Genomic DNA, 71,095 nt, shown 5'->3' with positions numbered 1-71,095 from the left:
TTCTTTTGAGAAGTGTCTGTTCATATCCTTTGCCCACTTTTTGATGGGGTTGTTTTTTTTCTTGTAAATTTGTTTGAGTTCTTTGTAGATTCTGGATATTAGCCCTTTGTCAGATAAGTAGATTGCAAAAATTTTCTCCCATTCTGTAGGTTGCCTGTTCACTCTGATGGTAGTTTCTTTTGCTGTGCAGAAGCTCTTAGTTTAATTAGATCCCATTTGTCAATTTTGACTTTTGAGGCCATTGCTTTTGGTGTTTTAGACATGAAGTCCTTGCCCATGCCTATGTCCTGAATGGTATTGCCTAGGTTTTCTTCTAGGGTTTTTATGGTTTTAGGTCTAACATTTATGTCTTTAATCCATCTTGAATTAATTTTTGTATAAGGTGTAAGGAAGGGATCCAGTTTCAGCTTTCTACATATGGCTAGCCAGTTTTCCCAGCACCATTTATTAAATAGGGAATCGTTTCCCAATTTCTTGTTTTTGTCAGGTTTGTCAAAGATCAGATAGTTGTAGATGTGTGGTATTATTTCTGAGGGCTCTGTTCTGTTCCATTGGTCTATATCTCTGTTTTGATACCAGTACCATGCTGTTTTGGTTACTGTAGCCTTGTAGCATAGTTTGAAGTCGGGTAGTGTGATGCCTCCAGCTTTGTTCTTTTGGCTTAGGATTGTCTTGGCAATGTGGGCTCTTTTTTGATTCCATATGAACTTTAAAGTAGTTTTTTCCAATTCTGTGAAGAAAGTCATTGGTAGCTTGATGGGGGTGGCATTGAATCTATAAATTACCTTGGGCAGTATGGCCATTTTCATTATATTGATTCTTCCTATCCATGAACATGGAATGTTCTTCCACTTGTTTGTATCCTCTTTTATTTCATGGAGCAGTGGTTTGTAGTTCTCCTTGAAGAGTTCCTTCGCATCCCTTGTAAGTCGGATTCCTAGGTATTTTATTCTCTTTGAAGCAATTGTAAATGGGAGTTCACTCATGATTTGGCTCTCTGTTTGTCTGTTATTGGTGTATAAGAATGCTTGTGATTTTTGCACATTGATTTTGTATCCTGAGACTTTGCTGAAGTTGCTTATCAGCTTAAGGAGATTTTGGGCTGAGACGATTGAGTTTTCTGAATATACAATCATGTCATCTGCAAACAAGGACAATTTGACTTCCTCTTTTCCTAATTGAATACCGTTTACTTCTTCCTCCTGCCTGATTGCCCTGGCCAGAACTTCCAACACTATGTTGAATAGGAGTGGTGAGACAGGGCATCCCTGTCTTATGCCAGTTTTCAAAGGGAATGCTTCCAGTTTTTGCCCATTCAGTATGATATTGGCTGTGGGTTTGTCATAAATAGCTCATTATTTTGAGATATGTCCCATCAATACCTAATCTATTGAGAGTTTTAGCATGAAAGGCTGTTGAATTTTGTCAAAGGCCTTTTCTGCATCTATTGAGATAATCATGTGGTTTTTGTCTTTGGTTCTGTTTATATGCTGGATTACGTTTATTGATTTGTGTATGTTGAACCAGCTTTGCATCCGAGGGATGAAGCCCACTTGATCATTAAAAATATGGAACACTTCACGAATTTGCATGTCATCCTTGCACAGGGGCCGTGCTAATCTTCTCTGTATCATTCCAATTTTAGTATATGTGCTGCTGAAGCGAGCACACGATCTGTTTTTTTAAACAACTTTGTTGAGATATGATTCATATGCCATAAAATTTGACCTTTCAAAGCATACAATTCAGTGGTTTTTAGCATGTTTGCCAAGCTGAGCAGCCATCATCTCTATCTAATTGCAGAATATTTTCACCACCACAAAAGGAAACCCTGTCCCCATTAGCAGGCCCTGCCCATTCCTCTCTCCCCTTTCCCCAGCCATAGGCAACCACAAATCTACTCTCTATCTCTGTGGATTTGTATATTCTGGATATTTTATATAAATGGAATCATATGATCACATATATGTTTATTTATTTAACTTTTTAGACCATTTCACTTTTATGCTATTGAGAAATGAGGTTCCAAACAGACTTTACTTTCCAAACTGTTTACCTATTGTCCCAGCACTGCTTCTGTGTCCCCTTCACCTTCTTTGGTGATTGGTGATATGTTCTAGTTTTTGCTATCAGCTCTGCTTCTGGGCCCTCAATTCTGCCCCATTGATGTTTCTGTTCAGGATACCTACAGGATGTGAAGTCAGATAGGAGTTGATCTAAATCCCAGATCTCATATGTTAGCTGTGACATCCACTTATTAATTTATCCTACAAATATTTACTGAATTCTATGCCAAGTCTTTTTTTTTTTTTTTTTTTTGAGACAGGGTATCTATTGCCCAGGCTGGAGTGCTGGAGTGAAGTGGCATGATCACAGCTCGCTGAAGCCCCAACCTCCTGGGCTCAAGCCATCCTCCTGCTCAGTCTCCCAAGTAGCTGGGACCACAGGTGTGTGCCACCACAGCCGGCTAATTTTTGTATTTTTTTGTAGAGACAGGGTTTTGCCATGTTGCCCAGGCTGGTCTCCAACCACTGGGCTCAATCTATCCACCCACCTTGGCCTCCCGAAGTGTTGAGATTACAGGTGTGAGTCACCACGCCCCGGCCCAAGTCTTATCCTAGGGACTGGGGACCCAGCAATGCAGATTTGGTCCCTGTTTTAAGCAGAGGGACCAACACAATCTGGCAGGGAAAGTTCCTATGGATAGAAACACAGACACAAACAGCAGCAGTGACAGTGAGGCAGTTTGTATATATTTTCTTTTTATATCTTAATCTTCATAACTGGCCTTAAGGCCCCATTTTCCAGATGAAAAAAAATGAGGTTCAGAGTAGTCAACTAACTTGTCCATTGCAAATTCGTTGCGAGTGGCACACCAGTCTTGGTAAGTGGTAAACCAGGCTGATGTCGAGCCCTTGGGATTAAGCCCTCTGCTATACCAAGGTGAAAGGGCCATAGAGGGCCAGTGAGCGAGAGGCAGGCCAGGAGAAAGGAAGAACAGCTGGTCCAAGGTCTCAGAGCAGGTTCGTTTCTGGGGAAAGACCCCTATCTCTGCTGCCCCAGGCAGAGGAAGACTTGGGCCCTTTGAAAGGAAAATAAAGCCTCGGGATCCCCAAATCACTAAGCCAAGGGAAATATCAGGCTGGGAAATATGTCAGGCAAACCCACCTCCCATTTTATTCCTAAATAAGATAGCTACATACCTCCCTCACAAACTGCCCACAAGAAAATTTGTTGTGGGCCTCAAGGTCTTTATCCTAAAACAGTTCTGTTGAATTTCACCCTGGCAATGTAAACTAATAGCTGATCTTCAGAGGTGCGGATAGAAAGTCATCCTTCTGCTCACCTGAGACAAATGCATATCTGATTGTTTCCTCTGCCCTATTGTTTATGTAAAAATGCAGATTCACTGAGTCAGACTAAATTGTGTATTCACAATTTAGTGGAAGGCTGATCAAGGACTCAATGCAATCTTTCATCTCTTATCAACCTTTTGTCTCTTATGACCTGGAAGCACCCCTGCCGCCTTCAAGCTGTCCCACATTGCAAGACTGAACCAATGTACATCTTACACATATTGATTGATGTCTCCTGGCTCCCTATGAATCAAAGCAAGCTGTATCCCGACCACCTTAGGCACACGTCAGGACCTCCTGAGGCTGTGTGATGGGTGCATCCTTAAGCTTGACAAAATAAACTTTCTACATTGACTGAGATCTGTCTCAGGTATTTGGGGTTCACAGCCCTGCCATCTCTGCCCTCCTCCCCACCTCCTGCCCTGGGCATGGCTAGCAGACAAAAACCTGGAGAGCAGCCCACTCCCTGTTGATTGTCCTTCACTGGAACAGGCAGAGGAGGTTCTGGGTCACAGCACAGAGGTAGGGTGTAAGCCTGCAGGAGATTACAACTGATCCCTGAGGTGGGGCTGCCCCAAGGTGGTGGCTTCAGCCTGGGAGGGCCAGAAGAGCTCAGGTTGAGACCTCAGCAGTCCACGTGGAGAGGGAGGGTGGGGAGAGGGTGGGGAGATGACTAGACCCTGAGTGATGCACACAGGCTCCCACTTCCATTCGAAGACACTTCCATTGAGATGCTTCAACCCACCAATCCAAACCCTCACACTATGCCTAGGCGCCACCACTACCCTATTTACAGCAGTCTGTGCTCTTACACAAAACGACATCAAAAAAATCGTAGCCTTCTCTACTTCGAGCCAACTAGGACTTATAGTAGTCACAATTGGCATCAACCAACCACATCTAGCATTTCTACACATCTGCACCCACACTTTCTTTAAAGCCATGTTATTTATATGCTCCAGATCCATCATTCATAACTTCAATAACGAACAAGACATTCGAAAAATAGGAGGACTGCTTAAAATTATACCCCTTAAATCTGCAGTGGAGGGCAAGAGACACGACCCCAGGAGACAGCAACTGGTGATCTGAGGCAGTGGAACAAGCTCCCTGTTGGAGTCTGAGGCCTTGGTCCTACTCCCAGTTTCACTCCTGGTTTGCTGAATGATCTGGAGACCTCTGGGTCCCACGGCTTTCCATTTGCAGAGCGGAAAGAGTGGATGGGAAGTTTCTAGGTTCCCTCCACTTCTCATCATTGCCGGCATTTGCTTATAACAGGGGTTGGACTCCTCTCTGTGCACCTGTCCTGCGGGCAGACCTAGGAAGGTATATTTTTCTGGCTGGGAGATTTGGGCTGAGCAGTCCAGGGTGGCCGAGGTTTAGAGGGGACAGCTAGGGAAGTACTTCCCCTATCCCTTAAGATCTGGGCTGGACTCTGCTCTTCCCATAGGGATTTACCTGAAGCCCAGGAACACCGGAGATCTGACTCCTGAAACTGCCTTTGCAAAATTAAAACACCGAGAGAAATCTAAAACGGCTGACCCCATATCGCTGCTTTTTTTAAAAAAATTAGCTTTTGGTGTACAAGTGTTTTTTTGTTTTGTTTTGTTTTGTTTTGTTTTTGATACATGGATGAATTATACAGTGGTGAATTCTGAGATTTTAGAAAATGAAATAAAAATACAATTTCATTTCAAGTAACATCTAAATACATGTTGTGCTTATAAATAAATTCAACAGACTGGGTGCGGTGGCTCACCTGTGTGTGTGGGTGTGTATATATATATATGTGTGCGTGGGTGTGGGTGTGGGTGTGTATATTCACCTTTTTGAAGATTATCTATCGTTATCTCCAAACAGGGAACATTAAGAGAACATAAAAAGAAACCACAATATAGGAGATATCATATTTACGTCCAACAAAGGGTTTTTTTAGAGTGTGTACGTATATATATATATAGTGTCTGATAAGATAAACAGCACAATGAAACAATTTCTCAAAAGACTTGATACTTCAGAAAAGAAGATACATGAATGGTCAATTAGCATCGGAAAAGATGCCCTACTGTTTAGTCATCAGGGAGATCAATCAATACAACAATGTGATACCAGTACATATCCAAGAGAATGGCTAAAATTAAAAAGGCCGAAAATAGCACGTTGGTGAGGATACAAAGCACTTAGAAGTCTTATACTTGTAGGAATGAAAAATGGTAGGACTTGTTTGAAAATCTAACAGTTTCTTAAAGGTTAAACATATACAAATCAGACGGACAGTCATTCCATTCCTAGGAATTTACACACTATGTCTGCACATGACCTATATGTGTATTTCCAGACCAGACTGAGGGGTGGGCTGCTATTTCTTGTGGCCCAGTAACGAGATGCAGATGAACTGGGGAGGAAGAGAGTTTTTACTTCTGCAACTGGTTACAGGGAAAAGGCCGGGAAATTATCACCAGACCAACTCAAAATTACAAAGTTTTCCTGAGCTTATGTACCTTCTAAGCTATGTGTGTATGTGGAAGTGTGCATTCATCTAAATACATAAGTGATTAACTTCTTCTAATCTATAACTAAGGTCTGAGTCCTGAAGACCTTCCTCTGGAGCCTCAGTAAATTCACTTAATCTAAATGGGTCTAGGTGTTGGGCACCCTTATCTTGTCTCCCGCTAAATCACAGAGGTATGGGGAGTTCCTTCAGACCTCCAATAAACTTGTTTGTGGAGGCCTGGGGAGTTTCTTCAGACCCCCAATAAAACTTGTTTAATACTAAATGACTCCTGCTAAGAATGCCTTCATTATTTTGTCATGCTTTAAGGCCCAGGAAAAGCCTAGGCAAAACTCTTGGTGGGCTTTGGTTGCATTCCAGCCTTTGTAATAAGGGCACGGGCTTTTTTTTCCCCCTCTTAATATTTAACTGGACCACTCAGTCAGTACTGAAACAGTTGTTAGGGAGGCCTGTGTTAGTGAGACCTGGCCTGCCACATATGGGTGCTCATGATAGTTTCTTCATAATAGCCCAAACGTGGAATGATAGAAATGTCCAATAACAAGTGAAAGTATAAACAAACATGGTATAGCCACACAAAGGAATACTACTCAGCAATTACAAGGCATTAACCGTTGATGCAAATACTCATATGGATGGATTTTAAAATTATGTTGATGCATGAAAGAAGGCAGACACAAAAGAATAGGGTATAATTTTGTTTATAGAAAATGGTTGAAAATGGAAACGGATCTGAAGTGACAGCAGCTCCTTAAGGCTGAGGGCTGAAAGACTAGTGAACTGCAAAGGGGTACAAGAAATTTTGGGGCATAGGAAATTCCTCTATCTTGGTTGTGGCAGTAGTTCCATTAGTGTATACATTTGTAAACATGCATTGAATTACACATTTTAAAGTGGTGCAGCCTGTTGCACCTAAATGATGCCTTTATAGCATTGATTTCATCATCTTAATTTCTCCATACTAGCAGTTAGCAGCTAGAAAATGAAATTCAATACACAATAGAGATTAATAGTCAGAATCATTACATGCTTAAGAATACATACAATGAAGCAGGTACAAGGCCCCTAAAAGCAATTGGTGAGAAAAATTAAAGAAGACTAAATAGAGAAATATGTATCATGTTCATTGATTTGAAGGTTCAATTTTGTTAACATATTACCTCAACAGAATTCTGATTAATATTTCTAGCAGGAGATTTTAGAGAAATGTAAAAGCTAATTTCCAAATGTATTTGAAAATCCAAGAACCTAGAATAGTCAAGTCGGGCTTGAAGAAGCAGTAAGTTGAAGGACTTACTCTGCTAGACTTCAAACCTGATTTTAAAGCTACAGTAATTTAAAAACAGTAGTACTGGTGTAAGTATTCATAAATATATCAAAGTACAAGAATACAGATTCAAACAATATGACCACATATGTATAGTTATTTAGTTGTTTTAGTAGAATCTTTTTTATTCATAAAAAATCCCTCAAAAAAGTTTTCCAAGCACACACAGGAGGGCTATGAGTAGGGGAAGGTGTCTGTCCATCTATCCCTGGCCCCCAGCCCATGTGGTTTTGGCAGCAATAGGGGTGTGGGGTAATGGCCCCCAAAATTAAAATGGCATATGCGTGTATGAGAAGGAAAGGGGGGCAAAGCTGTGGGGAACAGCTGAGGGGAAGGAACAAAGGAGGTCAGTACTGGCAACGCTGAAGGTGGAAGGCCATTTCATAACATTTCTTGTTGATGAAACTGCCATGGACAGCTTCTTTGCCCATCAGCAGGCCTAGGGTCTTGGTAGTCATGGTGACAGTGACATTGAAGGTGGGGGCTCCACCGATGCTCTTCGTTTGAAGATCTACAGTCAATTCCCCATCCTGCAGCAGTGAGTTCGGGACACAGTACATTTCTGGCCCCGCAGTGTCAGCCCATTCACAAAAATCTTGACCAGTCTTTGCCAACCAGGACACCAACCTTAGCTGGCGTGATGTTCACGAAGGTTTTCCCAGAGGGAGGGTGAGTCCTTGTTGCCCACGATGACCGCGAACCTGACAGGTCCCATCCGCCACGAGGCTGTAGATAGAGGCGTCCACCCGGCCGTTGCGCGGCTGCCAGGGCTCCCCTGGTCGCTGCTGCTGGGGCCGCCTGGGTTGGCGGGCAGGGGAGACGGAGAGCTGCGGGCAGGGGCTGCCCTCCTCACCAAGGCTCTGCAGCGGCCCTCGCACCGCCATATATATATATTTATTATACTTTAAGTTCTAGGGTACATGTGCACAACGTGCAGATTTGTTACATAGGTGTACATGTGCCATGTTGCTTTGCTGCACCCATTAACTCGTCATTTACATTCAGTATTTCTGCTAATGCTTTCCCTCCCCCAGCCCCCCACCCCAGGACAGGCTGTGGTGTGTGATGTTCCCTGCCCTGTGTCCAAGTGTTCTCGTTGTTCAATTCCCATCCATGAGTGAGAACATGCTCACGCCGCCACTTCTAAATGTTTTAAAAACAAAGACACCAATGCCCTTCATTGGGGAAATGAAAGACTTTTAAGTAAAATGATTTTGAGTGAAATAATATTTGTTGTTTTAAAAAGTTAATATTAACCACTCTCCATCATTCATTGAAATTAACTTAAGATGTGAAAGTTAAAATTAGAAGCCTTGTAAAGGAAAAATACGAAATAATTCCCTGAACTTGACATAAGAAAATGTTTCTTAGACTAGATACTGTAACATTCACCACAATAAGAAATCAAGCGAATTGCACTTCATTTTTAAAAACCTTCTGCTTATTATGTTGTTGTTTAACAACTTAAAAGCTATCTGTAGACCAGGAATAGAAAATAATTATTTGCTATATAATATAGCAAAAAATATGTATATATAAATGGATGCATTCAAAATATATAAAAATATATAAAGAACCCCTATAGATTACAAAGAAAATGACAAACACACCAGTATATCAATGAACATAAAATTTTGAGAAGATATTTTCCATAAGAACATATCTTACTGAACATTAGGCTTGAGAAAACCAAAATAGGATATCACTACCCACCTAGTAGAATGGCTATAATTTAAAAGACTGAAAATATTAAGTGTGTGGGAATGTAGGGCAACTGGAAATGGCCTACATCTTTCTTAGAAATGTAAAATAATACGATGACTTTGCAAAACTCTGTGTCCATTTTCTTCCCATTCACCAAGCAACTCCATCCGTAGCTATAGATACCCAGGAAAATAAGTATGTACCTTCACAGAAATAATTGTATGAGAATATTCATAGTTACTTATGCACAGTAGCCAACAAGTAAACCTGTCTCCCATCAGAAAAATGGATATCAAATTGTGTAATAATATAGAATCACTAGGATATTACTTGGCCAAAACAAAATGAAACAAGGGAAAAACACAATCAAACAAATCAGTGGCCTATATAAGCACCTGAGTAGGAGAAGTCAAAACAAGAGAAAGTACTAAATGATTCCATTTTTTTGTTTTTTTGAGAAGGAGTCTCACTCTGTCCCCCAGGCTGGAGTGCAGTGGCACGATTTCGGCTCTGCCTCCCGGGTTCCAAAAATTTTCCCTGCCTCAGCCTGTCAAGTAGCTGGGATTACAGGCACCTGCCACCACACCTGGCTAATTTTTTGTATTTTCAGTAGAGGCAAGGTTTTACCATGCTGGCCAGGCTGGTCTTGAACTCCTGACCTCAGGTGATATGCCTGCCTCAGCCTTGCAAGGTCTTGGGATTACAGGCATGAGCCACCAGGCCCAGCCAAAATGATTCCATTTTTATGAAGCACATGATCAAGCAAAATGAATCTATGGTGGCTGCTAAGTTTAAATATTGGTCCCCTCCAAATCGCAAGTTTAAATGTGGTCCCCAGTGTCGGAGGTGGGGGTAAATGGGAGGTGTTTGGGTCATGGGAGTGGATCCCTCATGAATAGATTAATCCCCACCCTGGGAGAAGGTAGTGAATGAATTCTCACTCTCTTGGTTCCTGTAGGAGCTGGTTATTAAAAAGTGCCTCTCACCTTTACTTGCTCTCTTTTGCTTCCTCTCTCACCATATGATCTCTGCACACCCTGGTTCCTTTTCACTTTCTGCTGCAAGTGGAAGCGGCCTCAGGCCCTCATTAGGAGCAGATGTGGGTGCCATGCTTCTTGTGCAGCCTGCAGAACTATGAGCAAAAGGCACCTCTTTTCTTTATAAATTACCCAGCCTCTGGTATTCCTTTCCAGCAACACAAAGGGGCTAATGCAGTGACAACATTCAGAATATATTCTTCATTTGGGGGATGAGTATTGACTGGCAAGAACCACATCAGAATTTTGTGGCATGGGGGAAAATGTTCTCTGTCTTTAACTGGGTGTTATTATACAATGTATAATTATATTAAAATTTATTAATCTGTACCTTTAGGTTTTTTGCAGTATACTCTATGCAAATTTTACCTCAGTGAAGAACTGTTAGCATACAACAAAGAGAGCAATAACAAACACTCAAAAATTGAAAATTGACAGAAAGTAGGTAACAAATATTTAGCCTAGAAATAAGAGGGATCCGTTGAGAAGAAACCAAAAGCAATGGAATAGAACAAAGACAAAAAAAGTATAATAAAAATAGTTTTAAATTTCAAAGTTTGAAATGATATTAAAGTGGCACACTGTTTCCTTGGAAAAACCAAGCGAGAACCACAACTCTGAGACTAATTCCAGCAAAAGTATGTGAATCAGTTTGATCTAATGGTACAAGGTTAGCTTTGAAGGCCAAAAGGAATTGGTTTCTAATTCTTATTCCTCTCCTCACTAGTTTTATGACCTAGGGAAATTTTGCAATCTTTCTGAGTTTGTTTTCTCATCAGGAACAGGATAATACCTAAGTAACAGGATAGTTGATAGATTTAAATATGATCACATGGCAGTGGACATGAGCCATAATTAGCTGTTAAGAATATATTTACACTGAACTCTCCTTTATCCATGTTAAAATTGTAGATAAACAACAATTGACAAAGAATAGACAAAATGTTCTAACATAAATATTCTTCTTTGTTTCTAGAAAGAAGTCACACATACAGTAAAAATAATTAGAGAGGACCTAGTTCATATTGAGCAATCTTCCCCAAACCCTGAAACAGGTCTTTCTAACACCAGAAATATCTTGAGTGAGTCCAACCCCTGCAGTCCCCTCTGTCTGGAATAGACAGAGGAAGTTTGCTCCAGCCTTAGAACAGCATGGACTGGCAAGCGTTCTCACAGAGGTCTCAACTTCAACTCTAAAGGGCCTCAGGAATATGTGCAACTGGGTCGGGTTAAGGCCAAGCTGAATCACATGACCAGGGCTCTCACCAGCACCAAAGTCAGTGGAAGGATATCAGTCCCCAGAGCTCTGTTACAGGCCATGGATACTCCATGGAGGGGTGGTGAGCATATGAATAACAATCAGGAGAAAAATTGGTAATGGACAGGAGGCGTAAATAAACAATGTCCACCCTCCTCTAAAACCCAGGAAAGTTCTCATTCAAAAGACGATGTCTTGAAGGAAACATAGGTACAAATCTTTGTGACTTTGGATTAGACATTTTTAAAGTAGGCACAAACAACCAAAAAATAGATAGATAAATGGACTTCATTAAAATAAAAAACTTATATGCTTCAAAGGACACCATCAAGGAAGTGAAAAGATAATCCACATAATGGGAGAACTATTTCCAAATTATATATTTGACACAGGTCTAGTACCTAGAGTATATAAGGAATTCATATAACTGAGCAATAAATGACAACCACATTTAACAATGGGAAAAAAGCTGTGAGTAGAGGTTTCTCTAAAGGAAACACACAAATGGCCAAGAAGCACATGCAAAGATGTTCAATGTTTTTCATCAGTAGGAAAATGTAAATTTAAACCAGAATGAGATGCCACTTCACACCCACCAGTATGACTTAAGAAAAAAATAAAGACAACACATGTTTCAAAAGTGATGGAGAATATGGAATTCTCATATATTACTATTGGGAATCTAAAATGGCATAGCTACTGAAGTTGGTAAACAGTGTGTGAGTTCCTCAAAAAGTTAAACATAAAGAAAAGTTAAACATAAAGTGACATATGATGCAGCAATTGCACTCCTAGGTTTATAACCAAGAAAACGAAAAACAGGTGTTCACTCAAAAACTTGTACAAAGCTGTTCACAGCAGCATTATTCATAATAGTTAAAAAGTGGAAACATCTTAAACCACCATCAGTTGATGAATAAACAAAACGTGGTACAACCATATAGTGGAATATTATTTGGCCATAAAAAGTTGAAGTACTGATGCAGGCTAAAAAGGATGAAACTTGAGAACAATATTCTAAGAAGCAGATAGAAAATACCACGCTTTGTTATTCCATATAGAGGAAGTGCCCAGAACAAGTACATCAATATATAGAGAAAGTAGATTAGTGGTTGTCAGAGAGCGCAAGAAGGGGGGAATTGGAGAGTGACTGCCCATAGTACAGGCATGCTTTTTGGCATTATGAAAATATTCTGGAATTAGGTAGTGGTGATTGTTGCGAAAGTTTTGGATTATGGTAAAAGACACTGAAATGTATGCTTAAAAATGGTGAATTTTGTGATATATAAATTATACTGTAGAAATAATAATAATAACAGCAGTAATAAAGCAAGGTGTCTTTCCACATCTCCATGTCCTGTATTTTCCTTAAAAAAAAGAAAGAAAAAAAAAAGCATTTCAGGGCCAGGTTCAGTAGCTAACTCCTGTAATACCAGCACTTTTGGAGGCCTAGGTGGGAGGATCGCTTGAGGCCAGAAGTTCGAAACCAGCCTGAGCAACATAGTAAGACCTTGTCTCTATGAAAAATAAAAAATTAGCCAGAAATGGTGATGTGTGCCTAGAGTTCCAACTACTTGGAAAGCTGAGGCAGGAGGATCGCTTGAGCCCAGAAGTTCAAGGTTGCTGTGATCTATAATCACCAGTGCACTCCAGCCTAGGTGACAGAATAAGACCCTGTCTCAAAACAAAAAAAAGCATCTCACTTTAATAGTAAGTGGCCAAAATATGATGCTGGCTGCATGTTGTGAGGAAATGTGTTAGATGAAAGAAGTTAAATTCCAGAAGTTTTCCTTTTTTCAGAAATGAGGTGTAGGGGAGAGAAATACATACTTGGAAAGAACTGACCCAGCTGAATTGGAAAATGTGGGAAGGGGATGGGAAGAGGCTGGTCCACCTGATATCTGGCTCCAGGACTTACAGCAAGGGGAACTTGGGCAAGTTACAGACTCTCTGTGCCTCAGTTTCTTCATCAGCAAAACAGAAAGAATCATCCCATAAACTGTAAGGTCAATGCTGTCAGTGGGTCCCCAAATTGACTGCACATCTGAGTCATGTTAACAAACACATTCCAGACCCCACCTGAGCCCTCTGAATCGGAATCCCTGCAAGGAGAACAATGAACTTGTATTTGCACTGACTTTCCCAGCTGTTGCTTACTTCGATCAACTTGGGGGTAGGACCCACTGAGCTGCATCACATCATTCCACAGCCAAAACACAACAGCAGAACAAGAATATTTTCAATGCAGTCTCTAAAGCAGAGGAGAAACTGTTGAGGGAACCTAGAAGTAAAGGAGATCTGGCTTGCTGGGCTCCATTTAAACTTTGAGTATAGCAGAGACACGAGCCCTTTGGGACACATGCCTGATGCAGTGACACTCCAACTTCGGAAGAGTGGAAGCCCTAATTTCAAATTCAAGCATGCTTTGAGTAGAAATTAAGTTTGCCTCTTTTTGCACAGCAAGATGGCCAATCTTTCCTAAGCTGCTCACCTTACAAGAAAAAGAATCGTACTGCTAAGAATTCAAACTTCATTAGTCATGGGTAAGTAAGGAAGTCTTATAAATCTATTTTAGCCACCTAACAAGAAACTAGAAATTTAGCAAGTTCTTTCACTTTCAGGACAGTTGTGTTCACTAGATCAGAGGCACTGAGACATGAAGAACAGACCCCTAAAAAGGGAAAGTGTTCCTTTCAGTTTTAGGACATCACTGGAATATTAGGGAAGTGGAAACACAGCTGCCCACTCTACAGTATGGGTTGCCTTTGTGTCTGGAATGTGCCTAACGTCCTGATCCCTGTGCCCTTTTCAGGGAGCCTTGGGAGGAGCCCAAATCACTGATGGAATTGGACAGTGCATGGAGATGGTTCAGCAGGATGAGGGTAAGTGCAGGGGCAAGTCCAGGTCATACTGAGAGACAACGAGTGGTGCTGACGGGGACAGACAAAGATAAAATCAAAAGTTTATACTTCATCTTCAAAAACTCAAACTAATAACAAACTTGGCCTTATGAGAAATAATAAGTATTTTTCTATTTACATGAGAATTTAATCTCAAAACAGGAATCAGAAAAATATTAAGTCCAGGGCATAAAACCTAAACCATTGCTCATATTTATTCTTTCTAAATAGAGCAAACTGTAAAATCTTCTCCATAAAATGCACACTGTGGTTATGAAAAGGCCAAAGTCTTAGTGAGAATCAGTGGTATTCCATAGAAGAGTGAATTAAACACAGCCAAGGGAAGACCCAAGTCTCATACTTCTCTTGTATATTCCAGAGTTCCAGGGGAATTCCAGGTGATAGAGGTTATTTCCCACACTGTTAAAGCAAGGTTGCAGACACTTGGGAATTTTGGTCCCAGTACTCTAGGAGGTCACACCTCTGTCCTGGAAAATACTACAGGAATGTATACTCTTCCTATGACTCATTCTGGTCATTCTTCCAGCATCACAAAAACCAAAAAAGATGGAAATATGTCCAAATAGATGATTTGCTATCCCTCTTCTTCAGGTTTCTTACTTGTTACTTATGGATAATAGCATTACCACGGGATTATGATGAAGATACAATGTCCAAATATGAGCACAGTTTTGAGCAAAATGCCTTGTACGAATTGGTCAATGAAGAACTAGTAAATAATTATGTGAATATTTACTGAATTATATGGGTCCTATGAATAATTACTGAATAATTACTGTGATTGCTTTTATTGGCAGTGCTGAAAACTCATCCCTGTGTGACCTCAAGTAAGCCATGTAACTCTGTGAACCTGCAGTTTTATCATTTTTAAAATAAAGAAACATGACAGATTTTCATTATGACACAGAATGTCAGGTCTCCCAGATGCCAGAAAATACATTTACTTAAAGCTGTTGATACGTCTCAAAGCAGTATCCTTACAGTGTCATTGGAGGACAGCGCGGGCTGCAGAGAGACACGCTTTGAAATGGGATTGATCCAGTCCTCCTTCCTTCACTTCCACATGAATGCTGGGCAGCCCAGGATCACACTCACTGCACCCTCAACTCAGGCAAGTCCAGCAACCAATCGTAGGAGACCTGGGATACAGAACAGTTTCCCAAGTTCCAGGCTCACAAAACCTAGATGGGGATGAAAGCTGAGAAAGTGAGGAGGTGGTTCAGGGGATCACTCTTTCCTACTCATTCCTCTCATCTCAAACTCACCTTCTACTGCAACACTGAGGATCACCAACTAACCATGACCATAACCTTGATCTTACCATGTTCTGTTAGTGGAATGAAACCAAAAATCAATGGTGTTAGTCCAACCCAATGAAATAGATATCAAACCATATTCCATAAGAACTGCTCATGGCCCTGTTCTTTTCAGTATATGGGAAAACAAAATGGAAACAACAAAATAGCATCAGGTTTATGAAACTTCCCAAGATAGATGGTCACACGTGTTTTCAGGAGATCTCTATATAAATGATTTTGATCACTTGATACCTTGAAAAGAGCTCTTGTGACACTAGAATGACATCCACGAGTGACAAGTATAAAATGTAGCACTCAGTGACATTAAGAAACAAATCAACCCACATAGACGAAGAGCTCTGGACATAGGGATGTCAAACTGGTCTAGAGTGTAATGAAAAGCAAAGATGGTGCCCCAGTAAGAAAAAAGAAATCAACATAACAATGGGAAGCAGCAAGAAGAATACTGACACAGGAAAGACAACATTTTTTACAAATGAATTATTCATTCACTTTCTAGTGGATACAGACAAAACTGCAGAAGACCCAGAGGAAATCATGGCAGGCTAAAAGTTTGATATCTTACACTTGTGGAAAAGCCTTAAGATCTGTTTTAATTTAGAGCCGGTGGGGTGACTTCATGACCACCATTAAGAAAATATAACCTTTTGGGAAACCGGTTCTGCCTGGATGATGTTGTACAGACAGGCGATAAACAGTGAGGAATGTGCTTAGACATATTGGGAAAGAGATGGGTCTGTAGCATTGTCACAAGGGTACATGAATACTGAGGGTGAATTTTGGAGGAATGATCCCCATTGGTGGTGACCCTCAGGTGAGACCAGGGTACCTGTGTTTCAGCAAAGCCTAGGCAATTGGAATGCAGGGCTCCTAAGATTCCATGACACCCCCACCTTATAATTCTGTTATTGCAACTGCAGACCGTTACCTGGCACACTGGCCACAATCTTCCTCACTCTTGTCGGAGACTGAGCTATTGGCAATGCCTTCAGCTCTGAGCTCAGGCACCTCGAACATTGTTTTTGTCGTTAAGGATCCTAAAGTGCTGTGGGGACTGATCACATTTTTCTCAACAGTAAGTTAAGAATTTCAATTACTGACATCCCTCAGTCCTGATTAAACCTATTTGATTTCATCAGTTTTTAACCCATCGTGTGTTTGGGTGTCTTCTCCCCAGTCCCTGGCTCCACCTCTTCTGCCGCAAACGTCAGCGTGGTGATATCTACCGGCCCTTGGTCCAGTGAGAAGGCAGAGATGAACATTCTAGAAATCAACAAGAAATCCCGCCCCCAGCTGGCAGAGAACAAACAGCAGTTCAGAAACCTCAAACAGAAATTTCTTGTAACTCAACTGGCCTACTTCCTGGCCAACCGGCAGAATAATTACGGTAAGTTCTCTAGGCTCACCATCACAAAAGTGATGAATGATGTCCTGTCTTCTCTCTGAGAAACTAAATGCTCTCTCCATCAAAAATAATTTCAACCTTCCCATACTTCTAGGAAAATAGAAATGGGCATTTTCACATTTTGTTAAATTTGGAAGTCAGAGGTACCAAAGTATTTAGCAACTTTCCATGTTTGCAGTCAGGTGGGGGTGCGCCTAGAGTTAAAATCGCAGTTATTCATTTGGGACACAGGCACAGAATGACCCGTTTTCTCCAAGAGGCTAAATCGTGTTTTCAAGAATCCTCTCTGTACCATATAAGATCTGGCAGACAAATAACATCTAGTCTGTTGTACTAAATGTCTGGGACTAGTGAACCCTTATTCTGTTCAAGCTTCTGTTGAGGCCCAATAGGCAAAGCTCTGTTCTAGGGACCCTGAGGGAAACTTGGTGATACACACAGTACCCACTCTGAGCTTCAAGAGGAGTCTGCTCCTAATAGAACCTGTGGTATCTATAAGTGACAGCATCAAGAGCAGGGAGTAGGGGCTGTGCATGGTGGCTCACTCCTGTAATCCCAGCACTTTGGGAGGCTGAGGCGGGTGGATCATGAGGTCAGGAGTTTGAGACCAGCCTGGGCAACATGGAGAAACCCCATCTCTACTAAAAATACAAACATTAGCTGGGCGTGGTGGCGGGCGCCTGTAATCCCAGCTACTCGGGAGGCTGAGGCAGGAGAATCCTTTGCACCCAGGAGGCAGAGGTTGCAGTGAGCCAAGAACATGCCATTGCACTCCAGCCTGGGCGACAGGGCAAGACTCATCAAAAGAAAAGCAGAGAGTACCCTGGTGAGAGGGAAGTCCTGCTTCCTGGGGCACAGGCTCTTGTTCTTAAAGAGGAAGAAAGATCACGCCCGAGTGTGGAAGTAGCAGTGCAGTGTGCAGAGCAGGGACGCTGGGCCTGTCTCCTGGGCTCCATCCAAGTTGCTTGTCTTGTCTGTCCCTCAGTTTCCTCATCTGTACATAGGGTACTAGAGAAATACCTACCTCTGTAAATTGCTACAGTGAATTACATGAGCTATTTCTTGTCCATCTCCTAGAACGTTTATTGGCACAGAGTAAACACTATCTATTAGTTCTTCATTCTACTGTTTCTAAATTAACACAAACCTTATTAGTATTTGGGCAGATTTCCTTCATGGCCTTATGGTCTGATGTCTCATACTTTATGCTTCAGATGTGATTTTTAAAATCACATCTGAAGATATGATTTAAACATCAAAGATGTTTAAGATCTTTGACATATTTGTCCTTGAAATTGCCAGTAAAAGGGAAACCATCAGTCCCATAGTCCGAGGGGCCTTCCCGACTGTGGGAGAAATCACTACTTCATGCCCCAGTGCAGTGTTTTAGAGGAGAGGCTGCAAGGCTTGGGAAAGTGGCCGGGCATTCAGTCAGACCTCAGGGGCTGTGAATTCTGACTCCACTTCGTTGTGGTTGAATCATCTTGTCCACTTCCTTGATGTGCCTTGAGTTTCTCTTTCTTCGTCTCTAAATTTTGGAGGATAAGATGCCAGAAAGTCTGGAGACTGAAGAGTAAAGATGTGGAAATCCCTGCCTAGAGCCTGGTACTGGGGATAGTTTTGTCCTTGGGATGGACCTGGCTCCTGCTCTGTAGGCAGTGACCAGAGCAGCATGTCCAGCCTTTCACTGAGGCAGGCGTGTGTGTCTTTTCTCAGCGTATGAAGACTGCAAAGACCTCATCAAATCTATGCTGAGGGATGAGCGGCTGTTCAAGGAAGAGGAGCTTGCAGAGCAGCTCGGGCAAGCTGAGGAGCTCAGGTGAGGGGGCCCCGTGGGGTCAGGCAGGTGGCAGCTGTGTAAATCTCTGAAGTACAGCAGCTCGGTGGGGAGAAATCAGAGCTCAGCTGGGCCAGGGGAAGGGCAGGAATTGCCATGGCAGGCTCATGACACACAAAGATTTATCAAGCAGAGAACAAGGCTAATAATAAGTTATGGGTTGCAGTTGTTTCTCAGAGCCTTATTTTCTGTTTTTCAAACAAGTAATTGTTGAGGTGAAATGCGCATAACACAAAATTAACCGAAGGAGTGGGAACCACCCAGCAGCATTCAGCATACCCAAAATGATGTGCCATCACCACCCCACTCACCCTTAGTCAGAATCACCTCCTGACTGACTGCGGCTTCTCATCCTTTCACTCCATCAGTGTTGCCTTCTCGAGCCTGTCATTCTTTTCTTTCGTCTTTTCAATTGGCCCCATCTGCACCTGGCCTCATTTCTGTCCATGGCTTTGCATCCAGTCGCTCCAAGATGCACTATGTGTATATTCACATGGAAATGTCCATGGCCAGAGTGAGGAACTGAAAGGATGGATGTCTTTTTGAAACTGAATTAGGAAGACACCTACTTTTGTTGACAGAAGAGAAAGATGAATGGAACATCGTGGAGGGTCTTCCAGGAGCCCTCTCTCATACAGAGGAAGCCTGTGAACCATCTTTTGTTCTTTCTCTTGGCCACAGACATTTCTTTACACAGGTGCTGACCTTCTGCTTGGAGGTCTCCTTGAGGACATTGTCTCAGAAATCTGTGTCGCAATATTAGAACTGATCACTCATCCCTTTCCACTGTTAAATTTTCTCTACTATCTCACCTTAGGCAATATAAAGTCCTGGTTCACTCTCAGGAACGAGAGCTGACCCAGTTAAGGGAGAAGTTACGGGAAGGGAGAGATGCCTCCCGCTCACTGAGTCAGCATCTCCAGGCCCTCCTCCCTCCGGATGAGTCGGACAACTCCCAGGGGCGGGACCTCCGAGAACAGCTGGCTGAGGGATGTAGGCTGGCACAGCACCTCATCCAAAAGCTCAGCCCAGGTAAGGTGGCCATAGGCCCTGATGACCCAAAACCCCAGGCTTATGAGAGACTCCAGACCTCCATACTTTCACAATGACAGTTGTATCGGTGGTGTTTTTTTCCACTAAACATATGTGGCCATGATATGACCAGGACTTCCTGGGTAAGAACAGAGATGGGAAACCCATGGGGTTGGAGGTCACAGTATTGCAAATGTCCCTCCTTCCTTGATGGAAGGTGGTCTTTGGAGCAAGAAGCAGCACGTTTCTAGTTTTAAAGGACAGGAAGGAGGCTGTGACAGGAGGGTGCTTGTTAGAGTGAAAAGAGCTCTGGACTCAGAAGGCGGGTTCCTAGGCTGTCTCTTTGGCAATGTTCTTAGTAACTGTCGGTGAGTGAGTGATTTATCCTTCCTGAGTTTCTCTGTCTCCATCTGCAAAGGCAGGCAAATTGTCCCTTGCAAGGGTCTGAAGCATCCAAATGTGGGAACACTTATGACTGCTTTTCAAAATGAGATAAAGCCCCTCGCCGTGTGGTGTTGGAGAAGGCACTTGATGTGGGGGCATTTGGTGGTAGAAAGTGCTTGAGACTGGAGCACTCCCCATGGAGGGAATGTCCATGAATAACAGGACAGAAGCCACATGGAGGGCCTGTGAAGTCTCCTGATGCATAGAGGACTGTAGGACAAGTTTGTCCTCTCCTAAGAGAAAGAATTAGGTTTCAAATGTGAACTGTGACAGGACATCAAGCCTGTGCCTGGGAATCAGACCTGTAGCGGGGTGGAGGAGACAGCTGCCAAAGTCCAGAGAGAGGCTGTAGAAGTCTCCATCACATGGGGAGCAAAAGGTCTTTTCAATATTTGGCCACATCTTGATGGTGGCCCTCCAGATCAGAAATGCGTTGCCTGATGGATCAGGAAACCATGCCAGGGCATTTTGTTAAAGATAAAACATGAGAGCTTTCGGTTGAACAGTGACCCATGCCTAGATGTTCCTGTCTGTGTGCACATTGGGCTGACTGTGCTTGCAGAGTGTGAAGTGGGAAGCATCTGAACGAACACCTCTGTATTTACAGAAAATGACGAAGATGAGGATGAAGATGTTAAAGTTGAGGAGGCTGAGAAAGTACAGGAATTATGTGTCCCCAGGTAACACTGAATAATCGGGAGCAAGTAATGGGTGGTAACATATGAAAAAGGTCTAGGAGGCACACCCTGTCTGGCATCTACGATGGGCCGAAAGCCTGCATTCCCTTGGCCACAGTATGTGAAACTCAACCCAGCTTGGACACAGGGTGTGGCAGCTGGTGTGTTTCTCTGTGTATGGCGGGTGTCATGTCTGTACCGTACAGGGATAGCTGAGTCTTCATTCTCCTCGGCTCCTATCTGTCCAGTGCAATGAACACCAGTTGCTCTCTTCCTCTCGGGCTCCCATGGCAGCCATGCTCTGTTGCAGAGAGAAGAGGATTGCCTGTTCCCTCTTAAAGGGAACCACTGTTCCTGTTTGCTTTCTGGGACCACTCTCTTAATGCCTCCTGTCAAAACCAGCTAGGACTCCCTGGGGTCCAATCCCTCTGTGTTTAATGTTCTGTCATCTCTCTCCCACCTGGCTCATCAGGGAGGTGCAGAAGGCTGGAGAAAAGGAAGTCCCTGAGGACTCACTGGAGGAATGTGCCGTCACTTGTTCAAATAGCCACGGCCCTTGTGAGTCCAGCCAGCCTCACGTGAACAGCAAAATCACATTTGAGGAAGACCAAGTCGACTCAACTCTCATTGACTCATCCTCTGATGATGAATGGCAGGATGCTCTAAACCTTCTCCCAGGTAGCCTCTATTTTCCTTTGTCTCACACCTTTTCCTATGCTGAGGAAGATAAACTCTGAAGACTGGCTCTATACACACAAATTGGTTTTAATAAAATCTATGATGGGATTCCAAACAGAGATATCAGGGAGGTTTTCTGTCCTTCTCAGCTTATGTCATACCTTTGTCTCCCAGTCCGCAGTGTCAAGTTACTGGACCCCAGACAAGTGTGACAATCTCTTAGTCACCTGAGTGCAGGAGGTACACAGGAAGTATCCATGAGGCCTGGTAGCTTCAATTCAGTATCTCTTGTCACCTGTGATTAAGTCATCTGTCCCTGAACAATGTCCATGGAGTTTCTCTGCCTTTTTAAGGAGACTGGCAGCCTTGCCTTTGTGTTTGGAAATATTGTTCCCCAGGCTTCACGGTTCTCAGCTTTAATCTTGATCTCCTTTAAGTCAGCTTAGTTAGCTGCACAGTCACCTTGAAATCAGGACAGAAACTTTTCTCTTTTACTTTGCTGATATAGTTCCATAAAGCAAGGCTGGACCCTGGTTCTCCACCCCATCAATGCAATGGCTGATCCAATGCTTCTTTGTAGCATCATAGATTCTCCCTCTTTTTTTTTTTTTTTGTGATGGAGTCTTGCTCTGTCACCCAGGCTGGAGTGCAGTCTCTCCATTTTGGCTTGCTGCAACTTCCACCTGCCGGGTTCAAGTGATTCTCCTGCCTCAGCCTTCTGAGTCACTGGTACCACAGGTGCTCAGCACCACATCTGGCTAATTTTTGTATTTTTAGTAGAGACGGGGTTCCCCCATGTTGGCCAGGCTGTTCTTGAACTCATGACCTCAAATGATTCACCTGCCTTGACCTCCCACATCACAGATTCTTTTTAATGCAAGAGTTGTTAGAATTTATCTATCAGTCGAGTTTCATGTGTAGATCCCTCTAAACATTTAATGTCCATGTTACCTGGTGATATAAGTCAGTATTGCAACAACACTCCTAGAAAATTGTTTGACCAATTGTTGGTGATTTTGGGGGGAAAATTTTGTTTAACTTTGCGTAGACCATAATGAATATGTCATTATGGTCTACATGTAGAGGGAAGTTTTGGCCTGTGGGTCTGGAAAGCAGGGTCATCTACTTCTCACCAGACTTAATCTAGGGCACCCTAGAATACTCCTGTCAGAATCCATATTCTTGCACTGAGAACAGTTATGTCCTTGTGCTATGACTGGACACTGATTTGGTTATACATGAAGTGTGAATTGCTTAATGTGACCTGCTTCTGTGAATTTATTTACAGAAAATGAAAGTGATCATGAGGAAGAGGAAGAAAAAGGGCCAGTGTCTCCCAGGTAATGCTGTGGAATTGTGGGCTGTTAATTCAATAGTGGCAGCTGGAGATTGTAGATTTAGAGAAAATGAGGAAGCAATGAATAGAACTTTTTCTACAAGTTGTCCTTATTAACAATGTTATACATTATTTGTGGCCCTGGTGTTGGTTTTAATTTTGTAGTCCTCTCAAGATAGGAACTTGCAATCAGATGAGCCAGGTGAATTAGCCAAACAGGGATTTCTTGTTGATCTTTTCAAAAAACCAGCTCCTGGATTCACTGATTTTTTTGAAGGGTTTTTTGTGTCTCTATCTCCTTCAGTTCTGCTCTGATCTTAGTTATTTCTTGCCTTCTGCTAGCTTTTGAATTTGTTTGCTCTTGCTTCTCTAGTTCTTTTAATTGTGATGTTAAGGCGTTGATATTAGATCTTTCCTTTCTCTTGTGGGCATTTAGTGCTAGAAATTTCCCTCTCCACACTGCTTTAAATGTGTCCCAGAGATTCTGGTATGTTGTGTCTTTGTTCTCATTGGTTTCAAAGAACATCTTTATTTCTGCCTTCATTTCGTTATTTACCCAGTAGCCATTCAGGAGCAGGTTGTTCAGTTTCCATGTAGTTGTGCGGTTTTGAGTGAGTTTCTTAATCCTGAGCTCTAATTTGATTGCACTGTGGTCTGAGAGACAGTTTGTTGTGATTTCTGTTCTTTTACATTTGCTGAGGAGTGCTTTAGTTCCAACCATGTGGTCAATTTTGGAATAAGTGTGATGTGATGCTGAGAAGAGTGTATATTCTGTTGATTTGGGTGGAGAGTTCTGTAGAAGTCTATTAGGTCTGCTTGGTGCAGAGCTGAGTTCAAGTCCTGGATGTCCTTGTGAACATTCTGTCTCATTGATCTGTCTAATATTGACAGTGGGGTGTTAAAGTCTCCCATGATTATTGTGTGGGAGTCTAAGTCTCTATTTAGGTCTCTCAGGACTTGCTTTATGAACCTGGGTGCTCCTGTATTGGATACATATACATTTAGGATAGTTAGCTTTTCATGTTGAATTGATCCCTTTACCATTATGTAATGGCCTTCTTTGTCTCTTTTGATCTTTCTTGGTTTAAAGTCTGGTTTATCAGAGACTAGGATTGCAACCCCTGCTTTTTTTTTTTTTTTTGCTTTCCATTTGCTTGGTAGATCTTCCTCCATCCCTTTATTTTGAGCCTATGTGTGTCTCTGCACGTGAGATGGGTCTCCTGAATACAGCACACTGATGGGTCTTGACTCCTTATCCAATTTGCCAGTCTGTGTCTTTTAACTGGGGCATTTAGCCCATTTACATTTAAGGTTACTATTGTTATGTGTGAATTTGATCCTGTCATGATGATGTGAGCTGGTTATTTTGCCTGTTAGTTGATGCACTTTCTTCCTAGCATCGATGGTCTTTACAATTTGGCATGTTTTTGCAGTGGCTGGCTGGTACTGGTTGTTCCTTTCCATGTTTAGTGCTTCCTTCAGGAGCTCTTGTAAGGCAGGCCTGGTGGTGACAAAATCTCTCAGCATTTGCTTGTCTGTAAAGGATTTTACTTCTCCTTCACTTATGAAGCTTAGTTTGGCTGGATATGAAAATCTGGGTTGAAAATTCTTTTCTTTAAGAATGTTGAATATTGGCTCCCTCTCTCTTCTGGCTTGTAGGGTTTCTGCAGAGAGATCCACTGTTAGTCTGGTGGGCTTGCCTTAGTGGGTAACTTGACCTTTCTCTCTGGCTGCCCTTAACATTTTTTCCTTCCTTCAACCTTGGCGAATCTGACAATTACGTGTCTTGGAGTTGCTCTTCTCGAGGAGTATCTTTGTGGTGTTCTCTGTATTTCCTGAATTTGAATGTTGGCCTGCCTTGCTAGGTTGGGGAAGTTCTCCTGGATAATATCCTGAAGAGTGTTTTCCAGCTTGATTCCATTCTCCCTGTCACTTTCAGGTACACCAATCAAATGTAGATTTGGTCTTTTCACATAGTCCCATATTTATTGGAGGCTTTGTTCATTTCTTTTTACTCTTTTTTCTCTAAACTGCTCTTCTCACTTCATTTCATTAATCTGATCTTCAATCACTAATACCCTTTCTTCCACCTGATCGAATTGGCTACTGAAGCTTGTGCATGTGTCACATAGTTCTCATGCCATGGTTTTCAGCTCCATCAGGTCATTTAAGTTCTTCTCTACATTGTTTATTCAGTTAGCCATTCATCCAATCTTTTTTCAAGATTTTTATCTTCCTTGCGATGGGTTTGCACATCCTCCTTTAGCTCGGAGAGGTTTGTTATTACCGACTTCTGAAGCCTACTTCTGTCAGCTCGTCAAAGTTATTCTCCATCCTGCTTTGTTCCATTGCTGGTGAGGAGCTGTGATCCTTTGGAGGAGAAGGGGCGCTCTGGTTTTTAGAATTTTCAGCTTTTCTGCTCCAATTTCTCCACATCTTTGTGGTTTTATCTACCTTTGGTCTTTGATGCTAGTGACCTACAGATGGGGTTTTGGTGTGGGTGTCCTTTTGTTGACATTGATTCCTTTCTGTTTGTTAGTTTTCCTTTTAACAGTGAGGTCCCTCAGCTGCAGGTCTGGTGGAGTTTGCTGGAGGTCCACTCCAGACCTTCAAACAGGGATTTCTTGGTGTCACCTGTTCTCTCCCATGTGTTTAAATCCAGAGAGAGAATGTATGTATGCTTTCTGCTTATTGTTTGTTAGTATGTTTGTTAGTATTTGTGCAAGCAAAGAAATTGAAAAAATAAACGTATTATATCAAAATATTGTAAAAAGGGGACACCTAATCCACAAGATCTGTGTCTGCACTGCCTCAAGAGCTCTGTTCACTTGAATGCTGCATGTAAAATTCAACCCAATTTATACGAAGTAGTTGAAGTCCTTTGTTAGTTCTCTGTGCTGCAAGTCATGATGGTAGTTTACAGGGAGAGTCTGGGTGCCCTGCATTGGCTGATCTGTGGCAAATGTACTGAGCATGTGCTGCCCATTTTTGTTCTGAACAGTCACCCTCCAGCCTGCATTTAGAAGGATAGTTTTATTTCTCTTGAAGGAAAAATGCCTTTGGTTTCTGTGAGCACTCCATTCTGTCTCCTATCAGATCATCTGGAAGGTTTTGTTGTCTAATCTCTGTTGGTTATATCTTCTGTTATCCCTGTCCTGCCTGGCTCATCAGGAATCTGCAGGAGTCTGAAGAGGAGGAAGCCCCCCAGGAGTCCTGGGATGAAGGTTATTCGACTCTCTCAATTCCTCCTGACATGTCTGCCTCATACCAGTCTGACAGGAGCACCTTTCACTCAGTAGAGGAACAGCAAGTCGGCTTGGCTCTTGACATAGGCAGTGAGTACTCCATTGTGAAGGTGATAAAGCTCCAGCTCATGTCCCAAGTAGACCCCATAATCTTTGGGCCTTGCCCCCCTGGTTGGGCTGAGAGTTTCCATCACTGTGGGTGGAACCTATATATCAATGTAGATTTCAATCACTCTGGAATCGAGTCTGAAGCACAGGCGTGGGGTGGGTCAGTGAGCTTTGCTCTCTTCCTAGTCTCAGTCCATGCCTGTGCCACCCTGGACCGACTGTCAGGACATTGAATTCAAGGCAGGTGTGGCAAACTCACACCAAGCTATGCAGCACATGTCCAGGAGTTGTCTGTCAGATCAGCTCACCTGAACTAAATATCTCTTGCCAGCTACAAAGTTCTTTATGAGTTTTGTTCCCAAAGCATGTCTGTGCAGTTCTTTACCTGCCCAAGGCCAGTGTCACCCTTGTCTACCTCTCCGTGGAAGATGTGACCCAGGTTTCACTGAATTTATCCCCATTTTCTGTGTCTTCTAAGTTGGCTTGTTTTAGCTCATCTGTCCATCATCTTGCTGGTATGTTTTCTAGATAAATGGCTGGCTTTTCACCCACAAAAGCCATAATAGCTGATGCTTCTGTGTAGAACCAAGTCTCATTTTGACTCAAGAGCTGGTACATTGCACCCCTCCATCAAATCTCAGTGTCCACAATCTCATAAACTATCAAATCCTGGGTATTTGATGAGAGAAGCCTGAATATTGCAGTATCTCTCCTACAAGGCGTTAGAACGATCTGCCTCAAATCTATTGGGAAAAACATTGCTCTTTTGTGTACGCAAACCTAGGACAGAGCACATTGGGAAGATCACATTCCAAAACAGGGGAATTTTGCCCAAGGCTCATGAAAAGAACCAAGTCAGTTCTCTCAACACTTGACCTCAGGCCTCCTGGTATATTTCTCACAAAGTCTCCTGTTCTCACACTGAGAAGACTGATGTCCCTCTGTTAGGATTGGACAGAGGAATGTTTCTGTGTGCAAGGAAGAACTGCTTCATGTAAGAGGCCCCGTCTGAATTTATTTGCAGGACATTGGTGTGATCAAGTGAAAAAGGAGGACCAAGAGGCCACAGGTCCCAGGTGAGTCTGAGAAATTGTGGACAGTTAATTTGATGTTGACACCTGGAGACGCCAAGTCCGGGGAAAACAGTACATGCTGAAAGTAATGATTTCATCTTGTCAGACAAGTCTGAATTATGTCTACTAACATTGATTTTGGTTCTCATTACAGTAAATGTTTAGGTTTCCATTTCTTCCTATCCTTATCATTTACTAACCTAGTGAAGTTTGACCATACCTCAAAAGCTGTATTCTCATGGTGACTGCAGGGAAGCTTGAGCACATTTTATGCAAAATTATTGAGCCCACTCTTTTCATGATCACTCTTCATTGTGTGTCCTGAGGGCACTAATATAGAGTGTTCTTTGACTCCCTCATCAGTATGTCACCTGGCCAAATCACTGAGCTCACTATCTCTCTGGCTCTCTCTCTCTCTCTCAATGTGTGTGTGTGTGTGTGTGTGTGTGTGTGTGTGTCTTTCTCTTTCATCCTTTTCTACCTGGCCCTGGTCTGTCCCAACCTGGAGGCAATAATTTTTTACCTCATTAGTAGATCTGTCCTTTTTCTTTTCAAACAGTTCCTTATGTTACCCATGAAATCTAGCTGGGGCTGTGTGGTTTCTGATCCCCCCTGGCTTATTCTTTACTTTTCCTACTTTTCCAGGCTCAGCAGGGAGCTGCTGGATGAGAAAGAGCCTGAAGTCTTGCAGGACTCACTGGATAGATTTTATTCAACTCCTTGTGGGTATCTTGAACTGCCTGACTTATGCCAGCCCTACAGAAGTGCCTTTTACTCACCGGAGGAACAACACCTTGGCTTGGCTCTTGACGTGGACAGTGAGTACCTTATTATGAAGGTGATAAGACTCCACCTGGTCCTCCAGATAGGGGTGATATTCCTGTTCCAAGTGGCCCTTACTGACCCGAGAGATGTCATTGCCGCAGGCAGGACCTGTGGGCGTATAGAGGTTGTAATGAAACTGTAGTTTCCGTTGGAAGCCCAGACATGAAATGGGTCAGTGCACACGGCTCTATTCCTAGTCTCCAGCCATGCCTGTGGCAACCTGAGCCCACTCTAAGCACACTGGACCCAGGCAGATGTAAAAAAATCACAGAACAATGATTTGGACTCAAGGGTTTGTAGATTTCCTCCTTCATTCTAATTTCAGTGTCTTGTAACCATGAATGAGCTGGGCATTTGATGAGACAGGGCTGAATACTGCAGTTTTCCTCCTAGAAATCATCTGGGGCATTTTCTTTGAATTGATGGGAACAATAAGGCATAACTGTTTGCACAAACTTGGGATAAATGATTTTGGGATAACTGTCTACCAGAATAGGGACATTTCACCCTTGGTTCTGAGATGCAAACCAAAGAATCTCTATTGACTGGCTTTGAGGCCTCCTGAAGTATATCTCTCACATTGTCCTGTTCTCATGCTGAGGAGCCTGAGGCCCCTGTGTGGGGATTAGACAGTGGACTGTTATGGGTGTAGGTGAATTGGCTTATTTTGTCTGTCCCTGTCTGAATTTATTGCAGGAATTAAAAAGGACCAAGAAGAGGAAGAAGACCAAGGCCCACCATGCCCCAGGTAAGTTTGACCAATTGTCAACAGCTAATTCCGTGTTGACACCTGGAGACTCCTGGTTCAGGGAAAGCAGAGCAGGCCAACATTATCGATTACATTTTTTCAACCAAGGCTGAATTATTCCTACTCACATTGCTGTTAGTTTTCATTGCAGTAGATATTTAGGTTTCCGTTTCTTCCTCCCCTTATCATTTACTAACCTACTGTAGGTCAACCATACTTCAAAAGCTGTATCCTCATGGTGACTGCATGGAAACTTGAGCACATTTTATGGAAAATTATTGAGCACAGTCTTTTCATGATCACTGTACACTGTGTGTCCTGAGGGCACTAACTCAGAGTGTCCTGTACTCCCTCATCAGTGTGTCACCTGGACAATTCACTGAGCGCTCTCTCTCTCTCTCTCTGCCTCTGTCTCTCTGTCTCTCTGTCTGTCTTTCTCTTTCATTCTTTTCTATTTGGCCCTATTCCATCCCAACTGAAGGCAATAATTTGTTACCTCATTAATGGATGTATCCTTTTTCTTTTTTAACCACTTCCTTTTGCTACCCATGAAATCTAGTTGGGGCTCTGTTGTGTCTGATTTCCCCTGGCTTATTCTTTACTTTTTTCTACTTTTCCAGGCTCAGCAGAGAGCTGCTGGAGGTAATAGAGCGTGAGGACTTGCAGGACTCACTGGATCGATGTTATTCGACTCCTTCCAGTTATCTAGAAGTGCCTGATTCATGCCAGCCCTACGGAAGTTCCTTTTACTCATTAGAGGAAGAACACATTGGCTTTTCTCTTGACGTGGATGGTGAGTACCTTTCTATGAAGGTGATAAGGATCCACTGAGTTTTCCATATAGAGATCATATTCCTGCTCCAAGAGGCCGTTACTGAGCTGAGAGATGTCATTGCTGCACTGAGGACCTATAGGCACATGTAGGTTGAATGAAACTCTAGTTCTACCTGGAAGCCCAGACATGGGATGGGTCAGTGAGCATGGCTCTCTTCCTAGTCTCAGGCCATGCCTGTGGCACTCGGATTCTACTCTCAAGGCATTGGACCTGGGCAGATGGGACAAATTCAGAGAAATATGATTTTGACTCAAAGGTTTGTAGATTTCCTTTCTCATTCTAATTTCAGTGTCTAAAATCCTCACAACCATGAACAATCTGAGTATTTGATGAGACAGGGCTCAATATTGCAGTTTTTCTCCTAGAAATCATTTGAGGGCATTTGCTTTAAATTGATTGGAAAAATATGGCATAACCATTTGCACAAACTTGGGACAAATGATATCGGGATAATGATCTACCAGAATAGGGACATTTTACCCTTAGTTTCTGGGACAAGAACCAAGGAATCTCTATCATGACCAGCCTCAGGCCTCCTGAAATATATCCCTCACAGTGTCCTATTCTTATACTGAGGAGCCTGAGGTCCCTGTGTGAGGATTAGACAGTGGAATGTTATGTGTGTAGGGGAATCAGCTTAATGTGTCTGTCCATGTCTGAATTTATTGCAGAAATTGAAAAGTACCAAGAAGGGGAAGAAGATCAAAACCTACCATGCCCCAGGTAACTTTCAGCAATTGTGGTCGCTTAATTCTGTGTTAACACCTGGAGACAACAGATCCAGGGAAAACACTGTGTTTGATTTCATGTTTTCAATGAAGACTGAATTACTCCTACTGACATTGCTATTGGTTTTCATTGCAGTAGACGTTTAGGTTTCCATTTCTTCCTCCCCTTATCATTTACTAATGTACCATAGGTTGACCATAACTCAGAAGTTGTACCCTTATGGTGACTGCATGGAATTTTAAGCACACTTGATGGAAAACTATTGCGCTCACTCTTCTCATGATCACTGTTTGCTGTGTGTCATGAAGGCACTAACTCAGAGTGTCCTTTTACTCCCTTATCAGTGTGTCACCTGGCAAATTCACTGAGCTCACTTTCTCTCTCTCTCTCTGTCTCTGTCTCTCTCTCTCTCTCTCTGTCTCTCTCTGTCTTTCTCTTTCATTGTTTTCTACCTGGCCCTGTTCTATCCCAACATAAAAGCAATAATTTTTTTACCTCATTAATGGATCTATCCTTTTCCTTTTTTAACCACTTCCTTATGTTCCCCCTGAAATCTAGTTGGGGCTCTGTGTTGTCTGATTTTCCGTGGCTGCTTCTTTAGTTTTGTCTCCTTTTCCAGGCTCGACGGGGTGCTGATGGAAGCAGAAGAGCCTGAAGTCTTGCAGGACTCACTGGATAGATGTTATTTGACTCCTTCAACTTACTTTGAACTACATGCCTCATTCCAACACTACAGAAGTGCCTTTTACTCATTTGACGAACAACAAATCAGCTTGGCCCTTGACGTGGACAATAGGTTTTTTACTTTGACGGTGATAAGGCACCACCTGGTCTTCCAGATGGGAGTCATATTCCCACACTAAGCAGCCCTTACTAAGCTGAGAGATGTCATTGCTGCAGGCAGGACCTATAGGCACATGTAGGTTTGAATGAAACTGTAGTTCCCTTTGGAAGCCCAGACATAGCATGGGAAAATGGGCATGGCTCTATTCCTATTCTCAGACCATGCCAGTAGCCACCTGTGCTCAGTCTGAAGACATTGGACCCAAGTTAGGTGTGACACGTTCACATGACTATGTAGCACATGCCGGGAGTGATCTGCCAGACATTCTAATTTGAATCAGATATCTCTGGGTAGCTACAAAATTCCTCAGGAATTTCATTTTGCAGGCATGTCTCTGAGCTTCTATACCTGCTCAAGGTCAGTGTCATCTTTGTGTTTAGCTCATCCAAAGGTGTTACCCTGGTTTCAATGAACCTAGCCCCATTCTTTGTATCTTCAGTGTTGGTTTGTTTTAGCTGATCCATCTGTGACACAGGAGGGATCCTTGGCTGAGGATTGTATTTCAGAACCACTGACTGCTCTTGACAATTGCAATCCCACTAGGCTCCTTTGAGTAGAGAAGCCATAGTCCTTCAGTCTCCAATTGATATCAATACTTAGGAAGACCACGGCTAGATGGACAAACAGCATTGAGAGGCCTTAGCCCTGCTCCTTTCAATTCCATCCTATAAAGAACAGGAGTCAGGAACCGCTGGCAGGAGACAACATGTCACCCGGGACTCTTCTGGTGCAGAATATGAACAATGCCATGTTCTTGCAGAAAACGCTTAGCCTGAGTTTCATAGGAGATAATCACCAGACAACTGCAGAATGTAGAACACTGAGCAGGACAACTGACCTGTCTCCTTCACACAGTCCACGTCACCACAAATCACACAACAAAAAGGAGGAGGGAAATTTTGGGTTCAAAAAAAGTAAATGATAATGTAGCTACATTTCTTTAGTTATTTTGAACCCCAAATATTTCCTCATCTTTTTGTTGTTGTCATTGATTGTGGTGACATGGATTTGTTTGTAGAGGACAGGTCAGCTGTCTGGCTCAATGGTCTACATTCTGAAGTTGTCTGAAAATGTCTTCATGATTAAATTCAGCCTAAACATTTTGTCAAGAACACTGCAGAGTCAATACTGTGAGTTTCCAACCTCAGCCCATCTGTGGGCAGGGAAGGTCTAGTTTGTCCATCAGCATTATCACGATATCACGACTGGTTACTTGGTTAAGGAGGGGTCTAGGAGATCTATCCCTTTTAGAGACACCTTACTTATAATGAATTATTTGGGAGAGTGGTTTTTAAAAGTATAAATGTCCTGTATTCCAATGATCATCCTCTAAACATTTTATCATTTATTAATCATCCCTGCCTGTGTCTATTATTACATTCATATTTCTACACTGGAAATTTTCTGTCTCAATTTTTACTGGGCCTTTGTTTTTGCTAGTGTCTGTTGTTGAAAAAAAAATTCTCTGCCTGAGTTTTAATTTTTGTCCAAAGTTATTTTAATCTATATAATTAAAAACTTTGCCTATCACTCTGGACTGTTGGACTTTTTTTACATTCAGTGTTATAATCTTTTGTTATGCTGATTGGTTTTGGTGGGTACTGATGCGAATTAATAAAAACATTTCCATTTTCCTGTTTATTTTCCAATCTCTTCCACCTTGTAGGCTATGTTTACCATATATAGCAGAATGTATTTACCCCATTTCTTGGTTCTAGTTATTTATATTCTTTGAGAGAGTGTGTGTGTGTGTGTCTGTGTGTGCCTCTGGCATTTAGGAAGGGTTGTATGGCTCATGTTTGATATTAACTAAAAATGTTTCATAGTTTTCCCCCCTTTGAACTAGACACACTTCTAATATTTGGTTTATATGTTTTAAATTATGACTTCCAACGTCAAATATTTCCATATGACAGTCAATTACATGATGTTTTCTTTTTCCTACCTCCTTTACCTGCCACTTCTCATAATAGTATTTGAACCTAAACATACAACAGTGACACTCTGTGGTTGTCATCTTGCCCGCACCTTGGTTTTTGGTTTAGATCCATAATTAAATATATTAATGCTCATGAGCTGTTCAAAAGTGAATGTCACAGTCATCACTTGCTGAGTGGTACTCATCCTTAACAGAGTCCTCATGAGGGAATCAGGTCTCGCTGAGTTTAGCATGTTTAATAATCTTTCTCACGGTCTTGATACATGGGCCGCATTACTGGATATAAGGTGCTTGCCCAAAATGACTTTTCTTGCGTTTTTAGGAGATATTGTCTTCCTTGCGGGACATACATGGTGTATGTTCTCGTTGTCGGATTCTATTTTGTTCCACCAGGACCTGTAATTTCTGCCAGTTACTTCATTTGTTTGTTCTTTTCACTATGAGTCCCCAGAGGATGCTTCCTTTTTCCATGCCTCCCCATCTCCCAGCAATTCTGCATTTCCAAGACTGGCACCTCTGGCTCCCCCTGCGCGGTGAAGCCCCTTCCTTTCAATTCCCCGGTAGCCAGTGCTCTAATCCATCAGGTCTCAGGCATGATCTGTGTTTTTCCACATGCCCTTTCTGAGGAGAGTTTTACCTGTGTTCTGTCATGAACAGGCCCTCCGTGCTGTCCTGGCCTCGATTTGCATAGTGTTTCCTGCTCCTTCTGCCCTTGTGTGCCTCCCACACCCAGTTAAAGGAAATCACCTGAGGGCCACAGTGTTCCCTAGCCCTGGTGTTTAGGGGCAGGGTTATGGGTGGGATTTTTGACTCTCTAAGTTAACCCCTAGGGCTTTGAAGTGTCTGTTGAGAAATTCAGCTGTTATCATCCTAGGTGGACTTGCTGTCTCCTATCCTCCTACTTCAAATGCAGAACTTCAATCATGTACAAAAGAAGACCGAGTCATATAATAGAACACACCCTTATTCATTGGCTGGTTTCACCAATCATCTCATGGCTGAACTTTTAAAAATACACTCTTAGCCACATACCTATGAAATATATATGTGTATGTATACATATGTGAATTTGCTTCTGAGATTATGGAGGCTGAAATACCCAAGATGGAAGGAAAGCTGGATACGCAGGAAAGCATTTGTTTCCCATTAGTCCTCTTAATTCTCTCCTGGCCTTTGATTGATTGCATGAGTCCCACCCCCGTTAAGAGGGGCAATCTGCTTTACTTATTCTGCCCATCCCGATGTTAATCATATGCGAAACACTCCCTGGAATACAACCAGAATCACATTTGGCCGAATGTCCCGGCACCCTGTTGCTCAGTCACAGTGACACGTGCAAGTAATTATCACACTTGGCCTTTGTCACATTTGTCATTTCCCCTGTTTTTCTCCCAATCTGCAGCTTGTATTTGTTCTCTTGATACTGTCTTGTGTTGAGCAAAAATTTTTAATTTTTATAAGTTGAATTTATCAATGTTTTCTTTAATGGTTTGTGTTTATTGATAACAAAGGATACTTTGCCTAACTGTGTTGTGAAGATTTTGTCTTATATTTTCTGCTATACTTTTTCTAGTTTTATAGTTTATACTTAGTTGCATAATCCATTTTGAGTTAGTTTTTGAGTCAGTATTGAGGTTCAGGTGAATCTTTTTCCTTTGGGGATATGTATGTCCAGTTGTTTCTACACAATTTGTTGACAAGAGAATGTCTTCTCCACTGAATCATATCTGGACCTTTGTCAATCCATTGGGTGGTTGAGACTGGTCCGAGGGCTGTCCTGGTGTTTGGGCAGAGAGACAGGGCCTGAAGTAGGGTGGTTCTTATGGGAAAAATTAAGGAAGGCACATTTTTCTATGAGGCATAGGGAGCCCCAAGCACAATTGGGGTACCCTCTACTAGCATGTTGTAGCACATTCATCTCTGCTGTCTGTACCTCTCCTGTTGCAAAAGCTTGGGTGTGCATAGACACTGAGGTCGAGTGGTGTCTTTGGGCGCTTTTGAGCATTGACACCAAAGCTCCAGCATTAAATCTTAGAATATCAAGCAGCCAGGTGGATCACCTGAGGTCAGCAGTTCACGACCAGCCTGACTAGCAGGGTGAAGCCCCGTCTCTACTAAACACAAAAAAATTAGCTGGGCATGGTGGTGCATGCCTGTAATCTGAGCTACTTGGGAGGCTGAGACAGGAGAATCACTTGTGTACCTGGGAGGGGAGGTTGCAGTGAGCTGAGATCACACAATTGCACTCCAGCCTGGGCAACGAGAGTGAAACTCCATCCCCCCGAAAATAAATAAATAAAAATAAAAGAATATCAAGCAGCCAAAGAAGCAGGAAAACATGACACATAATGAAGAATCTAATAATCTAGTTGAAATTGACACACACATTGGAAATAGAAGAAAAGGACATTAGAGCAATTAGTATAATTGTATTTTAATTAAATGGAGAGGTTGAAGATTTTTTAAATATCAAATTCTGTAGATAAAAACTATGATTTACGGTCTGAAATGGAAGAAGGCACTGGATTAAACATTGCAGATGAGAGGATTATTGAACTAGAAGGAATAGAAGTTGAAACTAACATAAATGAAACACACATTAACAAGTGACTTGAAAACATAAAAAGACCATCAGCATAAAAACTTTAAACACCCTAGTATAGAGCTAAATGGAATCCTTGAAGGACAGGTAGTGGAGAAGAGAGACAAAGATATTTAAAACATACTGGATGAAAGATTTAGAAGCTCCATGGAAACCATCAACTTCAAATATTACAGAAATATGATTATTCTAAGGACAAGAAACATGCAGAAAACTTCACCAAGGAACACCTTAATCAAATCCATCAAAACCAGTGATAAAAAGGAAATCCTAAAAGTAATAAAAGGGAAAAGAACATGTTACATACAGAGCACTAAATATAAGGATGGCATTAGATTTCTCATAGGAAACTTTACAAACAAGAAGTTTGCAATAAAGTACTTAAAAAAAGAAAAACTCTCACCTACAATTCTACACCTGGCCAAATTATCTTTCAAAAATAAACATGAGAAAAAATATTTTTGAACAGAAAACAAAATGATCTCAATTTGCAGATGGTGTGATCCTGTGTATAGAAAATCCCAAATCATACATACAAATGCAAACACACATACATGCACACAGACACCAGACACACACACACACATACACACACAAAATCAGAGTTAATAAGTGAATTCAGCAAACTTTCAGCAAACAATCCGTTGTGATGGCAATGAACTATCTGAGAAGAAAACTGACACAATGATTTCATTTATAATAGCACCTGTAAGAATCATATGCCTGGGAATAAATTTGTTCAAGAAGGTGCAGTACTTGTACACAGACAACTGAAATCCATTACATTACTCTGTTTGTCTTTGTATATTCATAGCTTAGCTCCCACTTATAAGTGAGAACATACGGTTTTGGGTTTTCCACTCCTGTGTTACCTCACTTATAATACTGGCCTCCAGGCTGGGCATGGTGGCTCATGCCTGTAATCCCAGCACTTTGGGAGGCCAAGGTGGGCAGATCACTTGAGGTCAGGAGTTGGAGACCAGCCTGGCCAACATGGTGAAATCCTGTCCCTACTAAAAATACAAAAACTAACCAGGCGCAGCGGCAGGTGCCTGTAGTCCCAGCTACTAGGGAGGCTGAGGCAGAAGAATTGCTTGAACCTGGGAGGTGGAGGTTGCAGTGAGCCAAGATTGCGCCACTGCACTCCAGCCTGGGCGACAGATCAAGACTCCATCTTAAAAACAAAACAAACAAACAAACAAAAACACACAAAAAAAACTTATTTGGGAGCTCTGGCTCCCAGGGCCTGTGGGGAGTGGGGAGCTGGGAGCTAGGAGGAGGCTGGGTCATGAGAGCAAGTCTTTTCCAGGATGCCAGGACCATGCCTGGTAGAGGGCTCAGTTGGAGTTTCAGGGATGAGCACCTGCCTCGGGGACCTGAAGGAAGCCCATGGAAGGCCATGGCCAAAGGAGTTCATCGCCCTGGGTCCAGAAGAATCTGCCCAGCAGATGGTCCTGCGGAGGATCCAGGAGCTTTCTGATTCAGTATGGAGGGAGGGGAGAGACGGGGAGTTGTGAGCCTCAGGTCTTCCTTAGTGGCAAGAAATAAGGCTTTGTGTTTCACCGTTCTGTAACGCCATTAGGCTGTCTCTCTCAAGGCTCTCTTGTGCTGGAGCTAATGGGAAAGCTTGACTTTTGTTCTTCCTGCCCTGCCTGCTTCCACCACTTGGGGTTTTACCCAGTGCCAAGCTGTGGGGTCCTCCAGCTTTGGTCTACAAAGACGATTGCCTGCCTGTCCTCCTGGTTTCCCCGGCTCCCTGGGTTTTTAGGGCTGTGCTGACTCTGGACATAGTCTCGTCTGGATCTGATTGTCGCCATCACTGGAGAACCTGTTGGCGGTGCAGACTCTTTGTCCACCCTAGACCAACTGCATGGAGCACACAGTTGACAGGATCCTGGGGGATTTGCCTGTACATGAAGGCTGGGAAGGCCTGCTCTAGACTCACCCGGTGACTTACCATTTCCCCGCTGGCTTCCAGGGGCTCCATCCTACCTCCCCTCAGACTCCCTTAGGACACAAAGTCTCAGCTCTCTTACCATCTTCACCACCCCATCCCTGCCAGTCAGGGGACCCTCCTCCTGGTCAGGGAGGGCCTTCTATCAGTGTCACCATGACATTCTTCTTGTACCCTGGCATCCTCTTCTCCCAAGGGCTAAGCTTCCCTAAGAAGGCCAGCTGCCTCCTGCCTGGCCACATCTGCCTCCTGCCTGGCCACATCTCTCCCCAGGGACATTATAGAGCCAGACACTGGCATCAATGAGGGGAAGAAGAAGAGAGAAAATTAGAAGAAAAAAATAGGTATCTCAAAAATATCCTGGCCTACAGGTGTCCCTGAAGCCATTTCTTTTTGGGATTGAATGTCAACTGTGCTGCTGTCCAGCAGTAAGAACTTGGGTGAGGCACTCCAGCTCTCTGCACCTCAGTGACTGCATCTGTGCAATGGGAATGATCTATATAGTATCTCCATCCCTTCCCCCAGCACATTGTGTGGCTCATGATAGTTGATTAATCAGCTCATGCTGCCTGAGTCCACGCCTTTTTCTCTGTGGCTCAGTTGGATGGAAGCTCCACAAAGATGATTTGATTGATCTGTTTTCTTCACTGCTCTTTCCCCAGTACCCAGACTAGAGCCTGGCACAGAGTAGGTGCTGGATAACCCTGTTGAATGACTGTAGAACAAATAGCCTGGAGCTGCTCCAGCCCAGCAGGCTCCTCTCTCCTACCCAGGACCATGGCACATGTCACAAGGCAGAATGGAACAGTGTCAAGGGCGGTCTCCCTAGACTTAGGAGACCTGGGTTCAGACCCTGTCTTTGCCATGCTTTTGCTGTAGGACCTTGAGCCAGTGACCACCTTTTTGAGCCTTTGCTTCCCCATCTGCAAAATGGGGATAACAGCGGCCTTTACTTCATAGAGCTGTTATGAGGATTAAATGAGATAATCCACCCCCTCAGCCTTTCCTCCCTGTCTCCCTGCCCCGTAGGACCAGCAAGACCCCTTCATGCTGGCTGACCTGGACATGCTGGCCAGCCGCCATCAGGCCTTCTGCCAAGCCCTGCCACAGGTCTCGCCCTTCTATGCAGTGAAGTGCAACAGTAGCACTTGGGTGCTGCGTGTCCTGGCCGCCCTGGGCACCGGCTTTGACTGTGCCAGCCAGATAAGCCTGTGCCCGCCGAGGATTAGGCCAGGCCAGCTGGAAGGGGGTGAATCCCATGCTGCTGCTGCTAAGGTCATGAATAAGTGTCCCCTGTCCCGCGGAGCACTTGAAATGTGCTAAGCACACTGCAGGGGACCTAACATGCATTCTCCTTGATCCTCCCATCAGCTCTGCAAGGTAGTCAGGGGATCCGCATTTCATAGAGGAGGAGACAGCCTTAGGGGGGATCACTTGCCCATGGGCCAACATACGGTAAGAGACAGAGATGACCGATCCAAAGTTGGCATTTTTTTCTTACACCGGAGGTGAAACATTCCAAGGGGTTCTTAGCAGAAGGGGGTTCAGCAGTGTTGAGGGAGGTTAGAGCCGAAGCCCAAGGGTGGGAAGAGGGAGAACTCAGGATGGGAGTATTTTGCTGAGCCTCTCTCCTTCCTTCCTTTCTTTTTAAGACTAGTCAAGTGTAATAGTGAGAAGTGGGGAAGAAGAGTAGAACAAGGAGTTCATCTGTAACTGACTGTTAACAGTCAATTGAGATAACTCACTGCCTTCAGACCAGCCCTTCCTCCCTTTCTGAGAAGCCCTCCACTAAGCAGGATTAAGTGCACCCGCTGCCTCTAGGAAGCCAGCCCATCTCCTCTCTATGGGGCTGAAATTGATGGGAGGGGGGTTGGTTCTAAGCTGAGACTATGAGCACCTGGAGTGCCCGGCACATTGAGACTATGAGCCCTGCCCTGCCCTGCCCTGCCCTGCAGGGACTCCATAATGAGCACCCGGCCAGCCCCACCCAGGGCTCCTGCCTGAAAGCGAGGGAGCAGGGAGTGAGACCCAACCCGGGGTTCCATCAGGGCAGCCTCTTTGGCTCATGCACAGTGTTTCTGTCCCTACATAGTTGGGGGGGGCAGTGAGGCAGCCCCCAACTCTGGCTCTTGGCCACTCCAGGTGGAACTGGAGCAGGTGCTGGGCCTGGGTGTGGCCCTCTCGTGCATCATCTATGCCAGCCCCTGCAAGCCTGCCTCCCCCATCCGGTATGCTGCCCAGCACGGGGTGCAGCTCCTGAACTTCGACAGCGAGGAGGAGCTCACCAAGGTGGCCCAGCACCACCCCAGGACCAGGTGAGACCAGCAGGGGTGCAGGCAGGTAGGGTGAGGGTCAGCAGTGAAGAATGAATCACCCAACACAGCACACCCCTGACAAATGCTGATCTGAGACAAGTGAAGGGGAGGACCCTCAAGGCCCAGCCATTTTAAGAGGGTCTGGCAGCTGCCTTTGGAGTGAGACAGCCCAGGTTCAAATCCTGGCATTGTTGCTTACCTGATGTATGCATTGGGCAAGTCTCTTTTTTTTTTTTTTTTTTTTTTTGAGACGGAGTCTCTCTCTGTTGCCCGGGCTGGAGTACAGTGGCGTGATCTCGGCTCACTGCAACCTCTGCCTCCCGTGTTCACGCCCATTCTCCTGCCTCAGCCTCCTCAGTGGCTGGGATTACTGGCACGTGCCACCATGCCCGGCTAATTTTTGTATATTTAGTAGAGACAGGGCTTCACCATGTTGGTCAAGCTAGTCTTGAACTCCTAACCTTGTGATCCACCTGCCTCGGCCTCCCAAAGTACTGGGATTACAGGTGTGAGCCACCGTGCCCAGCCAAGTCTCTTTTTTTTTTTGAGACAGAGTTTTTCTCTTGTTGCTCAGGCTGGAGTGCAGTGGCACAATCTCAGCTCACCACAACCTCCACCTCCTGGGTTCAAGTGATTCTCCTGCCTCAGCCTCCGGAGTAGCTGGGAATACAGGCACCTGCCACCACATCTGGCTAATTTTTTGTATTTTTAGTAGAGTTCGGGTTTCACTATGTTGGCCAGGCTGGTCTCGAACTCCTGTGATCCACAGGAATGGATCTCAGGTGATCCACCCGCCTCAGCCTCGGAATGTTCTGGAATTACAGGCATGAGCCACTGTGCCCGGCCTGGGCAAGTCTCTTTTAACATTTCTAACACTCGGTTCCTTCATTTACAACATGGGGACATGTTGCCTGGCACATGGTAGGTGCTTACCAATACTATCATTTTCCTACCCTCCCTTCTCTAGGTGTACCTGGTGAAAAGTAGATGTATACATACGTGTGTTGGGCTGGTGTGATGGCCACATGGATTTGGTGGCATTGGAAAACCTCCCAGATGTGGGGATCAGCTGGGCCCGGGTGGGGGTAGTATAAGAAGCCCAGGGCCCTTTGGCATCACTGGCTAAGTGCTCTCTCCCTCCTCCCTATCCTCGGTGTCCCTCCTCCAGACTACTCCTCCGGCTGAGGACCCAGGACAGTCAGAGCACCTTCCCTCTGAGCACCAAGTTCGGGGCCAGCCTGGAAGCATGTGGGCACCTGCTCACGTCTGCCAGGGACCTGGGGTTGGCCGTGGTCGGAGCCAGGTGAGTGACGCCTGAGGACTCCAGGAGCTCTAGGTTCTGGTCCTTCCCTTGCTGTGGATAACTGTGACAGAGACAGAGAAACACAGTCACACATAAGGCACGAGGCCACTGGGGCCAAATGCAGAAACAAATAGCTGGAAACATAACTGATTACACTGGCCTAAGTGTAATCAGTTGGGGCCCACGGCAAGCTGTGGCCCCTCTCTGGGCCTATGAGACCCCATCTGTCTAAAGGGGCAGGATATGATGTGAAGGTTAGTCAGGGCCTCCCTGCTCTGAGGCCCTGGGGTTTGGGGTCTTGTTGTGAAGTGTCCATGAGGGGAAGAGCAGCCCACGTGGCAGTGCTGAGATCATGGGCTCCATGGCACTGTGTGTCTAAGTGTGTGTAGGTGTGAGTACTCAGGGTGAGTGCCCCTTCGTGGGTGCCTCGTTGACCTGAGTGTGCAGGTGTCTGAAAGCACACACTTATGCCAGTGTAATCAGTTATGTTTCCAGCTGTTTGTTTCTGCATTTGGCCCCAGTGGCTTTGTGCCTTATGTGTGACTGTGCCTCTCTGTCTCTGTCGTGGTTATCCACAGTCCGTGTGGCTTTGGGGTTTGGAACATGTGTTTCAGTACATATCTCTCACTGTGTCACACGCACTGGCTGTGCTAGCTTCCACGTGGGCTCCAACTGCCAGACACCCCAGAGTTTCACACAAGCTATCGCTGACTGCCGGTGCGTGTTTGAAGTGGGCCACAGGGGCTGGGCATGATATGAGCTGCCTGGACATTGGAGGAGGCTTCCCCGGAATGGAGGGCTCCGGATCCAAGTTTGAGGAGGTGAGCTGGCAAGGGTGCTGGGGGTGTTCAGGGAGGTCCACATGTGTGCCCAGGCATGTGTGTGTGGTGGGGGGTCTGTGTTCAAGCATGTACCTCTGTGTGTTTAGGTCTCTCTGGTGTGTCTCGGTGCTCTGTGTGCACAGGCGGGTATGTGTGTATGTGCATGTCTTGGCGTTGATATCCCCCAAAAGCAGACTCTGAGACAAACACTTGGATACAAGTAGTTTTTTTGGAGATGATCCGTGGAAGCGCCAATGAGGAAGTCAGAAAAGTGAGATAGAAGGGAGAAAAGTCAAAAGAGAATTCATCTATGAGCTGGTTACCACTGTGGGCCCCTGCACCAGTCTCCCTGGGGACAATGTAGAACCTCAGAATCATCCCACTAGAGGACATGGGGCTGGTCCTTTATTCACCAACTCCTGTCCCTCTTTGGTTGAAGGCTGTGGTCTGGGGGTGTTAATTTCCCCACATTCCAGCTAGTTTCCGAGGGTGCTGGAGAAAGCCCACAGAGCGAGAAGCAAAGGGAGGCAGGCACTGGAGGCTGGAAATCATCTTGCACAGGGCAGATGAGCTCAGGTAGGCTGAGGGGAGGTGACACAGGGTGTCCACTGCAGCTGCAGCAAGGTGTCTGGGGGCTGTGCCTCTCTGTGTGCCTGTGTGTCTGTATGTGTATATGTTTTCCTGTAGAATGTAGAATTCTTGTTAGCATCACCGATACAGTTACAGTTACAGTTGGGAGTTTACATTCCCTGGGTCCACAAGACACTCGCCTTCTTATGGTGCATCAGATTAAATTGCTGCACCTTAGGACTTCTCAGGGAGCCTGGTGGCCAGCAACCCCACACAAGTGACCTCCTGTCTCTCAACTTCTGTTTCCTCTTTGGTAAACAGGGATAATTCTAACGCCTACACTGCAGGGTGCCTTGGGGATGAAAGGACTGATGCAGGTAAGGCGTTGGCACAGGCGCTGGCACATCAACACGTGCTGGATGAGTTGACCTCTTCCTGCTGTCCCTCCACCCCATTCCAGTTGGCAAGAGTGATCAGTGCTGCCCTGGCCCAGGACTTCCCTGAGGAGTGTGGTGTCAAGGTCATCGCAGAGCCTGGCCGCTTCTATGTGGAGTCTGTCTGCACGGCCGCTGTCAACATCATTGCCAAGAAGGCTGTGCTGGAGCCCGGTGGGTGGGCCAGGATGGCACTGGGTGGGGAGGCTACTGTCCAGGTGTCCCCAGGCCCTGGAGGAGAGGAAGGGCAGAGGGTTGGGCTCTGTCCCAGGAGCTGGGGTGTCAGAGTAGTGACTGAGCACTCCCCAGGAGGCAGCCGGAAGCTGATGTATTATCTCAATGACGGCCACTATGGCTCCTTCCGCCTCTGCCACCGACAGCCTGTCCCAAGGGTTCCCATCGTGGTGAAGGTAAGGGGGCCACTCCAGCCCCAAGAGTCTAGTCCCTTACCTTGAGGTGCCTTGTGCCTCCCCCACTGGGAACAGTGGCTGTGCTGGACCCCAGAGGCAGGTCCTGGCCTGCTGCATAGAGCACACGTGGACACGTACAGGACGTGTGCTCGACAGGTCAGAGCACGTGCAGCAGCTGGATATGTGGGCCTTGTCAGGCAAAGGGATGATCACCAGAACACAAAGGCATGGGCTGTTTTCCAAAATATTGAAGTTCTTCTCCCTGGTGGCTTAAGAGCCATTCCTTCTCCCTGGTGGTTAAAGAGCTGTTCCCCCAAGTCCACCAGGGGCCTCCCTGCCGACACCCTTGCTGCTCAGTCCCTCCCATGATCTAGCAACAAAGCTTCAATACCTGACCCTGTAGGGCCGACAGGATCTTCCTCCAGCCTACGGCAGTTGTCTCCTAATGTGATGGGTTGGTGTCCGGGCCACACTGCTTTGTAAATATCTTGACTGTTTCTCCCGGCCAGTGAAAGTTTTGGTGTGTGCACACATTTGGTCATGTATATGATGTGTGTCTGCATGCATGTGTGAGTGCGTATGTGTGTGAAGTGTTTCTGTGTGTGTCTTCATGTGTGTATTTGCCTCTCTTCTCATCAGAAGGAGTGAGTACTGGATGTGGAGGAACCAGTAGGAGACCTTGTGTTTGTTTGGTTCCCACAATGGTTTTCAATTAGTTGCCCATATTTAAAAATCTAGACATATTTCATAAAAGCCTGGATTTTCTTAGCTCCTCTCAAACATTTGAGAGATCTGATGATACATGGCCTGCAGAACAACAAGGCAACAAATAATTCAACAAATTAGTCTAGCATGTCAGGCACTGTGATCTGCTGGAACGGGACTTCCAGCAGTGGCTTTCCCCTTTGGACAGACATTGACTTTCCAGTTTGTTGTAAGACTTACCTGGCCCATTTCACTCATTTGTGTTACCTGCTTGACCTCTAGGTAACTGAGTTTTCAACTGTTGCCTTATAGCAACTATTGAAGACAACAGCCCCACTTACAGAGGAGGAGTCTGAGCCCTTACTTGTAGGCACATCAGACCTGGCCAGGCTGGGCAGGGGCCATGGAGGGATGGGTCCCAGCCAGTGTACACCTGTGTGCCCCTGGGAGTGTCCTTCCAGGTCTTTCAATGCCTTCCAGATAAGGGGGTGGGATAGGCCAGCCTGCTGTCTTTTCTGACCCCCATTCCTATGTCACACAGGAGTTCTGCTCAGAGCCGCCCCTCTTCCCCTGCACCCTCTATGGTCCCACGTGCGATGCCTTTGACAGGCTCTTCCTGGAGGATGTGCGGCTGCCCGAGCTGGATGTAGGCGATTGGCTGGTCTTCCCCTCCATGGGCGCCTACATGTCCTCCATGAGCTCCAGCTTCAATGGCTTCCTGCCCGCCACCATCTGCTACACAATGGGCCCCCAGCTCGGGTGCCTAGGGGTTGGGGTTGAAGAGAAAGCAGGAAACCTCACACTCATTTGAGCTTGGGGTGGGAACTGGCCCCAGGGAATCTCCCTTCTCCTGTTGACTCACTGAAGTCAAAGTGTCCATCTGACCTTTGGACTCTGATCTGCCTCTGGCCCCTCTCCCAGGGAGGTGGAGAATTGCAAAGAGATCCCCAGGCCCTCTAGGCACTGGCTGGCCCTACTCCTGCTTCAGACGCCCACTGCCCCAGCTCTGCCTCCAGGCCCCAGCTCTGCTGCTGTGTGTGCAGCCTCAGGGCTATAGACAAAGGCCTTGACACCCACCCTGTAACCCATGCCCTTTCCCCAGGAGCCTTCTGGAGGCAGAGCCTTAACCCAGAGCCAGCTAGGCTGGAGGGCTTTAAGACACTGTGGTAGGTAGGCCCCTGGGAACTGTTGGGAGTTGGGATGGCAGGGAGGAGGCAGAGGTTTGGGTAACTATGAAATCCTATGTGGACCTTCCAAAAACATCTTGCTGTCATTTTGGGTCAGTTCTTTCCTTTTCTCTTTTCTTTTTTCTTTTCTTTCTTTCATTTTCCTTTCTTTTCCATTCCTTTTCTTTTTTCTTTCTCTTCTTTCTTTCCTCCCTCCCTTCCTCCCTTCCCTTTCTCTTTCTTTCCTTTCTTTTTGAGACAGAGTCTTACTCTGTCGCCCAGGCTGGAGTGCTGTGGCATGATCTTGGGTCACTGCAGCCTCGACCTCTCAGGGCTCAGGTGATCCTCCCACCTCAGCCTCCTGAATAGCTGGGACTATAGGTTTGTACCACCACACCTGGCTAATTTTTATATTTTTGGTAGAGATGGAGTTTTGCCATGTTGCCCAGGTTGGTCCCCAACTTCTGAGCTCAAGCAATCCACCCGCCTCAACCTCCCAAAGTGCTGGCATTACAGGTGTGAGCCACCGCATGCCTGTGTCTTCGGTCAGGTCTTACACTGACTTTTCTCAGCAGCGGCCTGCCCTGCCCACCCTCCTTGTCGTTTGCCTCTGCATCCCTCCTTTCCCACTCTCTTGAGCGGTGGTTGAAGGGGATGCATTAGAAGCTACTTCTTCTCAGAGTGACTACAAAATTGGGCTATTGATCTTTTATGTTAAATAATGCAGCCCACACACCTGCTCAATTCATACCTAACTGGTGTCAGTTTACATCCTCAAATTCATCCTGCCGCTCCTCCCCACTTTTTATTTACTCATGTCCTTGCCTTGTCCCAGAAAGGGTTTCTATAAAATGCATCAACATATCATAGTGGTTAAGAGCATGTCACGGGAATAAGGGAGAACTGGGCTCAAATTTAGGCACCACTGCTACTAGCTTTGAACTTGGGCAGATTAACTAACTTAGTTGAACTCTAGTTTTCCTTGTAAAATGGTGGTAAGAATGATAACTTCCCCGTAGTGTTGTTGGGATTAAGAGAGGGATGAATGTATCATTTAGGGCCAGCTTTTCCTTCGGCCACCCTGTTCTTGCTGGCTCTCCTCCTGGAGTCTAGATGTCCACAGAGACCCCACCATGCATCCTGGGTCTTTTCATAGAGTGTTGGTAGGGTATGCCACTCAGGCCAAGCCAGGATGTGTGCCCAGTGCTAGGGGGACAGCTGAGGCAGGCACAGATCCAGTCTTCAAGAAGTCCTGAGGCCTGTGGAAAGCTAAAGGCAGGCGCAGCTGGCTGCAGCACAGGGAGGAACATGGGACATACTTTGAGGACAGTTCAGGTGGAAGCCATCGATTCGGAGGAGTGGGTGGCTTCTTGGAGGGAGAATGGTGGGACCTGGAGGCAGAGCAGAATCAGCAGGTAAAAGCGGGTAGGAAGCGTGGCTCAGGTGTGGGAACAACTTGGCTCAGGCATGGGAATGAGCCTCTGCTCAGAGAACAGTGAGTGGCCAGGATTGGAGATGAGAAACAGAGATTGCAGAGCCTGGGGACATGAGGTGACCAGTTTGCCTGGATTTGTCTGGAACATTCCTGGTGCTAGCACTGTAAATCCTGAGTCCTAGGAAGCTCCTGAGTTTCAGGTAAACCAGTTGGTTGGGGAGGGAGGGGAGAGAAGGGAGGATGCTCGTCATACTCCAAGGCCACATTCCTGCAGCTATAGAGGGTACAGCCATTGATTTCTCAGCTTCCAGCTCAGCCAAGGAAGGTGTCTCCCCTCCCTTCAGCAGGGCTTCTCCCACCCTCTCTGCTACCACTCAACTCAGCCAGGTCCTCAGGGATCCCAGAGTCCCTGGAGATGAAGAGGAATTTCCCCTGACACGTGGGAAGCAAAGAGCAGATTGGGGTAACAGAGGCCACTCAGAGAAGTTAGAGGAGCTCAACAGCCCATCCAATCAGGTGCATCTCATGAGGGCATCCCAGAACATCAAATTTCCCGCCTGCAAAATGGTCTTGGTTATGCCCAAACACTCAGGATGTAAGAAGCACGGATTATGGGTACGATACTTAGGGGTGTGAGCAGGCTTTGGGAAATGTGAACTCTATCCAGATGGAAGACATTCCAGTGAGTTTTCTTTGCCCCTGGGGGGTGGGAGAGGGTGAGTGAGTCTGAGTATGTAAGTCACAGGTCTCCAGGTCTAACCAACCAGTGGTGGGGTGAGTAGTTTGGTGGGAAGGACAGTTAGGAACAGGTAACTAAAGGCGACTTAGGTCAGAGCAGGTGACCAGGGGTGATTCAGGTCAAAGCAGGTGACTGGGATGAGTCAGGATGCAGAGCAGGTAACCAGGGGAACAGATGTGAACTGCTGATTAAAACTGGGGGGAAATGTTGTTTACTGAAACTACGGGGAAGTTAAACTTTAAAATGGAGGACAAAGACTGAACATATTGACATACTGATTCTTTGAAGAGAAATTTTGAACTCATTGTATCCAACAGGAGGATCATGTGAGCCCAGGAGTTTAAGACCAGCCTAGGCAACATAGAAAGACCCTGTCTTATTTTTAAAAATAAAATAAAATAAAATAAAAATGACAGAAATGTATTCTGTCATGGTTTTGGAGGTTAGAAGCCTGAAGCCAAGGGTTGGCAAGGTCACTCTCCCTCTGAAGGCTCCAGGGAAGAATGTTTCCTTGCCTCTTGCATCTTCCAGTAGCCACAGGCCTTTTCTGGCTTCTGGCAGCATAACTCTAGTCTCTGCCTCACAACGTTTTTCTCTTTGTCTCTGTGACCTCTCGTCTTCTTATAGGGACACCAGTTGTCCAGTGGACACAAATTTTGTGGAGGCATGATTTGACTTCAACCTCCAACCCCCTGTCGCAGTTCACCCTTTGGCCCTTATGGCCTCCAAGTCTTGAGGCTGGATCTCACTTCTCAGCCTGGGGTCATCTGTGTCTACTTTCCATAGCACCAGGATTCACCTCTGCTGGTGGTTCCCAGGTTCTCTCTCTCCAGCTGTGACCTCTCTCCCATACTCCAGACCTGAAAATCTCACAGCCTCTTGACCACCAACCCAAGGATGTACCACACATCACTCAGATTCAACACAAGCCAAAGGGAGCCCCCTGTGGGCCCCCATCTAGTGGAAGAGCTGCTTTGCTTAGCCAGAGTGTACCTCACTCCTCAGCTAGAAATCTGGGCTTTGTCCTCCATTTTGAACTTCTCCATCACCTCCCTCATCAATGGGCCACCAAGTCATTCACACTGGAGGTGGTAGAGAAAGCCTACTGTGTGCCAACAGCTTTTTTTTTTTTTTGAAATCCCTCCTGTTCTACCCCCAGAATGTCTCATGCACCCAGCCCCTCCCTTCTTCCCTCTCTCCCAGGTCACTGTCAGGTTCCAGCCCCTCACTAGTTCTCTCCAGAGGCAGCATAACAGCCTGGTGCCTCCCTGCTGTGGTCTCATTTTCTCTAATCCATTGACCACATGACCCCACAGAGCTCCTTCTTTTTTCTTTTTTTTGGAGACAGTCTCGCTGTATCCCCCAGGCTGGAGTGCAATGTCATGATCTTGGCTCACTGCAACCTCTGCCTCCTGGGTTCAAGTGATTCTCATGCCTCAGCCTCCTGAGTAGCAAGGACTATAGGCATGCACTACCATGCCTGGCTAATTTTTGTATTTTTAGTAGAGACAGGGTTTCACCATGTTAGCCAGGCTAGTCTCGAACTCCTGACCTCAGGTGATCCGCCTGCCTTGGCCTCCCAAAGTGCTGGGATTACAGGCATTTGCTACCATACTTGGCCACCACAGAGCCCCTTCCAACGTGTTCTCCTGAGCCTGCTTCCCACTGTGTAATTCCATTCGTGGCAGCCCATACGTGCGGGATAAAGTCCAAGTGCCCTAGTGTTACGGGATCTTTGGGGTGTCGATTTTTTGGCTGGAAACATCTGTGGCCACAGCATCTTTGCCCAAGTTCTTGTCCTGTGTCCAGGAAGAATGAGGTATGCAGACAAGTGAAGAGTGAACAAGATGAAGAAGAGTTTTATTTAGTGTTACAACAGCTCAGAGACTGGCAGTGTGTAGCTCCTCTCTGCAGGCAGGTCATCTGTCCAGTGTTCAGTTCTCAGTGGAGAGGAGGCCTTGGAGAGGGTGGCTCCTCCCTGCCAGCAGGTTGTCTCTGTAGCTCTCAGTGGAGAAGGTAGCTCCTTTCTGCAGCTAGTCATCCCATCATCTCCAGCTATCAGCAGAGAGTACTCCTCTCTGCAGCTGGTTGTGCCATCGTCTCTCTGCCCTCCTCATCCTCTGGCCATCCTCTGATCTGCTCTGGCTGAGCCTAGGGCTTTTATGGACCTTTTATGGGGGAGGAAGTCTGTGCCAATTGGTCCATGGGCAGCCATGGGTGGGCTGGAAGAGGCACTATGAGTCCCCACTCCAGTCCGTGGGACTGGCAGCCTGGCCCGCAGCCTTCAGGCCTTCCCTGACCTGAAAATGGGGTCTTACTGGGGACCTGCCCCCTTCTGCCCAGGACTCTGTCTGCCTCCCGCTGCCATTCAAGGCCCCAGGGCTTGGCCCCAACCCCGCTCTGAGATGGGAACAGGTGCCAGGAGCAGATAGAGGCCAGGCAGAGGGAGCAGACACCCCTGAGCCTGCAGGCCACCACTGGGCCCTTTGTCCCACCAGCAGAGAGAGAGCTGACCTTCTTCTCTTACATTCTCAGCACCTGTGAGGTGGAAGGGGATGCTTTTATGATCACTTCCGAAAGAGAGGCTCACAGAACTGAACTGATGTGCTTGTTATCACACAGCTGGTGACAGTAGAGGACTGTCTGACAACAAGTCTCTCGTTCCCTTGGTGGCCAGCCCCTCTCAGACCTCAGCAAGGCCCTCTGGGCCTTCATGGGGCAGCAGTGTGCAAGGAATGCGGTGTCGCTCTTGCGGCTCTGCCAAGGGCTTCTTCTTCGGGCTTTGCCTCTAGCTGCTTCTGACAGAGGCAGATTCATCATGAAGCAAATGCGGCTGAACCCCCAGTGATCTTCATTCTTCTCCAGCCCCTTTCAAGACCCAGGGATGGGCTCAGCAATTCTGTTTTAATAATTTTGCATTCTGTCCCTTAAATCATAAAGAGAGCCCCTAATCTGTATAGCTTCTGATCCCACACAACCTCTCAGGGCTCCAGGGTCCTGAGGAGGATGGCCAGGTCACTGTGGGCCTGTGGTGGAGCCAGTGGGCACCTAGGGGCTTCCTGGTGAGTCAGGTCCCTGGTCACAGACTGAGCCAGCCAGCATCCGCCTCCGATCTCCAGGCCCCCGCAGTGAGGGCCCCAATGCCCCTGACAAGGCTCTGCTCATAAAGGGCTGTTGGCCTTGAACAAGCTGCTCTCCTGCCTGGGCCTCGGTTTCCACTTCAGGATGGAGACATGAATGAGAGAAGTGTCCCTGAAACTCCTGATGGCTTTCCAGTTCCTGGTTTCCTGTCTTTCCTGAGGCTGAATTCTTTGCCTGCTTTCTCTGAGATCCCTCACTTTCCTACCAAGAAATTTCTTCTTTAGTCTGTTCAGAGTGAAGTGCAAATCAAAATAAAAAAGTGCAAGTTCAAAGTGCAATCAAAACAAACAAACAAAAAAACAAAAAAACCTTGGCTAAGGCAAAACCAAACCAAAACAAAACAACCCAACTATATCTTTTAGTAGATTTTTGACACTGCAGCATGTGTTGAATAGAGCCCATGTGAGTTAGGCTGCCCAGGGCCTGAGTGACATTGCGTACTGTGGGGAGTGTGTGCTTTTGTTCAAGTGGTGGCTCTCAGGAAGCCAGGAGGAGATTTGGACAAAAGTTGGAAAGGTTGGAAGAATATGTAAGCTTGGACTGACATGGCTGATTGGGTTTGGGCCCGTTTGAGCTGGTTTTATCTGGTTGGATCCAATACAGCACGGACTCGGAGGCCAAGAAAGGTCTTGGCGAGTTTGGACCAGTTTTTGCCATTTGAGCTGACTTGGGCTGGCTTGAGCTGGTTGCTCATCACAGTGGCAAAAAAGAAGAACCCTTGGGCAGGGGTGTTCAGGATCAGGAGTGGAGGAAGGAAAGCTATGCTCATTGTTGGTGGCACTTGGTAGAGCTGTGCATCTTTACAAAAGCAATTTACAGTAGAGGCGACCCTCATTTTATTGCACTTGCTTTGTTGCACCTGCAGATATTTTTTGTGTTTTTGTTTTGTTTTGTTTTGTTTTACAAATTGAATGTTTGTGGCAAAAGTTTGTGGCAACCCCATGTTGAGCAAGTGTACTGACACCTTTTTTCCTAAAGCATGTGCTCACTTTGTGTCTCTGTGTCATGTTTTGGTAATTCTTACAATATTTCAAGCTCACTCTTTTCTTTCTTTCTTTCTTCCTTCCTTTCTTTCTTTCTTTCTTTCCTTCTTTCTTTCTATTTCTTCTTTTCCTTGCTTCCTCCTTTCCTTTCCTTTCCTTTCCTTTCCTTTCCTTTCCTTTCCTTTCCTTTCAGTGTCTAGGTTTGTTACCCAGGCTGGAGTACAGTGGTGCAATCTTGGCTCACCGCAACTTCTGCCCAGGTTCAGCTGATTCTCATGTCTTTGCCTCCCAAGTAGCTGGGATAACAGGTGCAAGGCACCATGCCCGGGCAATTTTTTTTTTTTTTTGTATTTTTATTAGAGATGGGGTTTCGCCATGTTGGCCAGGCTGGTCTCGAACTCCTGACCTCAAGTGATCCGCCCATTTCAGCCTCCCAAAGTGCTGGGATTACAGGCGTGCACTACCACACCTGGCCCAAACTTTTTCATTACTATTGTATCTGTTATGGTGATCTGTGATCACTCATCTTTGATGTTTCTATTGTAATTGTTTTGGGGTGCCACAAATTGCACCCATATAAGACAGAGAACTTAAGAAATATTGCATGTGTTCTAACTACTACATCAATCAGTGGTTCCCCGACTCCTCTCTCCTTCTCCTCAGGCCTCTCTATTCCCTGAGACGCAATAATATTAAAATTAGGCCAATCAATAACCCTAAAATGGTCTCTACATGTTTAAGTGAAGACGTCACACATCTCTTGCTCTAAATCAAAAGCTAGAAATATTAAACTTAGTGAGTGAGGTAGGTGTACTGAAAGCCAAAATAGGCCGAAAGGTAGGCCTCTTATACCAAACAGCATAGTTGTGACTGCAAAGGAAAAGTTATCCTCAGCCTTCCATGTGTATTGGCTTATTCAGTCCTCATAACAACCCTACGAAGTAGCATGTGTTCGCCTCACCATTTGGCGGAGGAAAATGGAAGCAAAGAAAGGTCAAGTACTTGCCCAGATCAGCAGCAGAACAGGTTCAAAGGTTGGCAGTCTGGTTGCGGAGTCCATGAACTTCACTACCACACTCCACAGCAGTTGTGAGACCATGGGCAAGCCATCTAAACTTTTGAACTTTAATATCCTCATCCATAAAATGGGGACAATAATACCCTGCCCCATTGCCCAGTGAGTGTGTACGCCCTTAACTCGGTGCATAGGCTTGAGTTGGCTCGATCCGGTCTCATTCATTTCTCCCCACCTGACCCTACACCCGAGTTAGAGTATCTCACGTTGGCTGAGCTTGAAGTATGCAGGAGCACACCCCAGAAAAGCCAGGTCACAAGCCCTGCTTGGGGTGGAGCAGGGAGGGCCTGCTCTGCCCCACTCGGGGTGTTCTTAGGTGGAAGTGGGTGTGGGATGGTCCCTCTGGGAGAACTCTCTTCCTCCAGCCTCCCTGTGGAGTCACCCAGGGAACTGAATCACAGCACAAGTGAAATGGGAAAAGTTCCCTTATCAGCAGGGCCTGCAATGGGGGTGTGGCTCGCTTCTTTGGTATCCTGCTGCTCAAACCTCTAGGGGGAGCATGCAGATAGGCAGGTTGTGGGGCTTCAACCCCACAGCAGCGTCTAGGGGTGAATGCTTACAGCTCCTGAAGCCCCATGGGTGTGTGTTACAGAGCACTCTTTTAGTTTTGCCATCTATAGGCAGCTTGTGTTAATCAGCTCGATTAGACCCTCTGCCTTATCACAAGGACAAAGGGCTTTCTGTATCCCAGGGTTTTTGCCTTGGTGTACCAGAAGAATCAGATCACATGTGGGCTTAGAGACTGAGTGCAAGTTTTTATTGAGTGGAAGTAGCTCTCAGCAGATGGGGGAGCCAGAAGGGAGATGGAGTGGGAAGGTGAACTATCAAGATGAAATCAGTCTACTACTCCATAACAGAGGTAAGGAAGAGTATGCATGGAATACAGGACATCCTTTAGAGCATCTCTTAGTATTACCATGCCCTTTGATTAAGGTCAATGGGAAACTACAATAGCCCAATCCAGGCAGGACTACAAATAGCCCAGATCCCTCAAGAATGAAGGTTTGGGTCACTCCAGGAAAAAAACCACAACCTGCTGAGGTGCTTGCTGAAGGCAAAGGGAATACAGAATGGGTAGTAGAAGAAGGTAGTCATCAATACGACGTATGACCATGTGACCAGCTGCAGAAATGAGGACTGTAACTATCATGAGTATTTCCTCCTTCTTTGGCTAAAAACATGTTTGTGCATGTATACACTTGTACTAAGAAAATATATCCATTTTATTTCCTTTTTCTTTATCATGTGACATAAGATTTACTGACTTCATATCAACATTTAAGTATTATTAACTTTATGTAATAATATTTGCGTTGGGGATTGGTGGGTTTCCAGTTGTACCAAGGATAGTTGTATTATTTTAGGCATAATTATGACCTTATTATTGTCTTTATTTGAAGATTACGTATGATCTCAGGAGATGTGTATGGGTTCAGGTTGACAAGGGATGGACTTATCATGGTTAATACTGAGTGTCAACTTGATTGGATTAAAGATGCAAAGTATTGATCCTGGGTCTGTGAGGATGTTGCCAAAGGAGATTAACATTTGGGTCAGTGGGCTGGGTAAGGTAGACCCACCCTTAATCTGGTGGGCTCCATCTAATCAGCTGCCAGTGAATATACAGCAGGAAGAAAAACGTGAAAAGGCAAGACTGGCCTAACCTCCCAGCCTACATCTTTCTCCTGTGCTGGATGCTTCCTGCCCTTGAACATCAGACTCCAAGTTCTTCAGTTTTGAGACTCGGACTGGCTCTCCTTGCTCCTCAAGCTTGCAGATAGCCTATTGTGGGAGCTTGTGATTATGTAAGTTAATACTTAATAAACTCCCCTTTATAGAGATATATATATCCTATTAGTTCTGTCCGTTTAGAGAACCCTAATACTACAAGTGGTTTCTTCATTTTCCTTCATATTTATGAAGTGTGCTTTCTTGCCATCCTTTCCAGACTCATCACCTTATTAGTTGACTTTTAAAAAATTATTATTATTATTTGAGATGGAGTCTCGCTCTGTCACCCAGACTGGAGTGCAGTGGTGTGATCTTGGCTCACTGCAACCTCCATCTCCCCAGTTAAACTGATTCTCGTGCCTTAGTCTCCTGAGTAGCTGGGACTACAGGTGTGAGCCACCACACCCGGCTAATTTTTGTATTTTTAATAGAGATAGGGTTTCACCATGTTGGCCAGGCTGGTCTCAAACTCCTGACCTCAAGTAATCTGGCTGCCTTAGCCTCCCAAAGTGCTGGGATTACAGGCATGAGCCACTGTGCCCAGCCTCTAACTCTCTTTTAACATAAATTAATTCCTCTTCCTATATTTGCTCTCAGTGCTATTGACTTCCTGAAGAAACTGGGTCAATTCTCATGTAGAGTTTTTACACTAGGGATACAGTCACTTGCTTCTTTATACTTCGTGGGGTACCTTGTAAGTCTCCAGTGCATTACACCTGGAGGCATATGATGTCTGATGGTCTTGCTTTTAATGATGCTAAGAAGGTTCAGGCAATGGCAACCTTACGCTTCCCTGAAAAGTTCTCCATCAACCTTTCACTGAGTGATTTTGGCATCCATTGAAAACCATTGCTTGAATCCGTTATTTTCTTAGGGGCTTAAAAAATAATAATTTTCTAATTTTTTCTTCATGTAGTAGCTGAAATTCTTCTGCATAGAAGAGCTTTCCTTCATTCATTTTGGCTATTTAATTACCAGAAAATGCAGTTAGGCATAAAAAATGCTTAATTATTTTCCTTTAATTAACAATTTTTAGAGAAATAAGTTGGTGCCCCAACTTCCCCAATGGTGCCCAGTAACTTTTATTTTCTTTCTGTATCTTCTTTTCTTCTCCTGCTCTCTTTCATCTGCTGGCTAGAAGCAGTGTACTTCAATATCCTAGGAGGTGGCAAGACCTCATGAAGGAAGTTGCCTGGGTCCCTGAATGACTACATGGAGCTAATTCCTTCCTGTGACTTGGGGAAGAACGGGACTGTGATGGGAACAAGAAACGAGCTTTCATAGTCACAACCCACTGAGATTGTGATGGTTTGTTACAGCATTGACCCTATCCTGACCAAATAGCTATTACATTTTTATTCTTTTATTTTTTTTTTTAATTCTTTTTGAGACAGAGTTTCGCTCTTGTTACCCAGGCTAGAATGCAATAGTATGATCTCAGCTCACTGCAACCTCGGCTTCCCAAGTTCAAGCGATTCTTCTGCCTCAGTAGCTGAGATTACAGGTGCCCACCACCAGGCCCAACTAATTTTTTGTATTTTTAGTAGAGACCAGTTTCACCATGTTGTCCAGGCTGGTCTTGAACTTCTGGTCTCAGGTGATCCACCTGCCTTGGCGTCCCAAAGTGCTGGGATTACAGGCGTGAGCCACTGGGCCCGGCCTACATTTTTAATTTCTAAGAGCTGTTTCTTGTTCTCTGATTGTTGCTTTTCCATAGCATAGTGTTCTTGTTTTATGCACACCTCTTCTTTTTCTGATGATATTTAACTCTTAATGACACATTCTTCTGTTCTGTTCATTTTTTTCTGCCTCTCCTGACTTCCTTTTTATTGTTTGTGGGTTTTGCTCTCAATTTCAACTAAAACTAGTTTAACATTTATTTGGGGGAGGAACAACATTATGTGGAGGAAGGTTTAGAAAAAGGAAGGTTTCTTTTGACAGTCCTTGGCTTCTCTTTCCTGTCCTAAACAATTCAGCTGTGGCCCACATTTGCTCACCCTAATTACTAGCAAAGCAAGAGCCTAATATTTACCCAGACGCAATCTTCTAGGAAGGCAATCAACTCCCAGCCATTATGATTGAGGCATGCCCCTTAGAGAACTCACTGACATTCCAAGCAGCTTATCAAACAATCCTTCCAACACTTCATTTTCTCAGGTTTTAGCACCTCTTACGAATGAGTGTCTGGGCAGCCAAAAAAAATAATGAAAGGAATCATTCAGGTAAAGAGGGGAAGAAAAATGGACTTGGCCGGAGATGGGGAAGAACGTATGCAAAGAGGTGAGATGAGAGTGAGCCTAGGTAATATGACTTATTACAAGCAGAGCAGCTCTGCGGAGGGGTGGATAATGAGGAGGGCTACGATGCAAGATGAGGCAGAAAAAAGGTCTGGGCCAGACTAAGCGGGGCCTCCTAAGCCCTGTTCTTGATGTTCTCATGAAATACTGCAGGAGAGAGAACATACCCTACTGGGGAAATGGGGAGAAGTTCCATTTGAACCAGACCTGGAAGGAAGACTGGGACTTGTTAAAACAGATAACAGGCTGGGCGCAGTGGCTCACGCCTGTAGTCCCAGCACTTTGGGAGGCCAGGGCTGGCAGATCACGAGGTCAGGAGATCGAGACCATCCTGGCTAACATGGTGATACCCCGTCTCTACTCAAAATGAAAAAAAAAAAAAATTAGCCAGGCATGGTGGCACACGCCTGTAGTCCCAGCTACTTGGGAGGCTGAGACAAGAGAATTGCTTGAACCCAGGAGGCGGAGCTTGCAGTGAGCCGAGATGGCACCACTGCACTCTAGCCTGGTGACAGAGCGAGACTCTGTCTCAGACAAAAAAACAAACAAACAAACAAAAAAATAGATAACAATAGAAGTACCATTGAAATACACATATATTTTTTGTTGTTTGTTTGTTTGTTTGTTTTTTGAGACGGAGTCTCACTCTCCCAGGCTGGATTGCAATGGCATGGTCTCGGCTCACTGCAACCTCCGCCTCCTGGGCTCAAGTGATTCTCCTGCCTCAGCCTCCTGAGTAGCTGGGATTACAAGTGCATGCCAACACACCCAGCTAATTTTTGTATTTTTGTAGGGACGGGGTTTCACCATGTTGGCCAGGCTGGTCTTGAATTCCTGACCTCAGGTGATCTGCCCGCCTCGTCCTCCAAAAGTGCTGGGATTACAGGCATGAGTCACCGTGCCCGGCCCATTGAAAGATTTTCAAAAGGGATTAACCATGATCACATCTGTTCTTAGATGAGGTTATTTCAGACTGGAAGTTGGATTGGAGGGCGGACGAAAGGAGAAGCTGCTGAAGTAGATGTTAAAGATGGAGAGAAGTGGACAGCAGAGACATAGAGGAGGAAAAGTCAGCAAGACCCGAGATGTGTATGGGGAGTGAGAGTGTGGGAAGTGTGACATGTGACTGAATCAGATGATGGCAACTTTCACTGGGCGGTGAAAGGTCAGGTTGGTTGTAAAAGTCATGAGTTCACTTTGGGGCACCTTGATATAGTCACTTCCAATATCATGTGTTTCAACAAGCCCCAGTGTTCCTTCCTGGTCAGTTCCCCCAGCTAGAGTGTGTTTTCTGTCCCGCAGCACTGTATGAAAACTGCTAGAATATCACTCACCACTTCCCATAGAGATTCTGTTTGTTCATCTGCTTGTCCCACTGTGTGCCTTACACATAGTAGGTGCTCTTGGAATGTGTGTGAGATGGATTAACATGAGAAGTGCTTCTCTGCATGGTTTCACCATTGAAGTGTTGAAAGCAACCAGCGCTCCTCCTTCCTAACCTCTAGGCTTCCATCCAGCTGTGGGGACTGGTGTGGTGGAGGGGCCTAGTCTGAATCTGGACAGGGGAGGTGCCTGCAAATATTTTTGTGCCTTGGGACAGATGGATGTCCAGTTTACTGTCTGCTTCCTCAGTGGTTCTAGAGGTAATTGCATCCTGCTGTGTACAGTTAGGTCGTGGAGGAGACAGGCACCTTCTCTCATCTTCCTGGAAGGTAACTAGAGATCTTTCCCCTTTCCTATCAGGGAAGCTGCTCAGTCGCAGGCTCCAGATGTCTGCTTCAGAATTCAAGAACACCTTCCTGAGCTGGGAAACAGATCCAAGGAAATATCAGCCAGAGGCTTAATTTTATCATCTGTGGAAATGGAAGATGTTAGAGCACCTAGGAGGGTCTTAACGTACAAAACACTGTCTTGAGGCTGCCTGCAGAACAGAGGGTCATCAGCTTTCATTAGATTCTCAAGGGAGCCTCAACAGGCTACACCTGAACCCCAGGTTTGGGGCATCTCTCCAGCCCTCCCAGCTCTGACATCATCATCACCATTAGTGGTGATGTACCAACAACCCTCCCAAGAGTCCCATATCTACCTGACCTCATTTGACCTTCACAGCAACCCAGTGACTCAGCTGCTATTTGGCCCACATTTTATAAACCTGAGTCAGTGTGCTTTACCTCAGTGACCCAAGAACCCAGGTGCTAGAGTCAGGCCTGCATCCAAATCAGGGGTGGGATCAGTGGTGTGCCCTGAACAAATCATTATCCTCTTTTTTGTTTTATTTTTTGGAGACAGAGTCTCACTCTGTCACCCAGGCTGGAGTGCAGTGGTGCAGTCTCAGCTCACAGCAACCTCTCTCTCCTGGGTTCAAGTGATTCTCCTGTCTCAGCCTCCCAAGTAGCTGGGACTACAGGTGCGTGCCACCACGCTCAGCTAATTTTTGTGTTTTAGTAGAGACAGGGTTTCACCATGTTGCCCAGGCTGGTCTCAAACTCCTGAGCTCAGGTGATCCACCTGCCTCTGCCTCCCAAAGCACCAGGATTACAGGCGTGAGCACCACACCCGGCCCATTACCCTCTTTTAACTTCAATTTTCTCATCCACAAAACGAGGGCAATAATCTCCTTTCTTCCCCACTAGCCATGTTCACAAAAGTACTTATTCGCTCATTTTGAAATATGTAGCAATGTGCCCCAGAAAGTCTGGGGCATGAGTCCTGCTTGGGGTGGAACAGGGAAGTCCCGCTCTGCCCCACTGGGGTGTCCTCAGGTGAAAGTGTGTGTGGGCTGACTTTCTCTGAGCTCCCTGTGGAGTCACACGGGGAACGGGGTTGAGTCACAGCACAAGGGCACTCACATGCCCCACCCCGAGGAGGTCCCTGTTCTGGCAGAAGCCCTGAGCCGTGACTGTGGACTGACACCCGCTGCCTTTGTGACCTTGGATGGGTTACATAACCTCCCACATGAGAAGGAGGAGGAGGCACCCGGGCTTATGGCCTGAGCTAACCTGGGTAGTGGGAGCCCTATCTGTGAATTGCCAAGAGGCTGCCATGGGGACTGGTGAGAACACAGCTCTGCAAGGCCCTTTTGATTTGTTTTAACCTTTAACTTTTCAAAAATTTCAAATTTAAAGGATGCGTGGCGCAGTTGAGGTTTATCAAAAATGGACTCACGAGTGCGTCTCCTCAGCTCCCAGCTCCTGGACTCCTGACCTCCAAGGCCAATACTTTAAATTCTGTTAGGCATTTCTTCTAGCATTTATCTCAATAGTTCCAAGTAACAAGCTTGTGATGCGATTTCACAACCCTTGCTTCAAACGTCATGTATTGACTTTCCATATGAGGGGTGGTCCTTGTTTCTGTTATATATCCCTGCTTCCTCTTTTCAGTTCTCTCAATATATATTTTAAAAATTTAGGCTGGACGCGGTGGCTTACCCCTGTAATCCTAGCCCTTTGGGAGGCCGGGGCGGGCAGATCACCTGAGATCAGGAGTTTGAGACCAGCCTGGCCAACATGGTGAAACCCCGTCCCTACGAAAATACAAAAATTAGCCGGGCATGGTGGCATACGCCTGTAATCACAGCTACTCAGGAGGCTGAGGCAGGAGAATTGCTTGAACCGGGAGGTGGAGGTTGCAGTGAGCCAATATTGCACCATTGCACTCTAGCCTGGGTGACAGAGCCAGACTCCATCTGAACAAAACCCAGGAGGCAGATGTTGCAGTGAGCCAAAATCATGCCACTGCACTCCAGCCTGGGTGACAGCGTGAGACCCTGTCTCAAAACAGAGCAAACAAACAAACAAACAAAAAAAAAAAAAAAAGAAAGAAAGAAAATGGAGATGGGGGCAGTTCCATGAAAGGGCCTTATATCCAAAATGACCCCCAAATGCCAAAGGAGCTGGAAACCAGAAAAGGAGGGAAACAAATTCAGTTTGGTCTAGAGTGTTTTACTGGGGGAGAACTTACAGGCAGAAGCGTGGTCTTGGGATTTTAGCTGCAAGACAGAAGATAGATCTCCACACTGCTACTCCCCAGACCCAGGGCTTATGTACCATAGGGAAAGGGCGTGTGTGTCCAGCAAGACAATAAAAGGCAGCCTCCAGAACAGGCAAGAATGTTACATGCATCATAGCCTATGATTTGTGTGATGACATCAAGATTGTCATCTTCTTACACTAAGGATAGTAAATAAAGTAAGAATCAGAAGGCATTTGCAGGACTGGGGCTAATTAGAACACAACATGGCACATTCACATCCAACATGGAGTCACTTCCTGTCTCCACAGGGGCATTGAAGGAAAGGTGACACTTACAATTCTGACTGGTGCTTAGTGACATTATGCATAAATAAAGAAATATGCAGTTAATATATATAGGGTAAAAAGTTGTGGAATACATAGGGGTCTTAAGGTCTGGTGAGGGGTGATTGATTCTACCTAGAATTTGTGCTTCATCTGATAGGCAAGGTTACAATCAGTAATGCCACTGAAATATTTGACAGACTCCACCCTAGCAGGCGAGACTTCAGCTTTGGTTCGTAGGCCTTATATTAGTACCCATTTGTCCAGCCTGCAGCCATCTTGGGCTGTGTTTTAAAATTTTTCTTTCAGATTTTCTTTTTTCTAACAATCTTTCCCTTTTGGTTAAAATTCTCCAAAAGACGACTTTGAAAACTAAATAATATATCTGAAGGATTTGAAGAGGACAGGTCCCCTTTGCTTGGAATTATAGGGCATAGGGGAATCAAATTGGAATTTTTAAGTGCCCTTGTTCTATTTGTCGCTCCTATATGAAGTTCTGTCATTTGGTTTGTCAGTGAGGATGCGAAAATTCCTGTATTTCCTTTCAGAATGCGAGAAGCTCTCCTGTCATGCTAATATCTCCTCATGTTATGGAGAAAAGAGGTGATCATTGCAATTAGAATTATTTGCTTAGGATGTTCCTCAGATGCGATGATGTGTCGCATGGTCAACCATATTGCTGAAGAGCCTTGAGGAGTTGGGAGGAAGAATATGCAATTTAATGTGTTTTATAAACCTTGGGACTTTAGGACCGAAAAAACTTAAAACAAGGCCGGGCATGGTGGCTCATGCCTGTAATCCCAGCACTTTGGGAGGCAGAGGCGGGTGGATCACTAGGTCAGGAGTTCAAGACCAGCCTGGCCAACGTGGTGAAATCCCGTCACTCCTAAAAATACAAAAATTAGCTGGCCGTGGTGGTGGGCATCTGTAATCCCAGTTACTCAGGAGGCTGAGGCAGGAGAATCACTTGAACCCAGGAGGCGGAGGTTGCAGTGAGCCAAGATCATGCCACTGCACTCCAGCCTGAGCAACAAGAACGAAACTGTGTCTCAAAAAAAAAAAAAAAAAATTTTAAAATAGAAAGCCCTTCCTCAGCTGATCAGAAATAGGAAAATAATGTGTTGGACAAATAGTCATCAGAAGACTACTCTTACATACATGCTACAGCTATTAGTTCAGATCAATGAGCTAACTTAATTTGGGCTGGAGTTCTATTCTTTCAGTGACATTTGCAATTTTTGCAGCATTTATAACATTTGTAACATAGACATACTATAAAAATAATTAATAATAGTGTGAAAAACTGAAAGGTCCTTTCAGGTAAAGACAATGAAGAAAGGAAACAATCTATCATAGAAAAAAACCTTGAACTTATATTTTGATAGTCTTATGACTAATCTAATAATTTTCCTCCCCTTTTGTTTGTTTGTATTTGTACCTTATGATTTTTTTAGTGTATTTCACTTAGAACTGTAACTAATTGATGATTTATCTAATTGCTCTTCTAGCCATTCATTTTTTTGCTGGAAATACAACTTGAGGTGAACTGAGTTTCAATTTTCAAAATTTTTTATTATCAACATTATAATAATGTCACATATCATGATCTTAAGTGTTATATTTGTCCTAAAAGTAACTTCTCTATGAACTCCATATTGCACCAAATGGCAGTATAATTTAAATCAAATATTGTCTGGTTGCAAACTTATTTGCTGCTACCTATCTCACCCTAACTTGGAACACCCAACAGATTTGGATTCACAACCTGTACCTAAATTGCACTTCTGCTGTAATTGTTCAATGGCAACAACATGTTTGGTGGATAAAACAGCACTGGCCAACTAAGGTAAAAATGAGAATGGTTACAATCTCATTTTTTTCCTTTCCCAACAAAAGCATTCTTTTCCCATATACCATATATTATTTTGTTTTGTTTTTGAGACAGGGTCTTGCTCTGTTGCCCAGGCTGGAGTGCAGTGGTGTGATCATGGCTCACTGCAGCCTCGACCTCCCGGGTTCAAGTGATCCTACCACCTCAGCTTCCCAAGTAGCTGAGGCTACAGGCACGGGCCAACAGCCCCAGCTAATTTTTGTTTGTTTGTTTTTTTAGAGATGAGGTCTTATTATGTCGCCTGGGCTCCATATATTATTTTGAACAGGGGTAGAAATTAGAGGTCATGCTTCCATGATTTCAGGATTCCAAATCTAACAGGCACAGTACTAGTCTCCCTGAATGTGTTTACAATCTAGAACTGAAATTGGATTCCAAGTATTATTATTTAATATGGTCCATCAACCACCCATTGGGAGAATGTAGGTATTGTTAAAATAATCCCTATTCCTATTAGCTGTACTATGTAATAGGTCCGGTGACTATGTATATGGGGTGCTGTATTAGTCTGTTCTCACGTTGCTAATAAACACATACCCAAGACTGGGTAATTTATAAAGAAAAAGTGATTTAATGGACTCAGTTCCACATGGCTGGGGAGACCTCATAATCATGGTGGAAGACAAAAGAAGAGCAAAGTGATGTCTTACATGGTGGCAGGCAAGAGGGCTTGTGCAGGGGAACTCCCATTTGTAAAACCATCAGATCTCATGAGACTTATTCACTATCACGAGAACAGTATGGGGGAAACCTACCCCCGTGATTCAATTACCTCTCACCAGCTCCATCTCAGGACCTGTGAGGATTATGGGAATTACAATTCAGGATGAGATTTGGGAGGGGACACAGCCAAACCATATCTGATGCTAAAGCTGTAGAGTGCAGCAAATTAGGCTACTCGCCCTGGTAGTAATTTTCCAGGAAGAAGAGGATTTGTTTTTTCCGTAAATGCACACCTCGTGCTTCTGTATCCAAAATGGTTGTCCATGTTTTAGAGGCTTTTGCTTCCATTTGGATTAGCATGGTCAATAAACCTTGCTGAGTTTGGATGCATGCTCTTTCTCATTGCTGGGTTTTGGTGTGGTCCCTCATTAGTTGAGCTGTTCGACTTATCCACTTAGCAACAGTGTCATTATCTTTCCATGCAGCTTCCTGATCCTTACTTTCCTCATGAAAGAGTATTTCTTCTAATCTATTTTGACTGGTAAGTATCAACTTTTCTTGTGAATGTCTTTTTTCATAAAATACATTTTTAACTTGTCCTAATATCACAAGTCATTCCCCTGTTGCACCTAAGTTTCTTTTTACCTTAGTTGGCCAGTGCTGTTTTATCCTCCAATATGTTGTTGCCATTGAACAATTATAGCAGAAGTGCAATTTAGGTACAGATTGTGAAACCAAATATGTTTGGTGTTCCAAGTTAGGGTGAGATATGTAGCAGTTACCCCTAGATATAGTTTAGTTTGAGTATACCATAAGGCTTTTCACATTCTCCCTGGTTGAATTCCCAAATTATCCGCCGGCAGTATTCTTATCCACCAACTGGATGAGGATACTACTGGAGAATACCGTTTCCACACTGCTATAAAGAATACCTGAGACTGGGTAACTTATAAAGAAAAGAGGTTTAATTGACTCATGGTTCCACATGACTGTGGAGGCCTCAGGAAACTTACAATCATGACAGAAACCAAAGGGAAAGCAAGGCACATCTTACATAGCAGTAGGAGAGAGAGAGAGAGAGAGAAAGAGTGAGGAAGTGCCACACTTAAACCCATTAGCAATCTTGAGAACTCCCTCACTATCACGAGAACAGCATGGGGAAACCACCCCCATGATCCAATCACCTCCCATCAGGTCCCTCCCTCCACATGGGGGGATTACATTTCAAGATGAGATTTGGGTGGGGACACAGGCCAAACCATATCACTTAGTAATTCCCATTGTATGATTCCCAGTTTCATTAGAATGTTTCATAGACCTACAGCCACAAAAACAAACCTCTGACCTCTAGGGCAACAGACACTGTGGCAAGGCACAAAAGCTGCAGCTGTTTTCAATTATCTCAAGGACTTCGGGTAGTAATTGATTATCCAGATTCACAGTCATACAGTGAGCTATTAGTAAAGTATTAAAAACTGTCCAACCAGGCATCGAATTGAGAAGAATTTTCTGGATGTATTTCTTTAAATAGGGTTCCTAGTAGTATATTATACCTGAAAAGAAGGTGCCATAGGCTATAGGAACATCGAACTGATTCCAAGAAGTCAACATCAGAGTTCCAATATCCTCCTGATATTGAAAAAGAAAGGTTTGTTCTACTTCCATATAAGTTAGATGAGTGATTTCCCAATAAGAGAAATGGGGATCAAACAAAGGAGAGGATGTTACTAGATACTCATCATCATGACAGGAAAATGCAAAAACAAAAGGTATATGAAGAAGAAAATCATCGTGAATACAGACCTGGTCTGGTATCTTGGGAAAGATGTTGTCTCCTTCCCACCTTCGGAGGAGTCGGAAATCTTAGAGATCTTTAATTGGAGGTCTCTGGTGGACTTAGAAGTCCATTTAGGTGTTGGAGCTTTTCTTAACTGAGAAATGTGAATCCAGGAGTCAACTCCTTCAAGTTTAGCTTCACAGTGATTAGTCAACAATACCTGATAAGCTCCTTTCCAATGAGGTTGAAGCAAGACTTTTAGTTGATGTCTTTTTCAATAAACAGAGTCACCTGGCTAGAGATTGTGGTATTTGAGATCTTCATCTTCTGGGAGCACACTGTTAAAATAAGTTTTATTGATTTTTTTTTGAAAAGACGTTTAGTTAAGCCTTGACAATAATGGAGTATATCTCCTTTCAGTAAAGTTGATTTATATAAACCACCATCCAATTTCATAGGTCACCCTGTAATTATCTTATGAGATAATTGATGTTTTCTGAAAGGACTTGCTCTTAGGTTGAGTGAAACCAATGGAAGAGCCTTGGGCCACAAAATATGAAAAGCTTTCATTAATGTTGCCAGCTGGGTTATTATTATTTCATTTCTGCATTCTACCAATTCAGAAGACTGTGGATGGTAAGCAAAACGAAAATATTGGAAAAGGAGCCAGATTTTACAAATGGAGTGGATAATCTCTCCAGTAAAACGAGTCCCCTATTGCGATGTAATTTGGAAGGAATTCCCCAAGAGGGAATTATCCACTGCAACACATATTTTTCTATTGCTTGTGCCATGACTCTTCTGCAAGGAAATGCTTCAATCTGATGAGTGAACATACAAATCATAACCAGCACATATTTATAACCCTGGGCTGGAGGTAATTGGATAAAATTCATTTGCCATATATTGAAAGGTCCAGTGGGCAAAGGGAAATGCCCTTGAAATCTGTGAAAACACTTTCCTGGATTAGGTTTAGGACAAATTGGACATTTAGCATAAAATCTATGAGCTATTGTGGGTGAGAATTCCCAATAATACTTGTTTTCCCCAGGCAATCATTTTTTCAGGCCCCCAGTGAGTGAGTTCATAGACATGCTGTGACATAGAAAATTGAAATCCCAAAGGCAAAACTAGTCTGTCATTGGGTCCATACCATAATTTGCAAGTGGAGAAAAACCACCCCCATTTTTGTCAGCCATATCTGCTTTTCCCTCTCTGAAGCCTTTTCTTGAGCCTCTTGGAGTTCCTTTTCAATGGAGTGCATTTTAAATATAGCCACCTCTCTAGTTTTATTTGATATCAGTGTTAATGCAGACTTTTTTTGCTGTTGAATCAGAAAAATGATTTCCTTTACTCTCTGGAGAGCAAAGTTGGAAATGTCCAGAGCTATTATAAATGGGCTTGATAATAGTCCATTATTTTTGTTGTTGTTGTTAATTGGATGGCTTCCAAATGATCAGAAACTTGACAGCCACATTAATAGGACGTCTGGAGGAGGTTGCTATCTCTACAACATTCCAACATCATGAGCTACACCCAAAGCAGAATAGCTGTCAATGTAAACATTAACCATTTGATTTTTGGCCACTTGACAAGCTCTGGTGAGCCCTATTAACTCAGCTAACTGTGCTGATTCTACTTTAGGCAAAGGATTGCTCTCTATAATGTCCACAAGAGACACAATGGCCTAGCTTGCTCATTATTTTCCAAATTCATCCTTTATATACGATCCATCTGTGAACCAGATAACATCAGCATTTTATAGCAGTGTCTCCTGTAAATCCTGTCTGGGCATCAAAAGCTATTCTGTTAGTAAAACACAGTCATGAGGCATTTCATCAGTTGTTTCAGGAAGTAATGTTGTGGGATTAAGGGTATTACAGTAAGGAAGGATAATATGTGGAGCAGAGAGTAAAAGTACTTTAGAAGAAGCTAATCTGTTAACAGAAAAGTGTTGCATATATTGTGAATTTAAAAGAGTTTCTACAGAATGAAGTACATATACAGTCAAAGGAGACTGCATTACAGTTGCCTGAGTGGCCTTAAAGAGCTTGCAGCTACGGAAATAGACCTCAGCCAAGGGGGCAGCACATGTGCTACGGTGTGTCACTGCTGACTATAATGGTCAATAGGTCTATCTTGTCAGATAGACGAGATAGAATATCTTGTGTTTTTGGGTCAGAATACCCAGGGTGCTATCATATTTTTTATAAACAAAAAGGAAAAATAACAGCTGATAATTTAGATGGCCCAAAGCAGGGGCCCTTTTAAAATTTTCCTTTATTTCTTGAATTGCTATGCGTCCTTCTGCTGTCCACTGTATAGAATCAAGTTGATCTTCCTTTAACAATGTATATAAAGGCTGTGCCATGAGAGAAAAATTGGGGATCCACCTACAGCAGTAGCCAGTTAAGTTTAAGAATCCCGGAGCTACCTTTTAGTTTTTGGAGTGAGGTATGCAAGAATTCCAGTAACTCAATCCAGATTTATATGTTGTCCCTCTTTAGAAATTAAATGTCCCAAATGTTTTACTTCCATTAAGCAAAATTAGAGTTTTTCTGTACACACCTTGTGTTCTCTGTTTGCTAATTGTTCTAGCAAGTAAAGGGAGTTGTTTTTACAATCATGCAGGCTAAAGGAGCATAACAAGAGATTGTCCACATACTGAAGTAGAGTGGAATTTCCTTAAACATTTAGCTCATCCAGGCCAGCCCTCAACATTTGTGGAAAATAAGTTGGGCTTTCAGTATCACCTTGAGGCATAACAGTCCAGATGGACTGGTGTCCCAGGTAAAGGCAAACAAGTATTGACTGTCAGGATCAACTGATATTTTAAAAAGCACTGCATAAATCAATTGCAGTGAAATATTTACTGCTTACGTGTATATTAGATAAAAGAGTGTAGGTGTTTGGAACTACTGGGTGACAAGGAATGACAATATTTTTAATGGCTCTCAAATCTTATGTGAATCTCCATCCTTTCCCATTAGGTTTTGGTATTAGAAGGATGGGAGTATTATAAGGACTGGTGCAAGGAATAATCATTTTTTAAATCAATGAAATCTTTGATTATTTGTTTTACTCCTATTATGGCTTCCTGTTTTAATGAATATGATTTAATATTGGTAAGTGGCTTATTTGAATCCACCTGTATCCATATTTGAGTGGCTGTTAAATTTTTCCCTATGTCAGTAGGCAACTGGGACCATAAACAACCAGGATTTGGCATAATAAAGCATCAGGTTCTTTTTTGTCTTACTACTTTATTGAATTTTGATGATCATTTGATCTAAACTTCCTGATTTATCATTTTCAGTCAATGCTCTTTCAGCCATTTTTTTTTCTTTTTTTTTTTTTTTTTTTGAGACGGAGTCTCGCTCTGTCGCCCAGGCTGGAGTGCAGTGGCACGATCTCGGCTCACTGCAAGCTCTGCTTCAGCCATTTTCAAAAACATTTCTCCTCTTTTTGAGAAGGAAATATGAACATTATAAAGCTCCAGAAAATCTCTTCCTATAAGATGTACTGGTGCTAAGGGCACCAAAAGAAAAGAATGTCCATCTAAATGACCTAATTGGAAAGGGAAAAGTTTTTATTTGTATATAGTTAGTCATTGGTTGATTATCTAATCAACCCTATCATTTGAATAATTTGATTACTCCAAGGAAGAGGGCTCTTTAAAAAGGTAGGGTTGAGAACAGAAAGGATAGATCCTGTGTCAACTAATGCCTTCGTTTTTTCTCCATTTCTATATAGTTCCACTTCCCCCAGAGTGTTGCTTAAAAGACAGGGGAAGGCCCTCTTTATCTTCTTAGAGTCCCCCTATTCCTCTTCTCCTTTCTCTTTTTCTTTCTGTTTCTGTACCCATTTCAACTTTCTGCAATTTTTCTTTAGATGTATTATTTTCTTGCAATAATAATAGACATCTTTAGATGCTTATGGGACTCCCTTTTGAAAGGGAGGCTTCTGTTTAGATCAGATAAATTGACCAGTACGTTGTTGATGCTGTAAATTCATTATTTTAGTGGCTTTTTAATCTTTCTTCTGCTGTATAACTCTAGCCAATTTATCAGCAATATTCAGTAGTTCTGAAGTGTGCACAGAATCCCAATTTATTTGGTGCAGTTTGACCACCTTGGCCAATTGCTCAATGAATCCATGAAAGAAGATTGAATTTAATAAAGAATCATTCTGATAGTCCCTTAGACTTTCTTTATTCATTCCCAAATATTATTTAAAATCCCTCTCAGATATTTCAAAATAGTCCAGCACAGTCTCATTTGCTCTTTGTTTACATTGCTGGTCTTTAGACGAGGCAGTGGTCTTAGGAAATATCTGGGAAATTACTTGTGCTAAACGATTTGCTAGTTCCCGAGTTCTTTCTTGGTCTTCGGCTTTTTCTTTATGAAAATTGCTTAATGAATCTTTCCAGTCAGCCTTTGATAAAGATTCCCTCACTTTTTTTTTTTTTTTTTTCCAGATACTAACATGTGAACCAGCTGATACACATCTGAATAGCCAGGTTCGTAAGTTCGTACAATTTAGACTAAACCCTGTAGTGAAACCTATAAGATCCTGGGTAGGATCTGGAAATTTCTTAGTAAGAGCTGTAAGTTCTGCCTTGGTCCAGGAGTATAAGCTTCTAAATGTTCTCCCCTTGGGTTAGGCTTTTTATTTTAAAAAGATGCTGTCAAAACTTCTGTGGGTGGGCCGGGCGCTGTGGCTCACGCCTGTAATCCCAGCACTTTGGGAGGCCGAGGCGGGCAGATCATCTGAGGTCAGGAGATGGAGACCATCCTGGCTAACACGGCGAAACCCTGTCTCTACTAAAAATACAAAAAAATTAGCCGGGTGCAGTGGCCGGCGCCTGTAGTCCTAGCTACTGGGGAGCCTGAGGCAGGAGAATGGCGTGAAGCCGGGAGGCGGAGCTTTCAGTGAGCCGAGATCGCGCCACTGCAGTCCGGCCTGGGGGAAAGAGCGAGACTCCGTCTCAAAAACAAAACAAAACAAAACAAAAAAACTTCTAGGGGTGGTGGAGAAAGGAATAAAGGAAGAGCTGGAAGCAAAGGGTACAAGGGTTCTGAGGCAGTAGGAGTGGTAGGTAGAGGACGTGAGACTGTAGAGACTTCAAACAATGTTTCCAGTCAAGAAACAGTTTCCAAGATCTTGTGGTTCACCTCCTGAGAGGAAGCAATTCTATCATTCCCTCTTTTAGAAGCATCTAAATACCATTTGAAATAACTGTCTCATGCTTTCTGTTTAATTTTTGAGTTGGGTCATTCCAACTGTGCATATAAATAAACCAGTTTCAGAATCCTGAATGAGCCCCATTTCGGCCAAGTTAAGCTAATTTCATTTTTAGTGATATCGGTCTAATGAGTCAGAAACTTACAAAATAAGGACCATAACTTTTAATTATAAATCCAACTGGTGTCTTGGAAGGTGGTGACCCTGTCAACTTTAGATGTCGTGTTTTCCTTGTTTCTCCCTACTTCTCCCTTGTCTGCACCAAACTAAGGTTGTCTTCAGGGTCAAAAGTGTGCTGCGGGCTGGGGTGCAGTGGTTCATGCCTGGAATCCCAGCACATCGTGAGGCTGAGTCG

The 71,095-nt window shown here is 44.4% G+C and overlaps 2 protein-coding genes, 1 long non-coding RNA gene, 1 other non-coding gene and 1 pseudogene across 5 annotated transcripts; 3 read left to right on the top strand and 2 right to left on the bottom strand.

Moving 5' to 3' along the window:
• Nucleotides 1-1,562: 1,562 nt before the first annotated feature.
• Nucleotides 1,563-1,669, bottom strand: LOC112130910 (U6 spliceosomal RNA). The gene has a single exon (XR_002913076.1). It is a non-coding gene; the product is annotated as a U6 spliceosomal RNA (small nuclear RNA).
• A 5,744-nt stretch (nt 1,670-7,413) lies between these two features.
• LOC134761378 (profilin-1-like) lies at nt 7,414-7,910 on the bottom strand (annotated as a pseudogene).
• An 8,453-nt stretch (nt 7,911-16,363) lies between these two features.
• Nucleotides 16,364-32,643, top strand: LOC100446771 (neuroblastoma breakpoint family member 3). Of its 2 annotated transcripts, none has more exons than XM_063713619.1 (14): nt 16,364-16,509; nt 16,612-16,821; nt 18,556-18,658; nt 19,494-19,708; nt 20,760-20,832; nt 21,302-21,507; nt 22,796-22,847; nt 26,015-26,067; nt 27,221-27,272; nt 27,915-28,087; nt 28,791-28,842; nt 29,463-29,635; nt 30,349-30,400; nt 31,026-32,643. In XM_063713619.1, the coding sequence occupies exons 2-14, from the start codon at nt 16,689-16,691 to the stop codon at nt 31,267-31,269; spliced, it is 1,581 nt and encodes a 526-aa protein (XP_063569689.1). In that variant the 5' UTR covers nt 16,364-16,509; nt 16,612-16,688; the 3' UTR covers nt 31,270-32,643. The 2 variants fall into 2 exon arrangements, with proteins under 2 accessions (XP_063569689.1, XP_054411812.1); XM_054555837.2 differs by having other exon boundaries at nt 26,015-26,178.
• A 4,503-nt stretch (nt 32,644-37,146) lies between these two features.
• Nucleotides 37,147-45,114, top strand: LOC100446400 (antizyme inhibitor 2-like). Its single transcript, XM_024244623.1, is given in 9 exon segments — nt 37,147-37,275; nt 38,775-38,944; nt 39,884-40,060; nt 41,229-41,363; nt 42,018-42,105; nt 42,107-42,184; nt 43,215-43,362; nt 43,498-43,598; nt 44,845-45,114. Coding segments are annotated over 9 exon segments (1,296 nt in total).
• Nucleotides 45,115-54,249: 9,135 nt separating this feature from the next.
• LOC103888602 (uncharacterized) lies at nt 54,250-60,011 on the top strand. The gene is made up of 3 exons (XR_653044.3): nt 54,250-54,647; nt 56,731-56,853; nt 57,828-60,011. It is a non-coding gene; the product is annotated as an uncharacterized LOC103888602 (long non-coding RNA).
• Nucleotides 60,012-71,095: the final 11,084 nt, after the last annotated feature.

Source organism: Pongo abelii, chromosome 1 (genome assembly GCF_028885655.2).
Source record: "Pongo abelii isolate AG06213 chromosome 1, NHGRI_mPonAbe1-v2.0_pri, whole genome shotgun sequence".
Taxonomy (NCBI): domain Eukaryota; kingdom Metazoa; phylum Chordata; class Mammalia; order Primates; family Hominidae; genus Pongo; species Pongo abelii.
This window is presented reverse-complemented; position numbering and strand designations above follow the sequence as displayed.

Bases quoted from the DNA above. Each gene is read 5' to 3' on its own strand.
- LOC100446771 (XM_054555837.2), top strand. From the start codon at position 16,689: ATGAACATTCTAGAAATCAACAAGAAATCCCGCCCCCAGCTGGCAGAG. The intron at 20,833-21,301 runs GTAACACTGAAT...CTGGCTCATCAG, and splicing joins CAGGAATTATGTGTCCCCAG to GGAGGTGCAGAAGGCTGGAG. The intron at 26,179-27,220 runs GTGAGTACTCCA...ATTTATTTGCAG, and splicing joins CTTGGCTCTTGACATAGGCA to GACATTGGTGTGATCAAGTG.